The sequence below is a fragment of the Capra hircus genome, chromosome 2, assembly GCF_001704415.2.
Source record: "Capra hircus breed San Clemente chromosome 2, ASM170441v1, whole genome shotgun sequence".
In the NCBI taxonomy this organism is placed as follows: Eukaryota; Metazoa; Chordata; class Mammalia; order Artiodactyla; family Bovidae; genus Capra; species Capra hircus.
This window is the reverse complement of record NC_030809.1, coordinates 5,769,754-5,836,569: the sequence shown is the minus strand read 5'-3', so window position 1 is coordinate 5,836,569 and position 66,816 is coordinate 5,769,754. Positions and strand designations below refer to the sequence as shown.

Below are 66,816 nucleotides of genomic sequence, written 5' to 3'. Positions count from 1 at the left end.
GGTCCTAATCCTTACAGGTTTGTTGTAAATGTAGAAGGACAGGACACACACAAAACGCTTGCCACCTGACAGGAAGCCCCTTTGGGGCAGAATGCATCCTGTCCCCCTTGGAGTCCCAGAGGGCCTGGCACACAGGTACTCTAAAAGTGCTTTGCTTTAGTGAATCGAAACCTCTCTCCCATCAGCAGGGAGAAATGTCTTGGTATTGGAAACACACGGTAAAAGGCTACTCAGTGTCTGTGAGCCATGGGAACTACCACCCAGAGCCAGAGTCACTTCTTCCTGGGAGCTGGGAGGGCCTGGATAATCCATCTCCTAGCTGAGGGTCCTAGAAGGTTTGGGGGCGGCCTCTGGCTTGCAGTGGGCAGACTGTCTCCGCAGCCTGTTCACACCCATGATTGCTTTGATCCTTCTAAGAGTCTAGTGAGCCTAGCAGCCCTCTCCATATTATTGTGGAGGAAACAGAACCCAAGAGGGGAAGAGACTTTGCTAACTTTGTCACGTAACAGCCTCATGAATGTGGGGCTGGGTGCCAGGGGTCCTGACCCCCAGATAAAGGCCCTTTAGAGACTATAGCTATGATGCGACATTGGATTAAATGTCAGGAGAACCAAGTTCAAATCCCAACGCCGCCATTGACGTTCTGCCCGGCTGTGAGCGGCTGTGTCACTTCCTGACTCTCAGGTTCCTTGTGGCAGGGGGCCCTGTTGGGAGCTGAAAGGAGCCGGGAGATAGCAGTCGCTTCTGTAAACTGTGGAGTGTTATGTCCAGGTAAAAGGTTGTTACAGTTGACTCTGGAGCCTGATAGACGAGGCTTTGATCTCTGCACCACACCGGGAGTACACAGGGTTTTTATGGCTGCTCACCTGCCTGGCCGTTTCCCAATTTGCCTCTCTCCCGGAGTTTGAAAGAGCTGTTTTGATAGGTGCCTGGCAACAGGGGTGCAGCAGGGTGGGGTTGATGGGTTGGTAAGCTGGGTGTGGAGGCACTAAAGGCCACAGGAGAGCTGCCTCCTTCCAAAGAAGCTTAAAGTGGGGTGGATGCTGCGGTTGGGGAAACCCACGGAAAGATAAGGCATTCTTTAAGGACCCTTGTCCATGAAAAGAAAAAGTCATAGAACTAAGCATAGCTGAGCACTCTGGGGTAAGAGTGAAGCCCCATTAGGACAAACAGTGAAGTCCCGCTACAACTGGTTCATATTTACATCGGACCAGGCACAAGGAGGTATTTCGGAGGCATTGACCAAATGGATGGATGGGTGGAAGAAGAGGAGGAAGATGAAGACAAGCAGGCAGGCTTCCAAGTGGTGGTGACACAGGAGCTCTGAAAACTCTCTGGATTATAAGACACGGACTCAGGAGTTTTTGGAAGGACGCACCTGGCAATCAAAACACAGGAAGCTCTACTCTGTTATCAGGCCTTAACGGAACCCAGCAAAAGCCTCAGAAGGCCTGAACGTGATCTGTGATTATTCAGAATCTAAGGCATCTCTTATGGCAGAAAGTAAAGAACTAAAGAGCCTCTTGATGAAAGTGAAAGAAGAGAGTGAAAAAGTTGGCTTAAAGCTCAACATTCAGAAAACTAAGATCACGGCATCTGGTCCCATCACTTCATGGCAAATAGATGGGGAAACAGTGGAAACAGTGGCTGATTTTATTTTTCTGGGTTCCAAAATCACTGCGGATGGTGATTGCAGCCATGAAATTAAAAGACGCTTCCTCCTTGGAAGGAAACTTGACCGACCTAGACAGCATATTAAGAAGCAGAGACATTACTTTGCCAACAAAAGTCTGTTTAGTCAAGGTTATGGTTTTTCCAGTAGTCATGTATGGATGTGAGAGTTGGACTGTAAAGAAGGCTGAGTGCCTAAGAATTGATGCTTTTGAACTGTGGTGCTGGAGAAGACTCTTGAGAGTCCCTTGGACTGCAAGGAGATGCAACCAGTCCATCCTAAAGGAAATCAGTCCTGGGTGTTTATTGGAGGGACTGATGTTGAAGCTGAAACTCCAATACTTTGGCCACCTGATGCAGAGAGCTGACTCATTTGAAAAGACCCTGATGCTGGGAAAGATTGAGAGCAGGAGGAAAAGGGGATGACAGAGGGTGAAATGGTTAGATGGTATCACCAACACAATGGAGATGGGTTTGGGTGGACTCCAGGAGTTGGTGATGGACAGGGAGGCCTGGCGTGCTGCGGTTCATGGGGTCGCAAAGAATCGGACACAACTGAGCAACTGCACTGAACTGAAGGCATCTCTAACCACTGAGATGACGATAGTAATAACATTGGCTGCCAGGGGCTGTGCTGAGCATGTCATGCATGCTGCCTCGTTCGCCCCTGGAGAGATCCTCTCAGGATGCTGTAAGGAGGCTCCCATGCCCTTTCTTCTCTCTGCAGGTTGCTCTGCTCTGCATGCGTGCCCTGATGGCCCCAGTGTGCCTCTCGGCAGGAGACTGGGATTGGTCCAGCCAGCATCTCTGTCTGATATGGGTACAGCACTCATACCACCCCATGGGCCCCTGGTCAGGCCAAAATCCTCTGCCCTTGGGTCTCATGGGAGAGGAAGCAGCTCTGTCCAGGGTCTCGGGGGGTTGGGGCAATGTCAGGACGAGAACTCAGGTCTCCTGGCACTTTTCTGTCCCTGTGCCTGGATGGAACAGCTATCTGGGGTCCAGGAGAGGTTCTGAGAAGAGGGATGGAGAAGGGGCTGGCGGTAGTGGGCTCAAACTTTCCAGTCTTCTCTTGGACAGACTGTTCCTGAGAAGAGGATTTCAGCATGACGTGCCCCAGTACAAGCGTTCGCTGTTGGTGACGACCGGGACCCTAGAACTTTTAAATCTGGAAGAGGCCGATGTCAGCTTCTGCACCTCTCTCCTTTTATAAATGAAGAAACCGAGTCTCAGAGAAGGAAAGTGACTAACTCAAGGTCAGCCAGCCAGTTCGTGGGCAACAGCAGTGAGATATTCCCTGGGCTATAGAGCCGACTTGGCAATTGGCCTCAGACTTCCAAGCGTGGAGCTGGGACACGGGGCTCAAGGGGAGTCCAAGGAGACTGGGCAGGTGGTTTTCATCTTTCTTGGACCATCTCGAAGGCTGTGCGGAGCTCAGCGCTGTAACTGCCTGAGATGGCATTGGAAAGCAGCCAGCTTGTCAATTCTACCCATTAACTAATAGTCTATTATTTTCCTCTGGGATTAATTTTTAAATGCAAATGGCATGTTTTATCACACAATTGAACACTTAACATCCACCGATGGCTGATCTCTGATCAGGGGCCAGGCCTTCCTTCCTCCAGTGGCTCAGGGGGCTTAGGCAGGCCCAGGGGAACGCAGGAATGAGGGGACACAAGAGAGCAGGTTCACACCTCTTGTCCCTGAGTTCCAGTTCCTCACCATACCCATGATCTATATGGGAGGGGCGAGCAGGATGGATGGCGTGGGGGAATGTGGCTGAAAATCAGGAGCCAGTTTTCCTCGCCCAAGACATTTTCCTCCACTAATTAATATCACAAAGGGAAGCTGGGTCTGCATTGGCTTGTGGGGATTATGCAAATGAAGCCATGGAAAGGGAGATTTCTGAGCTCCCTGGTTGTTCTGGCCTCTGGTAAATTCTGTCAAGGAAACACCCCCCAAGGCCATGGCTGGGACTAGGGCCATGGGGGAGGCATTTGGAGGGACCCTGACTTATCAGACCCTAGACAGCATATTAAAAAGCAGAGACATTACTTTGCCAACAAAGGTCCGTCTAGTCAAGGCTATGGTTTTTCCACTGGTCATGTATGGACGTGAGAGTTGGACTGTGAAGAAAGCTGAGCATCAAAGAATTGATGCTTTTGAACTGTGGTGTTGGAGAAGACTCTTGAGAGTCCCTTGGACTGCAAGGAGATCCAACCAGTCCATCCTAAAGGAAATCAGTCCTGAATATTCATTGGAAGGACTGATATTGAAGCTGAAACTCCAATACTTTGGCCACCTGATGTGAAGAACTGACTCATTGGAAAAGACCCTGATGCTGGGAAAGATTGAAGGCAGGAGGAGAAGGGGGATGACAGAGGATGAGATGGTTGGATGGCATCACCGACTCAATGGACATGAATCTGAGAAAGCTTGGGGAGTTGGTGATGGACAGGGAGGCCTGACATACTGCAGTCCATGGCGTCACAAGGAGTCTGACACGACTGAGCAACTGAACTGAACTGAACTGAACTGACTTATCAGTGCCCAGCTAGGGGCCAGAACTTCTAGAGGGAGTCGGAGGGTAGGTTTTCCTACCTGAGAGGATCTTGGGCTGGTCTCCATATGGGAACAGAGCCATAGAATGAAAATGAAGGTGAAAGTCGTTCAATCGTGTCCGACTCTTTGTGACCCCATGGACTATACAGTCCATGGCATTCTCCAGGCCAGAATACTGGAGTAGGTAGCCTTTCCCTTCTCCAGGTTGAGATCTTCCCAACCCAGGGATAGAACCCAGGTCTTCCGCATTGCGGGCGGATTCTTTACCTGCTGAGCCACAAGGGAGGCCCGAGCCATAGAACCCAGAGCTTAGATTTTTCCTCTTTTTTTTTTCTGGTTGTACCACACGGCATGCAGAACATCCCCGATCAGGGATCGAACCCACATGCCTGCAATGGAAACACAAATCCTTAGCCACTGAGCCACCAGGGAAGTCCAAGCTTAGTTCTTCTTCTCCAAGGAGACAGAGGTGTGAGAGAGAGGCTGAGGCCTTTGGAGTCAGAACTGAGTTCAAATCCCTGTTCTGCTGCTTGCTGGCTGTGTGACCCTGGGTGAGTTGTTTCACCCCAAGCCTCAGTCTCCTCATCTGTGAAATGGGGCCACAGAGAGCACCCTCTTGGAGCTGACGTAAGGACTGAATGAGATAAAGTCCACTAACTGCCTGGAAGGCTCAATACTGCCAACGCTGCCTCCTCTTCCACCTGCTTCATGTGGGATGACTGTCACAATAGTTCATGTAACATAATATTATTAGTAATAAAATAATACTATAACATCAAACTATATGTATGCACACACACACACACACACACACTTGTGTATATATAACAGTGCAAAATAAGGTAACAGTGAACACTTGAAGAGAACCTGCAAGAGCTGAGGACTGTTCTGAGCTCTTTATACCCATCAGTTCGTTTAAGGTTCACCACAACCCTACGAGGTAAGGAGCAATACACCCATTTTACAGATGAGGAAACTGAGGTAAGTTAAGAAACTTACTGAAGGTCACACAGCTGTGAGTGGTCAAGCCAGGATGACAAGCTGGTTCCTGAGTGTGGGCTGTGCCACCTCCTCACCCTCCTCTGTGGAGGGAGAAGGATGGTAGGTACCTTGGGGTCAGGAGACCTGGAGGCCAGACCTGACTTTGCCTGAGAGTGTAGGGGCTGGGCATTCTGATCTGGGCTCCCCAGGAGAGTGTGTGTCAGAAGGTACGCTGCCTCTGAGCATAGCCTGGCTGGTCAGGGGCCTTGTTACCAGCTGTGTAGCTGCCACTGGAGGGCCCTGTCATTCATCAGGTTTGATTTGCTCGTTTTACAGTTGGGAAACTGAGGCCAGAGCGGGAATGGCACCCGCCAAAGATTGCCGAGAGAGTTATGAGCAGGTCTCCTCTCTCCCAGCCCACAGCTTTCTTACCCCCGCACCCCCACTCACCAAAGGGAGAGTTTCTAACCTGCCTCACGGACTGAAATGTTTGCTGAGCCTGAGACATGAGCTCTGAGCTTGACCTGGGGGGAGGGGGCCGACTCGAAAGCTGAACAGCCTTCGTGCTTGTCTGACCACAGAGTGAGGCCCAGTCAGAGGGAAGCTCTAGGTCAGATGTAGGGGAAAGGGTTGGGGGTGAGGGCAGAGAATAAACAGACCCTGGTCTCTGCCCTTCAGGAGCTCACAGTCTGGTGCAGAAGTCAGACCTGTAACAGTGACAGCCACCACCATTGCAAGCGGCCTGCATCAGGAGTTCACCCCGCAGCATTCATTATGCCAAAGGCTTGTACCCAGTCTCTTTATGAATCTTCACAATATTTTTAATTGGTGCCATGTCAAAATAATAGTTAGGATATATTGGGTTAAATAAAATATTTTGTTAGAATTAATGTATCTATTTATTTTGGCTTTCTTTAATGTAGCTGCCAGGGAATTTAAAATTACACATGTGACTTGTCTTATCTCTCTGTTGGAGCTGCTGCTCTAAATCAGTGCTGTCCAATAGAACCTTCTGCAGTGACGCAGGTGTTCCATCCTGCTTGATCCAGTTGGGTAGCCACTAAGTCTGATGCGGCAATGGAGAACTTGAAATATGGCTATTGTGACTGAGAAAGTGAATTTTTAATTTGAGTTAATTTACATTTGAATTTAAGTACCTGGACCACATATTTAAAAAGCAGAGATATTACTTTGCCAACAAAGGTCTGTATAGTCAAAGCTATGGTTTTTCCAGTAGTCATGCATGGATGTGAGAGTTGGACCAAAGAGAAGGCTGAGCGCTGAGGAACTGATACTTTTGAACTGTGGTGTTGGAGAAGACTCTTGAGAGTCCCTTGGACTGCAAGGAGATCCAGCCAGTCAATCCTAAAGGAAATCAATCCTGAATATTCATTGGAGGGACTGATGCTGAAGCTGAAACTCTGATAGTTTGGCCACCTGATGTGAAGAACCAACTCATTAAAAAAGACCCTGATGCTGGGAAAGATTGAAGGCAGGAGAAGCAGATGACAGAGGACGAGATGGTTGGATGGCATCATCGACTCAATGGACATGAGTTTGAGCAAGTTCCGAGAGATGATAAAGAACAGGGAAGCCTGGCGTGCTGCAGTCCACGGGGCTGCAAAGCGTCGGACACGACTGAGCGACTGAACAGTAATCACACATGGCTAGCAGCTAGCACAGCTCCAGACAGTTATGCTTTTCTGCCCCATGAAGACAATTAGGCCCCATGGGGCGTCACAGGCATTCCGATAGCTGTGTTGATACTAGGTATTGGGGGCACAAAAAGGACTTCAGTGGGTTTTAGTGCCTGGAAACAAAGACTCAGAGAGGTTTAGACATCACCCAGTGGCACACAGCTTGGAGGTAGTAGAGACTTAGTTTGGCCACAGGGGAAACTCTCCAAGCCCCAGACTTGTCCTCAAAATTTGCTGCCTCCTTGGCTGGGGTACTGGTCGCCTAGGAACCCCTCCAAGGCTAACATTGGCTGCACCACCCCATCCCAAAGCCCATCCAGTCCCCCATCACCCTGCCAGAAACCCCCAGACACGGCCACCTGCATCAGTGTGTCCTCTGGTGCTGTCGACACCTGCCCAGTCTCTCTCTGTCACCCCTCCCCTGCCCTCATCCCCTGCACTTCGTGCTCGAAGGCCTGCCATACCTCATCATGTCTCCTGCAAGCTTGCCAGACCCCTCCCATCCTGTCCCACCCTCTCTTTCTGGAAGAGTTGCCGCCCTTGCCCATGGTCTGCTAGATTTCTATGGCTTCTCAGATTTCCTGGTACTTCTGAATGCAGAGCTTGAACTCCCATCTTGTGTGGAAGCAACATGAGAGGTAGCCAGGCTGGTTGCTGTCCTACCAGCGGGCAGGCTTCCAGCCCTGATCTGCCGCCAGCGTCTGCTTGACTCTAGGTAAAGTCACTTCTCTCTGAGCCTTTTTCCTTACCTGCAAGATGGGAATAATGACACCACAGGGTTCTTATGAACATTAAATTCAGCAAAGAATGCAAAGAACCCTGCTAACTGTCAAACGAAGTACAAACATGGGAAATAATCATGGCACTCACAATGAACGCTTACTTACCAGATCTTCTGCTAAGCAGGTTCATGCTGTCTAAAAATATGTCTCCAAATTCTAAGTTCCTCTTACCTTCAGGAGGTGGAAACTGATTCCCTCCTCTTGAAGGTGGTCTGGGCTTAGTGACTTGCTTCTAACTAATACAATAGAGGAGAAGTGATGATGTGTGTCTTCAGAGACTTGGCCATAAAGAAAGCACTGTGGCTTTCTCCTCTTGCTTGGATCACTCACTCTGTGGAGAGTTAGCTGCCATGTGTTGAGGACACTCAAGTACGTGTCGGGACGCCCAGGTGATAAGGAGCGAAGGCCTCCTGCAAGTAGCCGGCAAGGGTCTGAGGCTGCTGCCAACAGCCACACGAAGGAGACAGCTGGGAAGCAGATTCTCCAGCCCCAGTCAAACCTTCGGATGAATGCAGCCCCTTTGCATTCTGACTACAGGCTGGCAAGACACCCTGAGCCAGAACCACCCAGCAATGCCAGTGACGCACAGACCCTGGGCAGTAATAAGTGTTTGTTATTTTAAGCCATGAAGTTTGGGGGATAATTTGTCACACAGTAATAGGTAACTAAAACACATGCATAATCTCATTTAACTCTCATAACATTAGGATGTAGGTATTGTTATCATCCCCACTTTATGGAGGGAAAAACCAAGGCTCAGACAGGAGATGACATTTGCCTAAGGCCACTCAGTAAAGCTGCAGTGAACTCAAGCAAGACCTCAGTCCCGGTCCATTCGAATTAAAAGCTGGTCAGTGTGGAACCACGTGCCAGACATCTCCTAGAGGTGCTCCAATGACTGAATACAGGTCTTTCTAGCTCCACTAGGAGCTGGTACACTCCCAAGAACAGGGATTATAAATTACATAGCTTGGCCGAATCCACACACATAGCAATCAGTAGGTGCTCATTAAAAAATATTAATTTATGTTTATGTATTTATTTATTTGGCTGGGCTGGGTCTCAGTTGCATCACACACGATCTTGAATCCTCTGTGAGGCTTCTGGGATCTTTGTTTGCAGCACTGGAACTCTTAGCTGCAGCACGTGTGATCTAGCTCCCCCACCAGGGATCAAACCTGTGGCCCCTGCATTGGGAGTGTGGAGTCTTAGCCGGGGGATCACCAGGGAAGTCCCAGTAGGTGCTCATTAACTGTGTGTTTGAATGGGAGAGACAAAGCATTTGGATTATTTGTGGCCCTGGGCGGATCCCTTGGCCAAATCCATCCAAACATTTGTGGGGTACAGGGCAAGATACAAATGCAGCTCTGCACACTCTATATCTAAATATTTTAAAGTTTTGAATCAAGCTAATCAATAATAAGCGAATTATGGCAACTATACGTTCATTATAACAAAACACAAAATACATGTAAAGCGATGGTTTTTACATGAGTGCAAGTCAGCCAAGCAGTAACGATGCCTACACATGCCTCAGCTGTCTCTTGATCAGCTGATGATGTTCGAGTGAGTGATAAAATAAAGACAGACATGTTCATAAGTTATTACGCATTCATCCTGTCAAATCTGTTTTCCCTGCCTTTATCTCGGCAAAAATCCATAATTGCGTTGTGATAATCAAGATTTTCTTATAATTTCTGTTCTGTTTCTAGTCACGTGAAATTAGACAACCTTTCTCAAGTCATTGTATTTCTCAGATAGTTCTAATTAATTTTAATTGGCGAACACTTGCTCTGTTGAGGATGTAGGAAGAAATTGTCAATACTACTCTAAAAGCAATATTTAGATTAGGAAATGAGCTGTGAGTTTCACATAGCAAGCTTAAATGCGGTAACGGGATTGCATAGATAAATTATGATTATTGTGGAAAATATTACAAACTCTCTTAAGTTCTTCATATAAATCGTATCACATATACGATTGAATTTTGCTGTCTCTTAGAGCAATATCTAAATCTAACACTCAGGTAAGTGATCGGTGTCACGCTCTAAGCTTGTTACATCCACACCAGCTTTAAATACGGATTGTTTGATATTGCGAAATGTTCCCCGGCTGCCCTGTGCGACTCTTTTGGATTATATGTGCTTTTTTTGAGTACCTCTGGAGCCACAGACTGGAACATGAAAAGAGGCAAGGGAATGGACGCTGGGTACCACTGGGAATTTACTGTGTTTGTGCTAAGAGGAGAAGGTGATGGCACCCCACTCCAGTACTCTTGCCTGGAAAATCCCATGGACGGAGGAGCCTGGTAGGCTGCAGTCCATGGGGGGTCATGAAGAGTCGGACTTGACTGAGCGACTTCACTTTCACTTTTCACTTTCATGCATTCAAGGAGGAAATGGCAACCCACTCCACTGTTCATGCCTGGAGAATCCCAGGGACGGGGGTGCCTGGTGGGCTGCCGTCTATGGGGTCACACAGAGTCAGACACGACTGAAGCAACTTAGCAGCAGCAGCAGTGCTAAGAGGAAGGATCTAACAAGTCAACTGATTTGTCTTTTCTCTTAACAAAGAGCAAGGGCTTTTCTTCCATTAAAAAAAAATTTATTTATTTACTTGGCTGCACTGGGTCTTAGCTGTGGCACATGGGATCTTCAGCCTTCATTGTAGCTCCTGGAATATTCACCGTGGCGTGTGAGCTCTCGGTTGCAGCGTGTTGGATCTAGTTCCCTGACCAGGGATTGGACTTGGGCCCCCTATTTTGGGAGCCTCAGCCACTGGACCACCAGGGAGGCTCCTGAGCAGAGGCTTTTCCTGCACTGTTCGAAGCCTCCCTGTCCTCCAAAGCAGGACTCATCGGCAATGTCGGCACCCCTACACTCCACAAGTGCCAGTGGATTTGGAGGCAGTCGAGTTTTGTGCTGAGGACACAGCAAAGGATGAACAGCATTTCCCTTCCTTCCCTGGGGGCCTGAACAGTGTCAGGGCCCAAACAGTCATGGGAATGTGCTGTGACGGTTGACCGAGGCTCCAGGTTTCCTCAATAAATTGTTTGCGTTGTGACACACAGGCCTCCAGATGACTCGTGTGTGGCCCGGTGGGCCGTGGCTGGTGCGTGAGCTGTGCAGAAGCGGAGGGCGTCGCCAGACTTCCATCCCTATCTAGAATTGCTGCATCCGACCTCATGTTCATTTTTGGAGTCATTCATCTTTTTGTAATTATTTTATAAAATGTACTAAGACAAATACAGTATGTTTCTCTCATTTCCTGCACAGTTTTAGTACTGTTGCTTTATGAAGCATCAACTGTCACTTCAAAATAGAACTTTATGTATTGGCATCTATAGCCCTGCAAGTTATGAGACTTTTCTTATTGTGGTAAAAAAAAAAATCATAACATAAAATTTACCATCTTAACCATTTTTAAATGAACAGTTCAGTAGTGTAAAGTATATTCACAGGGTTGTGAAACAAATCTCTTGTAGACTGCAAAATGGTAACTCTGTGTCCTTTAAACAACTCGCCATCCCCTTTTCCCCTCCTCCCCCCAATCAGACTCCCAGCCCCTGGGAACCACCCTTTACTTTCTCTTTCTTTCTTTTTTGAAAGATTTTTTTTCCGATGTGGACCATTTTTAAAGTCTTTGTTGAATGTGTTACAATATTGTTTCTGTATTTGTTTTGATCTTTTGGCCATGAGGCTTGTGGGGTCTTACTCCCTAACCCCAGATCAAACATGTGTCCTTTTCATTGAAAAGTGAAGCCTTAACCACTGGACTACCCGGGAAGTCCCTACTTTCTGTTTTTATGAATTAGGTACCTTACTAGTAATAATTTATTTTTACTGTCTTTTATAAAAGGTTCGGTCTGCGATGGATTGGAAGTGGACTGGAAGTTTTAAAAGCCAGATGGTCTTCTGCGATAGATAGTTTGAGAGCAGCAGCTCAGTCGTCTCTAAAGGCATATCTTGCTTTTTACGGATTCAGTTGATTATTTTATTATCTCACTTCCTCTTACATTTTTCTATATAGATTTCATAAATACAGTTTTTATTGCCTTACATAGGTAAAGAAAGTAGAGGGAGGGTAGGAACAAATACATGTAGTTGAACTTGGTCCTAAAGGCATTTCTGATTTGCTTTGCTGGACCTCCATTTCCTCGAGTATAGAAAGGGGAGATGAAGCAGCCATGCTCTGAAGCCTCTGCAGCCACACTGGCCTGGAATGCTCTGGTTGTTGGAATTCTTCGTGTTGGGACAGGCCATCCAGCTGGGCAGCTGGCCTCTGTCCCCCCGGCCCTGCTCCAAGTCCCATTTCACACCCTGGGGACATTTTGTCTCTGCTGACACCTGGCTTCCTGCCTCTGCAGTCACAGAAGGGTCTTCTCACGGGTGACACACTCGGGCAACTTCCATTTCTCACATCCTGGCCAAGTGATGTGCATTTCCACATCACACCCACATCCCTCTTTGGTTGACGGTCACTCTTGTTTTCCATGATTCACACCAGGGCTGAGGGGGGCAAGTTAATGTTAATGGGGACACAACCAGGGAGGCGCCCCGTATTCTAGAATTTCAGAGCTGAAAGGAACTGGATTCTATTTTATAAGTAGTACATACTCACTGCAAAACAACTCTAAAAGGATATAAGCTTTTGAATCACCCTTAATCCCAGCACCCAATAATAACCATCTCTAACATTTAGTGAATATTTTGCTTGTTTTTAAACATATATTTTAAAGCAACACCACTAACAGGAATGTGCTACCTATTGTTTATCATCTGCTTTCCCCAGTCAGTATTTTTCTGCATCATATATGCACTGTGTATCATCAGTTTGAGTGGTTACAGAATTATTCCATTGTGTATATCTTTGGCAATTGCCAGTGTCCTTTGACACCTGTCTTTGCCTCTCTCTCTCTTTCTCTCATTATTATAAACAATGAACAGCATTCAGTGTTTTCATTGTTTCCTTACAATAAAATCCTAGAAGTGGAGTTTTCTAGGCCAAAGGGTATGCACATCATACTTACAAGATTTTGTCTGTAGTATTTGACGGTACTGACTAACAGTGCCTCAAAAGCATCAAGACTGCGCATTTCAGTTCACGCCTACTGACACTGGGTATTATTGCTTTTTATTTTGCTGTTTTAATTTATGTTTCTTTGTAAGATGTTGGACATGTTTTCCTTACTGATCAGTTACACTGAAACATATTTTGGAGCTAGTCTAACTAGCCCTTTACTTTCACAGCTATGAAAACAGGGGAAGAGCTTCTTCCACAAGCAAATTAGGGACAGACCAGAATGGTAACCAAGTAGGTGATGTCCAGGTGAGGAAATTTCCCATGATTCTGGGGTCCCTGGAATTGACAGAGGGAGATTCAGGGTTAGGAATGGAGATTAGAAGATGACCCTGCTGTCCACAACAAGTAAGTCCTCCCATCCAAACTTCAGTCTTCTCACCTGTAATTGAGGAGCTTGAATGAGTCAATTGCTCAGATCTTCCTCAGCTCTAAGATTAAGGCTACCTGCTATCTCCAAGTTCCTTCCTATTTCTAACAGTTATAATGAAAATCTTACATGTGAATAGCCCCTTATGGTTTACAAAACGTTTCTGTGAAATAGGGGGGAGGTCTTGTCTTTAACACCATCTCATGCATGTGTGCGTGCTAAGTCGCTTCAGTCGTGTCCAACTCTTTGCCACCCTATGGACTGTAGCCCACTAGGGTCCTCTCTCCATGGGATCTCCAGGCAAGAATACTGGAGTGGGTGGCCAGGCCCACTCCAGGGGGTCTTCCTGACCCAGGGATCAAACCTGCGTCTCCTGCATTGCGGGCAGATTCTTTACCACTGAGCCACTGGAGAAGCCCTGACACCATCTCACAAATGAGAAATGGAGGCTCACTGAGCTTAAATAGCTTACTCTGTAAGAACCACTCCCCCTTAGACAGATCCCCTGGCCACCTTTGGAAATGCCTTCCAACAAGACAGCCACCTTTAAACTTGTCCTACGTAGGAATTCTGAACTCACGAATAATATCTGTCCACCTGCCACGGGCTTTTCATTTAGCTGCAAAATTCACTAAGCACCTACCAAGTGCCAGGCTCTGTGCCAGGGGCGGGGCATACAGAGATGAGGGAGCAGCTTGCACTCTGGTAAGAGAGATGCACCAAGGCAAACCTGAACGGAGCTCTGAAAGGGGGCAGCATGACAGTGCTGGGGGAACAGGGGAGACTAGAGGCATCAGGGCAGGCTTCCTGGAGGAAGTGAGACCCGACTGATCCTGAAGAGACAATAGATTAAGGAGGAAAAAGAGGGTTTGGGGGGCAATAGCATGGGCAGAGATCTGGAGACGAAAGAGGGAATACAACCTTCAGGGAACGTTCAACAGGCAACACAGTATGGATTCAGTCCAGCAGACTGAGAAGACTTAAAAAATACTTCTTATTTCATTTCAAAGTAATGGTAATAAACTCGTCACATGTTAAAATAAATAATACATTTTTTTATGAAAGATAACTGTATTTTCCAAAATAGAAACATTTAGTGGGCAGAGTGTCACTGTTTTACATTTTTGCAGAATTCTTTTTCTTCGTCTTGTGATGTCTTTGTTTTTTCAAAAAAATTTATTTATTTTATTCCTTGGCTGTGCTGGATCTTCGTTGCTTTGTGCAGGCTTTCTCTAGTTGCAGCGAGCTGGGGTTACTCCTCACTGTGGTGCTCAGGCTTCTCACTGTGGTGGCTTCTCCTGTTGCGGAGAACAGGCTCTAGGCACTTGGTCTTTTGCATCACACAGGCTCAGTAGTTGTGGCTCACAGGCCCTAGAGCATGGGCTCAGTAGATGCGGCGCATGGGGCTCGTTGCTCCGTGGCACAGGGAATCTTCCCGGGCCAGGGATCGAACCCATGTCCTCTGCACTGGCAGGCAGATTCATATCCACTGCGCCACCAGAGAAGTCCACAGATCTGTTTCAGTTCAGTTCAGTTCAGTCGCTCAGTCCTGTCTGACTCTTTACGACCTCGTGGACTGCAGCACACCAGGCCTCCCTGTCCATCACCAACTCCTGGAGTTCACTCAAACTCACATCCATTAAGTTGGTGATGCCATCCAGCCATCTCATCCTCTGTCGTCCCCTTCTCCTCCTGCCCTCAATCTTTCCCAGCATCAGAGTCTTTTCCAGTGACTCAGTGCTTCGCATTAGGTGGCCAAACTGTTGGGAGTTTCAGCTTCAACATCAGTCCTTCCAGTGAATATTCAGGACTGATTTCCTTTAGGATGGACTGGTTTGATCTCCTTGCAGTTCAAGGGACTCTCAAGAGTCTTCTCCAACACCACAGTTCAAAAGCATCAGTTCTTTGGCGCTCAGCTCTCTTTATAGTCTAGCTCTCACATCCATACATGACTACTGGAAAAACCATAGCTTTGACTAGACTGAACTTTGTTGGTAAAGTAAGCTCTCTGCTTTTACTCATTATGACTGGCTTATTTTCATGAAAAAAAGTGTTGACCTCGCCAACTCCCTGAAAGGGGCTCCCAGAGCCCAAGGTGAGGAGGGTAAATTGGCTGAGTGGGCCTTGGAGGCCGGGTTTTGAGCTGCCAAGGGGCCTGAAGGGGAGGGGCAGGCTCCAGGGGTGTTGGTGGGGCTGAGAGGTGGGGCCAGGGGCGTGGTTTTGGCTGCAGGGCTAGGAGGCAGGCTCTAGCTCCAGCTCCAGCTCCAGCTCCAGCTCAGGTGCCCGAGTGCCGAGCCCAGGCTCTGGTGGAGGAGAGTTTGGGGAGGAGATGGTAAATCGCGTCTGGAACTACTTGAGTGTGAAATGTCTGTGGACCCCACGTGCAGCACCCAGAGACTGGCTCCTGGGCTGCGGACGGGATGACTTGGTCAGGAAGGGAGCTCATCACTGAGCACAGGGCTGCCAGGACCCGGGAAGGTCCCCGAGGTGGGTGCACTGCCTGCCTCCAGCCCCCCACTGCTCTGAGACCGACGGGGAGCCGGGAAGGGGTGTGTGGCCTGCAGGCTGTGCACTAGCTCGGCAGGAGCCAATTGATGGGGGTGGGAGTCTGTCTCCTCCCAGCCTTGCTGAGCAAACACTGTGATCCAAGCCAGCTCCAAGGAGGAGCAGCCAAGGAGAGGCTTAGCGAGGGCTCAGCCCAGAGGGGAACTGGGGACATGTGAGGAGTGGGTGGCTGGATGCCCAGGAGCTGGGTGGGAGTTCTAGGGGGGTGCACAAGATGCCCAGATGGGGGGAGATTCAGGGGAGCGGCACGTTCAAGGCTTCAGTAGTACAGTATTGGGGTCCCCGAAGACGCTCTGCTGTGTTTTGACAGTCTGGACAGCCTGCCAGGTAGAGGCAGGTTCTAGGCCAGAGGACTGCAATGTGGGCTCTTCCACATCAAGCCACAGACCCGACCTCAGTCCTGTGCTCTGATACCGTTCTGGGAGTTCTCATGTCTGATCTGGGTTGCAAGAACACCAGTCCCAGGCGGCTCGGGTCCTTTCACAGGCAACCGGGGGGTGAGCACTGTGCATGTGCTAGCGGCACCCCGGCAGTGCTGGATCCAGGCCCTCCAACTACGCTGGCAGTCACCAGTCTCTTCCCTCTGCTTTCCTCCTCAAGCACTTGATCCCCAAGTCCTCTGCCCACGTGTTGGCAAGATGGCTTCCTGGATAGCAAGCCCAGTAGAAAGATGGCTCCTTTCCCCCTAAACCCACGCAATTCCGGGGTAGATTCTCATTGGCCTGACATGAGTCACACACCCATTTTTGAACCAATCACTGCTGCCATAAGGAGAATGGCTTATGTTGATTGGCCAGGCCTGGGATGGGTACCCACAGCTTAGAGTGGGAGGTGGGATGGATGAACCCCTCTCAAATTGCCTAGATAGAGTGAGGAACCCAGAGGTCCCCAAAGGAAAAGCACAGGGCTGCTGCCCGAGGAAGGGGCTGGACCTTACAGAGGTGAGAGCCCTTTCCCCTAGGGTGGACACCCCTGGAGTTAAGAGCCTTCCTCCCACGTTAGCCCTTGGGGATCAGTTGGACTTCGCTTCTACCCCGTGGCTGGGTGACCTCCCGTGAGTTATTTTTCTTCTCTGTGCCTCAGTTTCCTCCTCTGTAAAATGGGATGAATCGTTAAAAGAAGAGGAGAGGGCACAGAGAAGGGGTCACGTGAGGACAGAGGTAGATTGGACTGATGCAGTCTTGAACCAAGAAATGCCAGGTGCCACCACGAGCTGGAAGAGACAAGAAAGGATTCTTTCCTAGAGTCTTCGGAAGACTCAGCATCCTGCCACACTTTGATTTCAGACTTCTGGCCTCCAGAACTCTGAGATGATAAATTTTTGTTGTCTGAAGTCACCCAGTTTGTGGCAGTTTGTTGCAGCAGCCCTGGGAGACTAATACACCATCTGAAATGATTTTATTTATTTATGTGTTTATTCTCCATCCTTCCCCCCAAGGGGTCAGTGTCTATTTTTGTCACTGCTGTGCCCCTAGCGTTTGGAACAATATCTGTTGCATAGCAGACGCTCATGAAATATTTGGTCAAATCAAAGAATGGGTAATTGCTGAACACTTCAACCAGCACTTTCAAAGCAACTTGTCTCAGACTGGCCCTAATATGCTGTTCTAGCCAGGCCCTTCCACCCCCACTTCCCAGACTTTTGGCTTTTGACAAATGGTTCCAGGGACAGGCCATGTCCTCATTCCCTTCTTATCCCCAGAGACACACATGTACACATACTATTCCTACGTGGGCAGCACAACACAGTGGTGATGAGCTTGGAGGTGTGGGGAACCCAGACACGGTTTAAAATCTGGCCCTGGCTTGCCCTGTGGCACTGCTTAGGCCCCTTCCCTCTCAGTTTTCTCCTCTGGAAAATGGGTATAGGAGTCTCATCCTTTCAGTGCCTGGAACACAGTAAGTGCTCAATGAGTAGCAGCTGTAGTCAGCTCTCCTGGGACATCCTGTCTTTTTCCCACAAGGCTGGCCTGAGTCCCTTCCTCCTGCAGGAAGCCCTCCCAGACCACCTCTGTGCTGGCCCGAGCTCTCCCCAGCTCAGACTCTCTGAACGGCTCCCTTGCCGCTTGGCGCCATCTGCCTGGGATCATTAATTCTCCTTTTGTGCATACGTGGCCCGTCTCCCTGGCTGCCTCAGCCGTTGGCCATGTTTTAATGAGGATTTCTCTTTGTGAATAAAGAAGCAGGCCTTTGATCTCCCTTCTGGAATCGGTTGTCTTTGATAATCTGCACCAAGTAACCGCTGAGAGCCAGGCCAGAATTCGAGCCCGCACACTGCTGCCTCTCGCTGTCGGACCCTCGGCAGGTGGCCTCCCTTCTCCCAGCCTCAGTTTCCCCAAAAGTACAAAGGGCCCTTGCAAAGCAAACATTCTGTTGTATGTAAATGGGGCAATCCACAGATTCAGCCACATGACCCCCTAGCCCCGGTTTCTTTAGTAACGTCCCTTTCTTAAACTTCAACTACAAATCCGTAGTTTATGTTCCACTCACTGATGAAGAAAAATAAGGCCTAGAGAAGAAAAGTCACGTGCCCAGCACCCTTAGCCAGTTACGGGACAGAGGAGGGATTTGAACCCAGGTTGTCTGACTCCCAGTGACCTCAAGGCCAAAAGTTAACTAGGAATGAACGCTGTGGTCATCTGATGACCCCTTGGGGTGAATCCGAATAGGGATCCACAGGCCCACCCTGCTCTGCAGGGGGCAGTCTGAGAGCTCTGGGCAGGGGTTGACCAGAGGGCTGAAACGGGGGTTGCTGGGGGGCTCAAGGCTGGGGAGGTTTGTAGGGGGAGGGGTGGGAGAGACCAGATTTGGAGGAGGGACCATTTTCAAAGGTGAGTAAAGTTCTTACGAAGCTCCTCAAGTCACTCCGAGACTCCAGTTCTTGGGGACGGGAATGTGTGTGGGGCCATGTCCATCCTGCGCCCTGGCCATGCGCGCAGAGAGGGACGGAGGCTCCCAGGGGGACAGGGATCACCTGGACCTGGCCCGGATGATGAGCTGGCCCTGACCATCACCCCATGCCCCTGAGCGGGGATACTGTCAACGGGGAAGACCCCAGGAGAGCCCCTGGTGCATGGAGAGGGACGCATGGAGGGGAAAGTGCGTCCAGGGCTGGGGTGGGGCCAGGAGACCAACACAGAGAGATAGTAAGAGCATGAGAAAGAGATGCTCAGAGAGAGAAAGAGACTGAGAAACGGGGAGCAAGTGCAGAAAAGATGAGAGGGAGGGCGTAGGAGGCTGGAGGAGAGAGAGGAGGAAACCGCGGGCTCACTTACCGCTTCCGAGAGGAGTCCAGCTGCTTCCGGATCCTGGGACTAGGAGGGGCGGAGGGCTCACTCAGGCCACCTGGCACTCTGCGTGGCTCCTTGGTGGGCAGGGCAGGGAGGGAGGCTGGTGGGAATTCAGGGCCAGATCCCCTCGAGGGAGGGGACACGGTGGCTGGGGCCTGGGCTATGATCAGTGGCTGGGTGATCTTCAGGGAGGTCCCAGCCTCCTTCCTGAGCCTCAGTTTAGGCACCTGTAAGGGGGTCAGAGTTGGCCTGTGTGTGTCTGTGTGTATGTGTGTAGGAGACGGCATCTGGGTTCTGATATTCTGAATTCCACTACACCCAGGCTCTGGGCCTCACATGGGGCGTGGGGGACAGGGGCAGCTGATTTGTAGTTCCCCTCCCTGGAAGGGGTTCAACCTAGGCCCCAGCTGCTGCCTCCCTCCCGCTGATCCCTGCCCCTTCCTCACTCCGCCAGACAAACCCCAACCATGGAAAAAAAATGAGTGTTTGGGGCCAGCCATTCATAGATGGAAACTCACCGTTTCCTCCTCTTCCTGTTCTGGGGTCCATTCTGCTCTGGGCTATCTAATACCATAATTGGCCACCTACTATGTGCCAGGCCTGAGCTCGAGTTTTAATTGATTATCTTATCAAACCCTCAGAATTACCCTCTTCACAGATGCCCATTTAAAGAGGAGGAAAGGAAGACTCCAAGGGTAACGTGGCCAGCCCATGTTAAGTTGTAAGGAGCTGGAGGTTAGAAGCCAGAAGGTGGCAGAGCCAGGCCTGCTGAGTCTAAAGACCTACTCTTCCCCAGCAGCACCCCAACTCTGGCCTACAGGACGAGCAGTTGAGAGGTGAATTCAGGTCCCCATTCAGCTATTATCCTTAAGCCAGTCACCTCTTCACTCTGAACCTCAGTTTCTTTATAAGTAAAATGGGACAAATATTATGTCTACACTTTGAAATGGGCTCCCCGATGGCTCAGCAGTAAAGAATCTACCTGCACTGTAGGAGAAGCAAGAGACATGTGTTCACTCCCTGGGTTGGGAAAGTCCCCTGGAGGAGGAAATGGCAACCTACTCCAGTATTCTTGCCTAGAAATTTTCATGGACAGAGGAAGCTGGTGGGCTACAGTCCAATGTTGCAAAGAGTTGGACATGATTGAAGCAACTTAGCATGTAGACATGAACTTGGCATTCTAAACGACTGTAACGGGACTTCCCTGGTGGTCCAGAATCCGCCTTGCAATGCAGGGGATGCAGGTTTGATTCCTGGTTGCGGAACTAGGATCCCACATGCCATGGGTTGACTGGGCCAGCCTGCTGCACCCGGAGAGTCTGTAGACCTCAAAGAAACATCATCCTCCATGATGCAACAAAGACCCCGCATGCTGCAACCAAGACCTGATGAAGCCAAAGAAATAAATATTTGAAAATAAATCTTAAAATGACTATGACTTAATCAACTGAATGCTTGCAACAACCCTATGAGGTAGTTAATCTTATGGCCATTTTCCAGATGAAGATCTTGAGGCTCATAGATGCTGATTTGTCCAAGGTCGCGCATAGAAAGTTATGAGGGTTGGGACCAGAAAGCAGAATGGAGCTAGGACTTTAACTGGTCTGTGATGGTGAAGTTAAAATGAAAGTCGCTCGGTCATGCCCAAGTCTTTGCGACTCTACGGACTATAACCTGCCAGCTTTCTCTCTGTCCATGGAGTTCTCCGGGCAAGAGGAGTGGAGTGGGTAGCCGTTCCCTTCTCCAGGGGATCTTCCCAACCCAGGGATCAAACCTGGGTCTCTCGCACTGAAGGCAGATTCTTTACCACCTGAGCCATCAGGGGCGCTCTACCTGGTCTGTGGCCTTGGGTAAATCACCTTCTGCTTCCAGGCCGCAGTTTCCCCATGTGTCCAAGGGCTGTAGTAAGAAATGGAGATGGTCGTCGAGTCCTGGTGCAGAGAGGCTCAGCAAACTTCAGAGCCACCTGGGTGAATGAGTTTAGATTCAGCCCAGAGCTGAGATCCCAGCTCTGCCATGAAGCAGCTGGGTGACTTAGCCTAGCTGAGCCCACTCAGAAAATGGGGTGCTGCAAGGAAAAGATAAGGGATGGACGTAAAGGGGTCCACTGAGGGCCTGGAGCTGGAGAGAGGGCCCTGGAGAGGACCCAGTCCCTCCCCCTCCCATCTCTTGTCCCAGCCAGGCGCAGGGGTATGGGAAGGGAAGGCGCGGGGCAGGAGGGGATTAGCCCAGGGTCCCCCTCCTGGGGCGGCGCTTTTAACTGTGTTCTCCCCCTGGGATCAGCCTTGCCCCCTCCCAGGCCCCAGGCCAGGCCTGTGTTTGCCGTGGGGATCTGGGCTGGCAGGGCCGGGCTTTTATTCCCCAGCAGCTTTTGCTTGCTTTCTGCGGCGGGCCAGCGCCGGCTCTGCCCGGCTCCCCGGGAGCAGATGGATCCCAGTGGGAAAGCGCACAGCAGGTCCTAAGAGGATTGGTGCCTTTCTTCCCACCCTTTGTGCTGCTCCCCACGGTGGCCCGCGCCCGGACCACAAAGGCCGCTTGTTTGGCTGCTTCTAGGGGTGCAGCAGGGGTCGCCGCTGAGCCCTTGGAGACGTCGGCACCCCCGTGTGAGCAGGAGGGCTGGGAGAACCCAGGCTCCAAGCAGGGCAGGAAGTTCTGAGCCACAGGCTGCACCCCAGGGGCTCACTGGGGAGATGCCTCAGGCAGTCTGGAGGGGGCCAGGCCCAGATTTTGATGGCCAACCAGGCCTTGCTTCCAGGACTCCCATCGCCTGGCAAAACTCCCTGTGATCTTGAAAATGTGGTATCCCTTTCTTGCTTGCTTATTCCAAGTGACTGTGTGGACCAGGAGGACCCGGGAAAAGGAAGGTGGAGGCCAAGAGAAACCGGCAGGACGTAGCAAACTGAAGACTGGAGACCCAGGAATAGCCTCATTTGAGGCCAGGCTCCAAGTGAGAGGTGAAAGAGAAAAGGGCAGGAATGATCTTGCCAGTGAGTTTACTTAAAAAGATAGTTGTTGGGGCTTCTCTGGTGGACCAGTGGCTAAGACTCCATGTTCCCAATGCAGAAGGCCCAGGTTCCATCCAGGTCAGGGAACCAGATCCCACGTGTTGCAACTAAGCATTTGGATGCCACAGTGAAAGATCCCGTGTGCCACAACTCAGACCAGGTGCAACCAAATAAAGAAATTGGTTAATCAATTAAAAAAATTGTTGATTGAGTGCCTCCTCTCTGGTGGGTGCTGAGCAGACAGAGAAATAAGCTGAGATTCTGCTCTGAGGGTTCTCAGTGTACTCGGGGGACAGATTTGTATGTAACAGGCTCTAGACCTGGGTTTCTCAGTTTGGGCACTACTGAGGTGTTGTTGTTGTTCAGTGGCCCAGTTTTATTTGACTCTTGGCAGCCCCAGGGACTGCAGCACGCCAGGCTTCCCTGTCCTTCACTATATCCCGCAGTTTGCTCAAACTCATGTCCACTGAGTCAGTGATGCCACTCAACCATCTCACCCTCTGCCTCCCCCTTCTCCTTTTGTCTTCAGTCTTTCCCAGCATCAGGGTCTTTTCCAGTGAGTGGGCTCTTTGCGTCAGATGGCCAGAGGATTGGAGCTTCAGCATCAGCTCTTCCAATAATATTCAGGGCTGATCTTTAGGATGGACTGGTGTGACTCCCTCACTGTCCAAGGGGCTTTCAAAACTGGCATGTTGGGACTTCTGATTCCTTGGTGTGGGGGCTGTCATGAGAAAGTGGTAGGATGTTTAACCATTTCCTTGGCATCTCCCTGCACTAGCACCCCCTCCCCACTGCTATGACAAATAAAAATGTCTCCAGACATTGCCAAAAGTCCTCCAGGGGCAAAATCACCTTGGATGAGAGCCACTGGTCTAGACTATAATCCTGCTCGTGTGTTTGTTCCTTTTTGCAACACGTGTTTTGAGATCTGAGTGTGTGCTGGATGCTGCTCTAGGGCCTGGGGTTTCAGCCCTAGAGTTCTAGGTGTTGCGTTCAGGCCCATTGTGATGGCCTGCTGGAGGAGGGAGTGAAATAGTTCATGCAGGGCTGAAACGGGATGCCAGGGTGACCCAGGGCTCTTGGAGGAGGTGGCATTTAGCCAGGCCTGGAAGGATGAATAGAAGGGACTGGAACAGAGAAGGTGGGGAAGAGGACATTGGAAGAGGACCATGCAGGCTGCCTAGGACAGAGTAGCCATCCTGCTTGTGTTCCGCAGAGGTTCACAGAGGACCTGCTGTATTGGGGCATCTTCTAGGGATACTGATGGACCACAAGAGACCCCGTCCGGCATGCAAAGGGTTCAGGGCATCCGAAGAAGTGTCTCCACCCTGTCTGGAGGCTGCAGAGGCATCTGGAAGGGCTGCTCAGAGAAGGAGAGACAGCCGCCAAATCTTGAGTCTTAGCAGACGGGAGCTAGGCAGACAGGGTGGTGGGAGGGGGAGATGGAGGGTGAGGAAAAGCTCCTGCCCGGGCCATGGAGCCTGAGAGTGCCCAAGGCCTTGAGGGCACTGCTAGGGCAAGAGTGCCCCATTCTGACGGTGGTGGGGGGAGGGAGACGAGGCTGGAGCGAGAGGCAGGGGAGAAAGGCTCGGTTATAAAGAGCTGGCCTTACCTGCGGGTGCTGGGGAGCCACAGAGGGCATATGAGCAGGGGTAACTTGTCTTAGAAAAGTCGCTGTGGCTACACTGAGGAGACTGGGCGTCAGGGAGCAGAATGAGAAGCAGGGGGACAGTGGGAGAGGTGCAGGGGTGAGATCAAGGCGGCAGGGGGCTGGAGCTGGGGGACACGGTTGCCACGGACACTTAGGAGGTGAAACATGAGGATACGGGCTTGAACGCAGGGCTGAGGGAGCTGGAGGCAGCACCAGGACAGATTCTGGGTATCTAAGCACAGCCCTGGAACCAATCAGCAGATAGAAGACCAAGCAGAGAAAGATAGGCCTGTGTATCTCAGGATGCAAATTACTTTTGAAACTTTGCTCTCATGCATCATCTTTAAATATTAATAACCGACATTTTTTTAAGAGCTTAATGCCGCGCCAGGCACTGTTCTAAGCACTTTGTGCGTGTTAACTCGTTAAGCCCTCGAAACAGACTTATGAGGGAGATAATTTTTACCATCTTCATTTTGCTGAGAAAGAACGGAGGTACAGAGAGAGTAAGTAACTTGCCTGAGGATATACAGCAAGCGAGTGGGCGAGCCAGGATTTGAATTCAGGCAGTTCAGTTCTCCCAGAGTCTGTGCTATCTACTGCCAAAATGTAGAGTTTGTTTAAAGTCTGCTGAACTTCAGCTATTGATAAATCCCCGTAACCTTCCCTAGTGGCTCAGATAGTAATGAGTCTGCCTGCAATGCAGGGGAGCCAGGATCCATCCTTGGGTCAGGAAGATCCCTTGGAGAAGGAAATGGCAGCCCACTCCAGTTTTCTTGCCTGGGGAAATCCCATGGGCAAAGGAGCCTGGTGGGCTACAGTCCATGGGGTTCCAAAGAGTTGGACACAACTGAGTAACTAACATTTTTCACCTTCTGTAACCTTAATATAAAGGTTAAAAAAAGAGAGTGATTACATTTACTAGGTTGTGGTAGAGGATGTGAACTGGAAAAGAACCTGGGCTCTCCATGCTGCCACCGGGTGGCAGTGTGCCCACAGGGGGAGCCGTGTCAGAGGCCACACCCGGTTTGTTTGGGTGCTGAATTTATGAAACCCCAGGCCAGGGTGATGAGTGCTTGCTAAAACAGGCCTTACTAATTATGAAACCGTGTCCTCTGTTAGACAGGAAGGAGTGAGGCAAGGCTCCCGAAGTCCAGGCTGCAGGCTCTGGCCCCGAGGACTGTGACTGTGGGTGCTTGGGAGGCGGCTTGCCAGTCCCCATCCCCACAGCTTCTCCAGTTCCCTAGACGACCAGCATTCGGCATTTGTGAAACAGCTGGTGGGAGACAGGGGTGGGGTGAGATGCTCTGCAAACAGGGGCTGTACCCATGACCCCGACCTTCTAATCCCAGGGCTTAACTGACTTCATTAACTCCAGGGGGCTCCTGAAAGAGCCCCCGTATCATTCTCTGTCAAACCCATCTTCCTGAAAGTCCCAGGCCTGAGAGCGGTGCGGGAAAGCCTTGGAGGTGGGGGCCCTGGCGGGTGCACCCTCGGCGGGCGGGTGACAGGGCAGGGCCGGCCCCGCCCCCTGTCCGCCTGAAGGGCCGCGAGGGAGAAAACTGGGTGAAAGCGGAGCATGCCGGGTAGCCTGGCCAGGAGCTCAGCCGTCCAGCCCCCGCCCCCCACTGCGGTTGCCATGACAACCGAGTTGGGGGGAGGAAGGAGGCGAGGAGAGACCACTAGCCCCTCAAACAATGGGAACCTATTCCAGGTCACCCTTGGCCTTGTCCTGAGGGCCTTGGGGAAGCCAGGAGCTCTGAATTCCTCATAGCCTGCAGGATCGGCGTCTGGGGGAGCAGTCCCGCGGCTTAGGTCAGGTCTGCGGAACCCAGAATGATGCGGGGGGTGGTCACAGATGGGTTTTCTTTCTTTGGAAAATCCAACCCTTTTTCCTGGGCTCTCTGACACCCACTGTAGGCTAATGTCAGATGAAGTTCGGTTCATATTCTGAGTGCCTCTTCCTCCCTACCCCCACCCCCCACTGAAGAACTTGACCTTGTAGTGGGAGGTGAGCAGCGGGCGCGGGGAGGAGGCGGCAGTCGCTTTGGGGACAGGCCAAATATATTATGAGTAATTTAATATCTGGAGCACGAACCACTGAGCAGAGAACCCGTCAGCTGACCGGAGCAAGAAGCAGGTCTGGTCCTCATAATGCGTGGGAGAGGGTGGGAGACTGACAGGGATGGCCCGGGGCCTCAGGAAAGTTAACCCATTGAGGGCCCCGGAGCGAAGTAGGAGGGCACAGGGCGGGCTTCCGCTCCGGGTGTGCCCGCCGTGGAATAGCTGTGGGCTGAGCGCTTGAGCTCGGATGGGAGAGTGCACCCTGGGGAAGAGGCGCTGGCTTTGAGACCCACGGACCTGAGCTTGACTCCTGCTAAGTCAAGTCATACTGGACCAGTGACTCCATTTGTCTGACCCTTAGTTTCTTCATCTGTAAAATGAGGATGATCATTGATGGAACCTGCATCACAGGTGACAAGAAAGACAAGAATTCAGCGTGGTACACGGGACACCGCAGGTGCTCAATAAAGAGACCTCCCCCCTCAACTCCGATGCCCCCGTGAAGCTCACAGCAGCTCTCTGGAGCTCCCAAGCCTCCTTTCAGGGGGTGTCCCCACGACCCACCTGACTAGGTCATGGGACATGGACTAAGAGAGCGTGGCCCTTGAGCTGTTCTCTTGAGGTGTCGATGATGAAGAATCATTTAATGAGCACCTGGTGTGTCCAGGCTCTCTGCTAGCTTCTGACTCCCTGACTTCCTCTTCTCCGGAGTGGGGCCTGGAGGGCGCTTGTCACGTTCCACACCACCATGGGTGTGTCTTCCTCCAGACACCGGCTTTCGGACCCCCTTGGGGTTTCTGGGGAGGAGTCCTGTCCAGACTGATGGCCTAGCAGGGGCGCCCGCAGGCCCTAGACTCAGATTTGGGTCAGATTCCCAGTTCAGCCACTTTCAGGGGAGCTCTCCATCACTCTGGGCCCTTATTTCCTCATCTGCAAAACATGATTAATCAAAACGTTTCCTCGTAAAGAGGCTGTTACAATGAATGGAAGCTCATGCGGTACAGAAGCTAGCTGAGAGCCCGGTACACACTAGCTGCTCATTAAATGAGTTTTCATCGCTGATGCTTCAAGAGAACAGGGCCACGCTGGCTTAGTCCATGTCCCAGCTCTGTCTTAGCCAACTTATGTAACCTCCCTGTACCTCAGTTTCCATATCCATGAAACCGGTTTAATAACAGCACCTGCCTCATGGGACTCAAACACGTTAAGATATAGAAAGTGCTTGGAATGGAGCCTGGAGCAAAGGAGGAGTAGAGCCAATACCAGCCGCTATTCTTCTCTTCTTCTGAGGTTAAGGAGCAGTCAGTGAGTCTCCACTTCCCTCCCCTCACCCTGCCATTCCTGGGTCTGGCATGCGGGTCCCATCTTTGGTGTTTGGGGCTGCAGCCTGGTGAGCTCGCTTCCCGCTCTGGGTTTTTCCTTCAGCCTGGCTGGGGTACTCCAAGAGCGTCCAGGGGCTTCACCCCCCAACACGTCTCTGCCCTTTGGTTAATCATTAAACCACCCCTCTCCCACAGCCCAGTCCCGACCACTCTTTCACTTCCTGGAAGAGATTTCGAGGTCCCTGGGTCGAGATGACCCAGAGATTCCCCTGGTCCAACCCTTCTCATGTTACAGATGGGGAAACTGAGGCTCAGGAGGGAAAGCCAGGGATGTCCCTGGTGGTCCTTTGGTTAAGAATCCGCCTTCCAATGCAGCGGGTGCAGGTTTGATCCCTGGTTGGGAATTAAGATCCCACAAGCCTTGGGGCAACTAGGTCTTGAGTTGCAACAAAGACTCAGTGTAGCCAAAAAATAAAAGTGAGAGGGAGACTTTAAAAAAAAAGGAGGAGCGGGAACCACACACAAATGGCTGCTCAGGCCAGAACTTGAGCCAAGGTCTCTAGCTCCCTGTCCAGGGCTCTTGCTCTGCACCGACTTGATTTTGGAAGCGCCTGGCCGTAACTGGTGCTCAGTCCAGAGAGGGGCTGGGACTGAAATCTAGGCCCCAGGAGCATCTAGAATCTCAGTAGTTCTATGCCTTAACCACCAGGGCTAGCAAAGACCTGAGCAGCAGGCTTGTGTCTTATGACAGAGCTCAGGAAGGTAGGACCTGGCCAGGCCTGGGATCACCCCACCACCTGTTATAGTCCCAAAGAGTAGAGTCACTTAGCGGAAGTCACAGTGAGTCAATGACTCTGGAACCAGCACACCCTCATCCTACTCTGCCCGTATTAACTCTTTAATGTCCTTTCACTAAGAATCTCAAAGTCTTACCGCTTGAATCCAATTCACAGGACATTCTTTGAGCATCTCTGCAGACCAAGTATGCAGCTCCATTCCCCATCGTCTATGCCGGATACCATACAAGCGTTATCCTTTTCTTCTTAATAGCCCTCAGCGCACAGATTACGGGTTTTGGTTTTTTGTTAACAAGTGAGAAAAAAAGGCTCAAAGGGCCTGAGTGACTCCAGGTCACACAATTACTGGCCTGGTCAGGGGGCCGACTGTCTCCCCGCCACCCCTTGCAGACCCTGTACTGGTTTCCAGCCCCGAGAAACGGGAGGAATGAAGACACGTATTTCAGATCTCCTCCGGAAACCAGCTGGGGCAGTCCCGGCAAGGCTGACATTTATGTCCTGCCTTTAATCACATTAGCTGACGTGTTCCAAACAAGTTCTGCACATTGCTTTTTAACGAGGGCCCAGCTGTCTCTCCCAAGGAAACGTGTGCCTATGGGGAGGGCTGCCCAGAGAGATGTGAACTCAGGAACCAGAGCCTGAAGCCCGCCCGACGGGGCAGCCCACATGTCCGCTGCAAACCCAGGCTGGGGGCAGGTACAGAAGTTTGTCCTGAGATGGGCTCAGGACTCGTCTGTGTGCAAAGCTTGTCTGCCTCTTGCAGCTTCTCCGAACCCCACAACAGCCAATAATCTCATTTTTCAGATGAGGATGCTCATAGTTGTTGTGGGTCTACTGTGTATCAGGTGTGGCAAGCGGTTCTTGATAAAAACCACTCTTTTTAAAAAAGATTTTTTTTTTCTTGTGTGGCAGAAGTCTTATTACTGTGAAAAGGGGCAGAGAAAGCTTCTGACAAAAATATCAGAAGGGGGATGGAGAGTGCCTCCCTCTTTTTTCAAAAGATTTTTTTATGTTGACTCTTTTTAAAGGCTTTATTGAATTTGTTACAAGATCGCCTCTGTTTTATGTTTTGGCTTTTTGGCCAGGAGGTGTGTGGGATCTTCCCGACCGGGGAATGAACCAGCACCCCTTGCTGCTTTGGAAGATGGAGTTTTAACCACTGGACTGCCAAGGAATTTCCCCCAAGTCACTCTTGGTGGTGTGCTTACCACACACCAGGTGGGCATTTTACAGGCACTAGCTCATCTAGCATTCGCACCAATACTAGCTGATACAGCTCCATCTTGCCGCCGAGGAAACAAAAGCTCAGGGTCGAGCTGACTTCCTCGCCCCAAGGTCACCCAGCCAGAATGTGGCAAAGCTGGGCCAGGACCAAGTGGGGCTCTTGTGAGAAGCCAATGAGGGAAGGCTCGTAAAACATCGGGCACGGTGCCTGATGCCCGGTAGGCTCTCTCTAAACTGTGCCTCTCCTGCCCTCTTTCACCGTCAGCTTGTCTGCATTCTCCCTCCTCCCCCAGATGCTGTAAGAGCTTGTAGGGACAAATACATGGCAAGATGGCACAGGTGAGGAGAATCTGCAAAAGACACTGGGAAAGTGGGGTGGGGAGGCAAGAAGATCTGGAATGGAAGCGAGGACAGAGGCTCCCAAGAAAACATGTTCCATCGGATGTGCCCACTCGCTGCCGGTGCATCGCGTGGGAGCCACTAGGGGCTCAGCTCTCTTTGCGTCATTGAGGAATAAGCCCCAGTCTCATTACCTCTGAGTGAGGGTGATAAGCCCACATCGGGGCTGGGGAGGGGGGTAGCCCATTAAATGGGCCAGTGTCTGTGTGACATTCATGATCTCAGCTAAGTTTCTCCCACCTTCCTGTCTGTTTCCCTTGGACATGCCAGGTCTTCCCAAGGAAACGGTCCCATGGGCTTAGGAAACATGATCGCATTCCCTTTCATTCTCGGCAGGACCTGATTCTGACATTGTTCCTACCTTGCCTTTCTCCCTTCCCTTCAACAGCTATTTACTGGCCTAGTATTATTGGCATTTGTCTCCAAACCCTGTACTCTCTGGAGTAAGAAAGATTTACTGATTAATTTGTTAACAAACACACATTTGGTTTCATTCATTCATCTGATAAGCACGAGTCTTCCAGGCTCTCTGACCTGTGACATGTCTGTTTCTAGCCTCCTTTGTTCCCTTAGGGCCCTGGCTACTGTCTGTACAGGTGAGGATACTGGATAAGTGAGGTGTGATGGGGGATTTGCGCACTTGCGTTCTTCCTAATCAGTGACCTGGTAATAAATTTTCTTTCTTTCCCTATGGGGAGCACAAGCCCTCCTAGGTTCCTGATCAGTACACTTGGGGAGGGCCTGAGAATCTCTGTCGCAAGGCAAGGCTAATGCGGCTGATCTAGTGCAAATCTTTCCTTCTGTGGGGAAGTCTGAGGCTCAGAGAGGTGTAGTGCTTTGTCTGAGGTCAAACAGTGAGTCGGATTCTGAGGCCGGCATGGAGCTAGGAGCTCTTGACTTCTCATCCAGGGTGCTTTCTGCTCTGCCAGGTCCCCTCGCTGTGGGTGTCCCTGCTTGGGTGGGCCCTGCTGGATTTCTTGAACAAACACCCTTTTCTCTTGCATCTGGCCAACAGGATTGTCTATGAGAATCCCTCCTGGCTACGTGCAAAAATAAACGCAGCTCTCAGCCTGCTCTGAGAGGAGGGCGTGTATTTGTGTGTGTGTGTTGGGTCGTGAGGGCGGGGGGTAAAGGAAGGGCACCTGGTGCCCGTTGTCAGCAGGAAACCAGAAAGGCGGGCATGTAGAGGAGAGATGGGAGCTGGGCCCGCAGTGCTCAGAGCCAAGGGGTGCTCGGCGTCGGGGAGATGGACCCTCCGCCCTTTGCCCTTGCCTGTGTCTGCCCGTGAACTCGCTCAGCATCACCGTCAGAACATCATCACATCACCATGACGGCAACAATAACAGCAAGAGATTCGTCACCAAGCGCTTGCCAGCTCCCAGCTCCTGTGCTAACTGCCGCCGGTGGTCAAGAGAATTCCAGTTGGCAGTGGATCAACAGGCTGAACCAGGGCCCCTAACCCTGCCACTTAAAGGGTGGTCCCTAGTCCAGCAGCATCAACTTCCCCAGGGATCTTGTTAGTAAAACAGACTCTCAGGTGCCACCCCAGGCCTGCTGCGCTTGAAGACGTGTTTTATCAAGACTTTGGATGGGTTTTGAGCGTGTGAGAGTTTGAGCGGTCTTGCAGTATCACAGTATCCCAGTTCCAATGACAACTCACCAGCAGTAACTATAGCCGATACCTGTGGAGAACTTTCTGTGTTGGGGGCTCTGCCCATAGAATCCCATTTAGCCCTCATTAGCTTTCGAGGGTGTCTACGATCATCACCCTCAGGGTACAGATTGAGGAAACAGTAACAGGTACAGACTGAGTAGCGGTAACGGTAGCAGTAAAGGAAGTGATCAGCCTGTGCGTGGCGAGGTGGGAACTGAATACAGCTGCTCAGTCCTTCAGATTGGTGAGCCCCCAGCCTTTCCTCCCTCACTGTGTTTCTCATCTTGTGTAGGTCCCAGCAGACAAGAAGCTTGTCCTCCCTTCTTCCCTCAACCCCATCGGGCTCATGGATCCTTGTGGGAGGAGGCTGGGCTACTACTGGTCACGGCTTTCATGTCCACCAGCTCAGCCTTCTCACTGGAGGCAGAGGGCACCCTGCATGGGAATCACCTGGGGTGTTTAGGAAAGTGTGGATTCCTGGGCCTCCAGGTCCTACAGAATCAGAAGTCCTAGGAGAGGGAGCTAGATACCAGCCGATTTCCGGGGGATTTCATCACCCATGGCAGTTAGAGACCCGGTGCCTTTGGTCACTCAGGGTAGGAACCGCAATGTCCATTTTATAGCCCAAGACAACGAGGCCTAGAGAGTTTTCCTGTCAACATCCCCAGGTTGGAACCTAGCAGGAACCTAACCTAATGGAATGTGGACTGGCTTGGGAATCAGGCAGTTCTGCATCCAAGTTCCTGCTCTTCTCTTTCCAAGCCTAGAACCACAGTTGGGTCTAAAGCAGAATGGCAAGTCCAGCCCAGAGATGGTGTGGCTTGCTAGCTAAGAATGGTTTTATATTTCTAAATGGCTGAAAAAACAATCAGAAGAAAAATATTTTGTGACATGAATATTATGTAAAATTCTAATCCCAGCATCCTTAATGACTGATTGGAACAGAGTCACACTCACTTGTTTTTATCTTGTCTGTGGGCTGTTTTCATGCTACAGAGCAGAGTTGAGTAGTAGAGATTGTATAGCCCCCAAGCCTAAAGTAATTCCTATTGGGTTCTTTACAGAAAAGGTTTGGCAGCCCCTAGTACATAGATGTGGTTCTCAGACTTCAGCTGTATCATAATCACCTGGAAGGCTTGTTTGAAAACACAGAATGCAGGGCCCTATCCCCAGACTTCCTGATTCACTCAATCTGGGATGGGGACTGAGAATCTGTATTTCTAACAAGCTCCCAGCTGATGCTGATGCTGATGCTGGAACCACGCTTTAAGGACCCTGGTTTAGAGGAACTTGGGTCTTCAAAGCTGACCCTCAGCCCCCCTCCAGAAGCTCACAGCCTGCCCAGGGAGCAGGATGCACTTGGGGAGAAGGGAGGGAGGAGGCAGGAGCTTCAGGTCCCATCTCAGCCGCCTGCCAGCTCCTCTTATAAGCCGTCCTTCTCCTGGTATCTGCTCCCCCCTGGTGGCAGCAAGCCTAGAGCCGGCCTGGCTTGTTCAGCCTCGATAGCCCATCCTTCCATTTGGAAACACATCTCAGAGATTTCAAAGTTTACATTTCCTTTCCCCAGGGAGTCTACCTCTAGGAATTTAATTCAAGAGAAGAATCACGGCTGCATACCAGGATGCAAATTGCATCATTTGTCTGTAAGGGGATGACACAGGAGAACAGGGAAGTCACTTGACATGCTCGCATAGTTGGTACAAATGTTCAGGCAGGATTTGATCTGAAGTCTGTCTGACTCAAGAACCAGTGGCCCCAGCTGCCACCCCACACAGCCCCACCAGGGTCTCTTGCCTGCTCTGGGGAGCAGTGACTCTGCAGCCAAACTGCCCTGTGTTGAATCCTTGTTGTGTTACTTACTAGCGTGTTATGTCAGGCAAGCCATGCCACTGCTCCGCGCCTCCGAGACCCCCTCTGTAAAAGGGGGACATGATTGTGAAATTCACCAAGCGTCAGGCACTCTGTGAGCTGTTATTATTACTTATCAAGCCCTTGCCTTCCTTCTTTGCTTTTACCCTCCTTTCCCTTCCTTAAGTGGCTCAAAGCTTTTTGGTCCTTGGGAGGGACTGGGCTGGACGTGGAGAAGCAAGGGTAGGGTACCAAGGTGCCTGCCAGGTGGCAGACCTGATAGGGCTGCCCACGCCACGCTGGGAACTGCCCTGCCCACCCTGCAGTCTAGGCAGGAGGGCACAGAGTGTAACACATGGTTCCCTGGGTTCCATGGAACACGTGGTTTCCTGGATCCACGTCCTAAATTTTCAGTGTGGCATGGGCAAGTAACACCCCCCCGTGAGCCTCAACATTCTTATCTATAGAACGGGAACAATTAAATTAGGAGAGTGGTTCTTTAAGTGTGGTCCTCAGGCAGTAGCAGCAGCAGCATGTGGGAACTCTCAGGAAATGCCAGTTCTAAGAAGCCCGCCTGGTGATTGTGATGCCTGCTGACGTTTGAGAACCACAGAATTAGAAGATTTGCTCATTAGGCTTGTAACTAGTGCAGGGGAGAATATTTGCTGGGCATTTAGGTTAATAATCGTGAACTATTATTATTTCTGAAAAATATTTACTTGCCTGTGCCAGCTCTTAGTTGAGACATGTAGGACCTAGTGTCCTGACCAGGGATTGAACCCGGGACCCCTGAATTGGGAACGTGGAGTCTTAGCCATTGGACGCCCAGGGATGTCTCCTGAACCACTATTATAGGCCTGCTCCTTCTTGGCCTCAGCTGATTGGGCAAGGAGTGTCCTTGTTCCAAGATGGGTCAATCAGATTATCCCCTCTCCTGGGAACTGGGGAATGGGGATGTTAGTCTCTGTATTACTTCCTCCAGGGGTATGGGCTGACTTGGCAGTCAAGGCTGTCATTGGGGGCATGCATTTCTCTCCATTTGCCTAACAGTTAAGAGGACCAGTCTGCAGAGTGAGGCTCAGATCCAAGAGCTCTCAGAGGAAACCCCAGTCAGGCTCGCACGTCACCGAGACTGGGCTGTCCCACCTGCTCCTGGCTCCTGTAGGGGAACTCTGGTCTCTCCTGATAAGCCTGTTGTTTCGTACTTTATGTTTCTAGGAGGTTTCTCGGAAGCCTGGAAACTAAAAGGACTCTGGCATGTCGAGGGTTATGAGTCAGGGTCAAAGTGGCTACATGAAGGTCAAGGCGCACAGACCCAAGGAGATCACTCCCCTTCCTTCCCCTGTCCAACCGTCAGCCCATCCAGGAGATCTGAGTTTCAACCCCATCCCCTCTGAGAAGGGGCACAGGGGAAAAGGCAGGTCCGGACAGTGAGGGAATAGGCGAAGTCCCGAGACCCATCTAGGGTCACCTCTAGAATTCCCCATTATTCTTGGTTTTGGTTCCTGTTTGATGAAACCTCAGCTGTTCCCCTGGAGAGCTGAAGAAGTGAACCCTCCCCAGGGGGTGGGAGAGAGCAATAACAAAGGTGAGGGGTTTAGATATATTCATGCCCGTGTAAAGCAAGGTATGTTTGACTGCAGTGGGCATGACTGAACACAGAGTGAGAGTCCCGGGTTTCTGGCGGATCTGGAATCTGAGTGGGGAGGCCCAGAGGGGCACTGTTCAGAGTGCTGTTGTTGGGGGGATGCTGGTGGAGGATATGCGGCAGGGTCAGGGTTTATGGGTCAGAAGTCAGAGGAGTGCGGGTCTTGCAGGAGAGGCAGCCGGCCTGAGGCAGCACCAGAGACAAGCTCTGTTACCTTGGCCGTGGCTGACTTTGCCTGGATCCTTGTGGCCGGTTGGGAGGCCCTAAACATGTGTGACCAGCAGCCAGATCGGCCCTTGGGGTGAAGGGTGGCCACGTGCAGACAGACCCAATGGTAGAAGCTCGAGAACATGGACCCTGGGGTCCGATGTGCTCAGGTGAGAGGCTGGGAGACTGCAGAAGGGAATTCCAACAGGAGAGGGTATCGAGACCTTCTAGAACTAACAACACCCAAGAAAGATGTCCTTTTTCCCTTCTTCCCTCAACCCCATCGGGCTCATGGATCCTTGTGGGAGGAGGCTGGGCTGCTACTGGTCACGGCTTTCATTTTCCACCAGCTCAGCCTTCTCACTGGAGGCAGAGGGTCCCCCGCACAGGAATCACCTGGGGTGCTTGAGGAAAGTGTGGATTCCTGGGCCTCCAGGTCATATGGAATCAGAGCCCTAGGACGGGGAAGCTAGACACCAGCACATTTCCAGGGGATTTTGTCACCCATGGCATTTAGAGAACTGGTGCCTTTGGTCACTCAGGGTAGGAACCGCAATGTCCATTTTACAGTCCAAGACAACGAGGCCCAGAGAGTTTTCCTGTCAACATCTCCAGGTTGGAACCTAGCAGGAACGTAACCTAATGGAATGCGGACTGGCTTGGGAATCAGGCAGTTCTGCATCCAAGTTCCTGCTCTTCTCTTTCCAAGCCTAGAACCACAGTTGGGTCTAAAGCAGAATGGCAAGTCCAGCCCAGAGATGGTGTGGCTTGCTAGCTAAGAATGGTTTTATATTTCTAAATGGCTGAAAACAACAATCAGGAGAAAAATATTTTGTGACATGAATATTATGTAAAATTCTAATCCCAGCGTCCTTAATGACTGATTGGAACAGAGTCACACTCACTTGTTTTTATCTTGTCTGTGGGCTGTTTTCATGCTACAGAGCAGAGTTGAGAAGTACAGTAGAGATTGTATAGCCCTCAAACCTAAAGTAATTCCTATTGGGTTCTTTACAGAAAAGGAATGCAGAAGAATGAAGCCAAGAAATACCTGGAATAACAGGCAGATTTGGCCTGGGAGTACAGAATGAAGCAGAGCAACGGCTAATAGAGTTTTACCAAGGGAATGTACTGGTCATACCAAACACCCTTTTCCAACAACACAAGAGAAGACTCTACACCTGGATATCACCAGATGGTCAACACCAAAATCAGACTGATTATATCCTTTGCTGCCAAAGATGAAGAAGCTCTATACAGTCAGCAAAAACAAGACTGGGAGCTGACTGTGGCTCAGATCATGAACTCCTTTTTGCCAAATTCATACTCAAATTGAAGAAAGTAGGGCAAACCACTAGACCATTCAGCTATGACCTAAATCAAATCCCTTACAATTATACAGTGGAAGTGACAGATAAATTCAAGGGATTAGATCTGATAGACATAGTGCCTGATGAGCTATGGACAGAGGTTCATGACATTGTATGGGAGACAGGGATCAAGACCATCCTCAAGAAAAAGAAATGCAAAAAAGCAAAATGGCTGTCTGAGGAGGCCTTACAAATAGCTGTGAAAAGAAGAGAAGCAAAAAGCAAAGGAGAAAAGGGAAGATATACCCATTTGAATGCAGAGTTCCAAAGAGTAGCAAGGAGAGATAAGAAAGCCTTCCGCAGTGATCAGTGCAAAGAAATAGAGGAAAACCATAGAATGGGAAAGACTAGATATCTCTTCAAGAAAATTAGAGATACCAAGGGAACATTTCATGTAAAGATGGGCTCAATAAAGGACAGAAGCGGTATGGATCTAACAGAAGCAGAAGCTATTAAGAAGCGGCAAGAATACGCAGAAAAACTGTACAAAAAACTTCACGACCCAGCTAATCATAATGGTATGATTACTAACATAGAGCCAGACATTCTGGAATGTGAAGTCAAGTGGGCCTTAGGAAGCATCTCTACAAATGAAACTAGTGGAGGTGATGGAATTCCAGTTGAGCTATTTCAAATCCTAAAAGATGATGCTGTGAAAGTGCTGCACTCAATATGCCAGCAAATTTGGAAAAGTCACCAGTGGTCACAGGACTGGAAATGGTCAGTTTTCATTCCAATCCCAAAGGCAATGCCAAAGAATGCTCAAACTACCACACAATTGCATTCATCTCACACACTAGTAAAGTAAGGCTCAAAATTCTCCATGCCAGGCTTCAACAGTATGTGAACTGTGAACCTCCAGGTGTTCAAGCTGGTTTTAGAAAAGGCAGAGGAACCAGAGATCAAATTGCCAACATCTGTTGGATTATCAAAAAAGCAAGAGAGTTCCAGAAAATCATCTATTTCTGCTTTATTGACTATGCCAAAGCCTTTGACTGTGTGGATCACCACAAACTGTGTAAAATTCTTCAAGAGATGGGAATACCAGACCATTTGACCTGCCTCTTGAGAAATCTGTATGCAGGTCAGGAAGCAACAGTTAGAACTGGACATGGAACAACAGACTGGTTCCAAATAGGAAAAGGAGTCCGTCAAGGCTGTATATTGTCACCCTGCTTATTTAACTTATATGCAGAGTACATCATGAGAAATGCTGGGCTGGATAAAGCACAAGCTGGAATCAAGATTGCCGGGAGAAATATCAATAACCTCAGATATGCAGATGACACTACCTTTATGGCAGAAAGTGAAGAAGAACTAAAAAGCCTCTTGATGAAAGTGAAAGAGGAGAGTGAAAAAGTTGGCTTGAAGCTCAACATTCAGAAAACTAAGATCATGACATCCAGTTTCATCACTTCATGGCAAATAGATGGGGAAACAGTGGAAACAGTGACAGACTTTATTTTTTTGGGCTCCAAAATCACTGCAGATGGTGACTGCAGCCATGAAATTAAAAGACAGTTACCTTTGGAAGAAAAGCTCTGACCAACCTAGATAGCATATTCAAAAGCAGAGACATTACTTTGCCAACAAAGGTCCGTCTAGTCAAAGCTATGGTTTTTCCAGTAGTCATGTATGGATGTGAGAAAGTCATGTATGAAAGAAAGCTGAGCACTGAAGAATTGATGCTTTTGAACTGTGGTGTTGGAGAAGACTCTTGAGAGTCCTTTGGACTGCAAGGAGATGCAACTAGTCCATCCTAAAGGAAATCAGTCCTGAATATTCATTGGAAGGACTGATGCTGAAGCTGAAACTCCAATACTTTGGCCACCTGATGCAAAGAGCTAACTCATTGGAAAAGACCCTGATGCTAGGAAAGATTGAGGGTGGGAGGAGAAGGGGACGACAGAGGATGAGATTGTTGGATGGCATCACCAACTCAATGGACACGAGTTTGAGTAAGCTCCGGGAGCTGGGGATGGACAGGGAGGCCTAGAGTGCTGCAGTCCATGGAGTTGTTAAGAGTCAGACAGGGCTGAGTGACTGAACTGAACTGAACTGAACTGAGCTGAAGTGCCTTAAATCCCTCCTACCTCTGGACAGGATTGGTTGAGAGTCTTGGTGGGTGGGGCTAGTATGAGGGGTTGCAGAGAGCAGGCGCAGGGCTGGGAGGGGTTCAGCGATGAGCAGGGTAAGGGGCTCACAGCTTAGCCCCGGAGATGGGGTGAGCATGAGTAAAGGCTAGATGAAGGCAGTGTGTGCTCAGACCTGAAAAACTGAGGACTGGGGTTAGAGAGGTCCGACGAGTAGGGGCTGTGAGAGCTGAAATGGTCCACTTTTAGGGAGAAGGTGTGACTTGAATGAGGTTTAAAAGGATGGTTAGATAGGTGGAGTGAAAGGGGAACGTAAGATCATTGAGGCAGGAGAGCTTGCATCTTGCCTAGAGGTTAGGAAGGGCCCAGCTGGTCTGGAGTGAAGATATTCTTTGTCCAGGAGAGGCGAGATTGAGACTAGAGGGTCAATTCATAGAAAGGCCTGAATGCCAGGCTCATGGGCAGGCATTATGTCCAGCTGGCCGTGGGGAGCCATCGAATGTTACTGAGCAGAGGAGCCATTGAATGTTACGTGTTCTAACTGGATGGCTGAGCCTGAGTCAGGCTGGGAAGATATTGGGAGGGAGAGCATGTGAGGAGAATCAGAAGGGGAAGGATTGTGATCCCAAGGTCAGGTAAGACTACGGAACGGCTCTTTGGCTCTTTGGGTGGAGGCATGTAGCGTTACATGCAGAAAGCCCCTCTAGGGGCCTAGATGTCTTGTCTTGAAAGAGCTCTCAGGTCATCAGTGGACAGACCTGCCTCCCAGCTCATCTGTGGGGTTGAGAGCAATCCCTTCACCCCTGCAAGTCCTCAGTTTTCTCCTTTGTGAATTGGGCATGATTTAGCCTGTTTTCAAGGATGAGTGGGGATTAATGAGAGAAGGAAGAAAGGGTCTAGTCCAGTGTTTGGAGCACATAGGTGCTCCGCAGATGGTGTTCCCTCCCCATCTCCCATTGTGTGGCTGGCACAGAGCTGGACACAAAGCCTGGCCCTCCAGTCACCACCAATTAGATAGAGCTTCTGCTCTCAGAAAGGGAAGTTCGGACTTCCCTAATAGCTCAGTTGGTAAAGAATCTGCCTGCAATGCCAGAGACCCTGGTTCGATCCCTGGGTCAGGAAGATCCGCTGGAGAAGGGAAAGGCTACCTACTCCAGTATTCTGGCCTAGAGAACTCCATGAACTGTATGGTCCATGGGGTCGCAAAGAGTCAGACACGACTGAGCAACTTCCACTCACTCTGCTTTCAGAGGCCATTTATTATTCAATCATTCAGAGTCATTTCAGAGGTCATTTATTGTTCCATCATTCAACCAGCATTCAAGCAACATTTCCAAGCACCTACTATGTACTACTTGTGGGGACACAGAGTTGAATTAGACCACTGTCCCTTGGGCTGGGAAACTTTATTAACTCATCCATTCAGCAATGCCCGTGGAGCACTCCTGTGCGCTTTGGCCGGGATATGGGGGGTGGTGTTGGGGAGAAAGAGAGCTTGGCTGGTGGGGGCGGGGGTGAATCTGCCCCACAGGTCACATCTCTGCGTCAGGGAAGAGCAGGAACCCGGAGAAGATGCTGTTGGCGCCTTCGATGCCCACCAGGGCATTCTTGTCGGTGGCCTGCAGGAAAACGGTCTCCTCCTTCTCTAGCTTGAGCACAATGCTGCCCGTAGTGACCTGGAAGGTGTTCTGGACATAGTCGCAGAAGGTGACCACTTTCTGGGGCTCTGCCTGGCCCCGCATGAGGTCCACGCACAGCTGCCCTCGGGAGCTGGCATGGTAGGTGAAGAAGTAGAGCCCGGGCACCTTGCACGTGAACTTGCCGCTCCGAGCCTGGTAGTTATCGTTGGCGTTGGTGATAATGTGGTCGAAGCGGATGGGCTGGCCAGGTCTCAGGTGGTGGTTGATGGTGCGTGAGGCTGAGAAGGCAATTTTCTGCGTGGCCCTGTAGTCTCCCGATTCACCCTTGGGGCCGCGGGCTCCGGGAGGCCCTGGGACACCTTTGGGCCCAATGGGGCCCTTGGGGCCGACTTTTCCTGGCATCCCAGGAAACCCTGGGTCCCCCTTCTCACCATTCTCGTTGAGGTGGCTAACTAGCCCTGGAAGCCCTGGAAAAGCAGAGATGAGATAAATGAGGGGGCCAGAGATGAATGGGGACTGGAAGGAGCTGGGCTGGGAGGCAGGGAGCCTGACTGGGTAGCCTCAGACAGGCCCCTGCTTCCCTCTGGGCCTCTGCGTCCCGTCTGTGAACACGAGGATGGACAGGCCTGCAAGCCTCCTTCCAGAAAGCCCCGCTTTCCACATTTGGGATGTGCTTGGTGATAATGGGGGCCGAGGGCCGTCGGGGTGGGGAGTGGTGTCTTGCTGAACCTAGAAGTGGGCATTCGAACCTTTCTCACTCCACCACTCCAAACCCCTCCTTGGTTTGGCACAAGATATAAAGCCTTCTCTTCCAGGAGAGCGGCAGAGTCTGGTTGCTGTGAATGCGGGCTCAGGGCCAGGCAGGCGAGTTTCCCACATCCCCTCTGCCATTCTCAGTCGTGTCCCCTTGACTGACTCACTTTGCCCAAGGCTCAGCTTCCTCATCTGGAAAATGGGGATGATGTATTTTGCGGGCTCGTGAGGATTTGCTGAAATTGTGTGATGAGAGCAGCTGGCTGTGGTTAAATGGATGTGTGAATTACATACATCTCACGGGGGGTTTGAGGGGCAGACAGCTTCATTAAACCCACTGACAATTCTGCAAAGGAGCACCATCCTCATCTTACAGGTGAGGAAAGAGCAGTGCTGAGGGCTGAAGCTGCCTACCCTGGAGGCACCCAGGACTCTGTGGCCACCGTGGATTTAGTGGTAAGACAGCCAAGGTTTGACCTCAGCCTCAACATCGACTGGGCCTCCCCAGTGGCTCAGACAGTAAAAAGAAAACCTGCCTGCAATGCGGGAGACCAGGGTTCAGTCCCTGGGTGGGGAAGATCCCCTGGAGAAGGAGATGGTACCCCACTCCGGTATTCTTGCCTGGAAAATTCCATGGACAGAGGAGACTGGCGGGCCACAGTCCATAGGATCGCAGAGTCAGGGCACGACTGAGAGACTGACGCTTCACTTTCAACATTTACTGGGCTCCCCTGGGCAAGTCAGTAGCCTTTCTGGACATCGGTTTTCCCACCTGTAAAGTGGGAATCAGAATCCCTTCCTTGCAAGGTTACTGTGAAGGGCTCAGCAAGCTGATGGCTTTGCAAGTGTTTTGTGCTCTCTAAGGAGGGCCGCCGACTTGGGAGGTGGCTGACGGGGCCTTGGGGAGTGACTCTCGTGCATTCCCAGCGTCCACAGTACCTTTCTCTCCCTTCGTCCCTGGAGTCCCAGGCTTGCCATCGGAGCCTGGTTTCCCGGGAATGCCCGGGATGCCAGGGATGGACGGCCCGATGCAGTTGCTCTGGGCCCAAGAGACACGGAGCAGATTCAGGAGCAGCAGCACCAACACGCTGCCCCGAGGGGTCTTCATCGCGGCCCTGTCTCAGCTGCTCCCTGTTGGGGGACAAGACGATGCGATTGGTCTTGGCCATTCATCCCTTCACTTGTTCTTGTTCCCTGAGTGTCTCATCCACCAGACCCTGTTCTGGGTGCTGGGGATTCCGTGATGAACAAGACAGATGTGGTCCCGGCCTTCATGGAGCTGACGGTCTGGGGGACTAGACACAGGTCAACATGCAAGTCAATGGAACTGGTCATACGCTGTGGGGAGCGCTCTGGCTGAAATGAAATGAAAGGGGGCCCCGAGGGCTGGTTTTGTGAGGGGCGTTCTCCTGCCAGAAACGTTTTCTAGACAAGGGAGGCATCTCTGAGAAGTGATGTTTAGGCTGAGACCCAAAGGATCAGACAGGGCTGGGGCAGGAATGTTCCAGGAGGAAAAGACAGAAGGCAAAGGCCCAGAGGCCGCACAGTGTCTGGAGTGTTGAGAACCGACAGGGAGGTCAGGGTCTTGATTGCTGTGGTTTGATATTTTGGTCCAAGGGTTCTCAGTCATTAGAGTTTCTGAATTCGGGCAGCCTGTGCTTCTTCCAGTTATATCCTCAGAGCACCCCTGCACGGAAGAACCAATGTTTCTACACTGAAGAGGAAACTGAGGTTCAGAGAGGTCAAGTCACTTGCTCAGGGTCACACAGGAAGGACTGCAGCCAGGACTGAACCCAGGCTTGTGTGGCGCTGAAGCCAGTGACCTTGCCAGCATAGCAGGCCACCTCTTCTGGCAGAATATTCTCAGGTCCCTCCAAAGGCTCTGGGCCCTGGTGAGAATCCTGGGGAATGAGACAGAAACCCCAGGGCATCTTGAGCTTGTCAGCATGGCCAATGCCCATGGCATCACTTCTCAGGACAGAAGGGACCTTAAAACTCATCTCATCCAACCTTTAGCTTCTTCCTTTTTAAAAACTGAGTTGATATTCTCATAACACAAATTTAACCTTTTAAAGTGAGCATTTCAGCACATCCACAGCATTGTATAACCCTCTCCTCTGTCTATTTCCAAAGTATTTCCATCAGTTCAATAACCCTCAAATAACATTCTGTACTCGCTAGTCAGTTACCTCCAAATCCCTCTCCCCACTTCGGTCCCTGGCAACCCACTCCTCTGCTTTCTGACTCTATGGATTTACCTGTTCTGGATATTTCACAGAAGTAGAATTGTATATGCTATGTAGCATTTTGTGTCTGACATTTCATTTAGCATAATGTTTCTGAGGTTCATCTACATTGTAGCACGGATCAGTATCTCATGCCTTCTTAATGGCTGAATAATATTCCATTGTATGGGCATATTACATCTTGTTAATCCACTTATTATTGATGGGCATTTGGGAAGTTTCCACCTTTTGTTTATTGTGAATAGCACTGCCGTGAGCATTCACATACAAGAATTTGTCTGAATACTTATTTTTAATTCTTGGGTATATCCTTAGTGGAATTACTAGGTCTTATGGTAATCTTGTGTTTAACTTCTTGAGGAACCCTCAGCTTATTGTTAAGTCTCCTCAACAGCATCTCTGCCCAGGCCTTTTCCCATCCAGCGCTTGTACCATCTCAGTGATGGGAAGCTCATTACTTTCTGAGGCAGCCCATTCCACCTTTGCCCATATCCAATTTCTCCCCATCTTTCAAGGCTCCTGTCAAAGACTCTCTCTTCCAGGAAGCCTTCCCTCATTACCCCTCAGCCCACAAAAGCTGGGCACTCTTCTGCTCTTAGACAGGTGAGCAGAGTGGTCCCAGCCCATCTCCCAGGATAACCATGAGGACCCAGGCAAGGCCATGGCTGGGAAAGAGTCACGGGGTTTGGGGACTCTAGTTCAGACCCATAGCTGCTGTTGTCTGATCCTCACAGCACTCTGGAGAAGTGGGTTGTGATTATTTTCCCATCTTGCAGATGAGGACACTGAGATGCAAACATTAGGAAACAAGCCTTTCTAAATCGCCCAGTGAGTTGGTTAATGGCAGGGCTGTGGTCAGGCTGTGGTCTTCTTTGCCTAACAGTGCCTGTGCCAACACAGAATTTGGCACCTGGAGGCCTTCCTGAGACCAGAAAAACCTGCTGATTTGGGCTTGTGTGCTCAGAAAATCAGCCCCAGCCCCCTTGGTCTGGTCCTGATCAGTTCATGGCTCAGACTCCTGAGTGAGGCTGGAAGCTGTGCTGGGTACCAGGCAAAGAGGGACTGCAAAGATGGATGTGACCAGGGCCACGAGTGACCAGCTTGGGCTCTGTCATGCTCCCGAGAGAGGCTGACATTCTATTTATCTTGCCAGAGGTTTTACAAACGACATTTGACAACCTTAATAATCAATGCATTGGGCACTTAGCAGGTGCCAGGCTCTGTGCCAAATGCTTTACAGGTCATTCTTTCATTTAATTTGCTCCTTACAGCAGCCCCCTGAGAAAGCACCCCTGCTTTTTGATTTCACAGATGAAGAAACTGGGCAGTGGAGAGACTGGGAACCTTGATCAAGGTCACACAGCCATACGCGGCTGGGATTCAAACCCACTTCCACTGGGTTTAAACCCCATGGGGTGTTTCATTAAGAGACCTCTCTGCATGCACACTCAGTTACTTAGTCCTGTCTGACTCTTTGCGACCCCGTGGACCGTAGCCTGCCAGGCTCCTCTGTCCATGGGATTCTCCAGGCAGGAATACTGGAGTGGGCTGCCATGCCCTCCTCCAGGGGATCCTCCCGACCAAGGGATCGAACCCGCATTTCCTGTGGCTCTTGCATTGTAGGCAGATTCTTTACTGCTCAGCCACTGAGAAAGCCCAGAGGCCTCTCTACCTGGGGGTTAAAACACAGGCTTTGGAGCCAAATGGCCTGAAACAAGGAGCTACAGCACGGCCTGTGCCCAGCGCAGTGCTGGCGGCGGGGCCAGTGTTCCGTGATGGCTGTTATTATCATTATTATTATTGCTGCTGTTGTTGGGGGTGTCACCAAAGGTGAGAGGTCTGGAGGGTCACAAGGAGAGGAATACTGCTCCCAAGAGGGTCCAAACCAGGCTTCTGCTCCTTCTTAGCTATGGGCCTTAGGCAAGTGGCTTCTCTCTGGACCCAGTTTCTCCTTCTGTAAAATGGGGATAATCCTGACCTCTGCCTAATCTCTGCTGAGCTTTCTCATCAGACTGCAAGGAAATAAGAGAAGGCAGGTGTCAGAGAAATTGCTGGGTGGGCGGAGGGGGTCCGGGGTCCTGATTTCACCTCTGCCTCTGACATGCCCTGAACCAGGCAGCATGCTAAGCAGTGACTGACGGGGTTGGTGGGAGGACAGATGAGTTAGGGCTCACAATAGCCTGGCGTATTGGAGATGCTTAATGAATATTAGCTATTTTAAAATTATCAGCATCATCTGGGAATCCCCAAGTTTCAAGACACCGCAGAAGATGCTTGGAAAACTAAAGAAAGAATTTGGCCCCTTTGGGAGGCTGGGCTCAGGGAGGGGGCTGCAGATGCAGCCGTCAGATGCAGGCGGCGCAGGGGGAGATCTGGTTGGCTGCTGGGGTGGTGGGGTAGGGGCAGCGGTTGACGATGAGACTCAGGTCTCTTGGGGAAGCTGGAGGTGGGGTGGGGAAGTGGGGCGATCTGGGTTCTGGCCTATTTCAGGGGCCGCTGAATCTTAGACTTGGGCCAAGACTTAACCCTCAGCAGGTCTGACCACCCTCTGCCTTCAGCATCCATCACCACCATCAGCCGCACCCCTCACTTCTTTCCTGGCATCATCCATCTTCCTCCAGCTCCAACAGCCCCTTTCCCCTTGACTTGGAGTCAGGCCAGTTGGACCTTGAACTCCCCTTCTGCTACCTTGCCACATGACTTCAGGAAAGTACCTTAACCTCACTGAGCCTTTGGCAAAGTTTATTTCCACCTGACAGGGCTGCCAGAGAATTACATGAGATGGAGCCTAGAAGGATCTCGGTCTCCAGCACGGTGCCTGACCGACCGCACACCCTCCTGCACAAGCAGAGTTGAGTTGTGTCAACGCTAACTAATAACTCATCGCGACTCCGCCTGCCATCATCCCACCTCCTCCTTGAAAGAGGCTAGCGGAGTTCTCTCACCAGACTGCGAGGAAATAGAAGAAGGCAGGTGTCAGAGAAAGGCTGGGTGGGCAGAGGGGATTCTGGGTTCTGGTTTCACCTCTGCCTCTGACATACCCTGAGCCAGGCAGTGTGCTAAGCAGAGGCTGAGCTGATCTCCTTTAGGGCTCCCAGCACCCCTGAAAAGTTCTGTTATTCCCCGAGAGGATCCAGGGTGAAAGGGGTTATGTCACTTGGGCCAGATCGCCAGCTCCTGAGAGGCAGAAGCGGGGCTCAGCTCCAGTCTCGGTGACCCCAGAGCCTTTACTCTGATGCCTCCCCGTTACCCGGGGCCCCAGGTAGCAGCAGACTCTCAAGCTGACCTCCCAGAGGAATTGAGTCCTGAGGTCTGGGATGGGGTGCAGGAACCCTCAGAGTCCAACCCTCCAAGTGGCTCAGAGACAGAGGATGTGGGGCCCTATACTCAGAAAGCACCACCCTCTGGCATACTGGTCCTGCCAGCTGGTCCCCCTATTGCTAGGCCCCGTCCTCACCTGGGAGCCTGTGTCCTCTGAGGCTGCTGGGCTGGGCAGAGTGGGACCGGGTGCCGGGAGCCTCCTGCTCTCCGTCCAAAGCGGAAGTCCCATTCCTCAGAGATGAGAGGGGCCTCTCCCTGACGGCACTCTCCGCGGGCCCGGCAGGCCAGCCTCCTTCCCTGTTGACCCCACTCTCACGCTTTCTGCTGTCGTCAGGCAGTTTCAGGTCCCATTTCTGCAATCGGGAGGGGTTTACTGTAAATAGGATGGGTGGGTGGCCAGTTTGGTTTCGCCAGCTCAGCAGCTGTTGGGGGGACTAGGGTGTTCCAGGGGAATGTCCACAGTGGTTGGGGGGAGCATCTGCCACGGCCCCTGACCTCATGAACTTCTGCAGGAACTGTGGCGTTCCTCCACGAAATGGAGATGTGGCCAGCCTGCTGCCCGAGGGCTGCGTTTGCAGTCAGAAACCCTGATTCAGATCCTGGCTCTGCCACTTAGCAGCTAAACATCCGTTGCTGTTTAGTCGCTTCAGTCCTGTCTGACTCTTTGCAACCCCATGGACTGTAGCCCGCCAGGCTCCTCTGTTCATGCGATTCTCCAGGCAAGATTACTGGAGTGGGTTGCCATTTCCTTCTCCAGGAGATCTTCCCGACCCAGGGGTCGAACCCGCATCTCCTGCATTGCAGGAGGATTTTAGTGGCCGTATTTACAGAATTAGGATTCCAAAGAAAATGAGTTTTTTGTTGTTGTTGTTGTTTAGCTGCTGAGTCGTGTCTGACTCTTTGTGACCCCATGGACTGTAGCCCACCAGGATCCTCTGTCCATGGAATTTCCCAGGCAAGACCCAAGGATCCAACCTGCATCTCCTGCATTGGCAGGCAGGTTCTTTACCCCCGAGCCACCAGCGAACCCTAGGGAGCCCCAGTTTCCTCTGCTGTGTGATGGGACCACAATCGCACTTGCTTTCCAGGTTGCACAGGGCGCTGCGGAGCTCAGACGGGACAGTGGAGGAGAAAGAGGCGGGTCAGCTGTAAAGCGCAGTGCAGGGTTAATTGTTAGTATCAAGCTGTGTCCCAGGCGCCCCCTTTCTGGGCTCATCTCTTCTGCTTTGCTTCTCTTCTACAGCCCTGCTCTTTTTTTGTTCTCAGAAAGTAATCTAATAATGAAAAGTGAATTGTAAGTGTGGTCATTATTTATTTATATCCCTTCCTCTTCTTCCAGTGGACCTGATCCTGTTGCTTGTTGATCCTGGCATCATAGGATTCCAGGAGAGCAGGGCTTGGAGGTCACCCCAGCCATTGCTGTTCATGTTATATATGAGGAAACTGAGGCCCAGGGGGGAGAAAGTTATCATTCAACAAATATTTATCATGAGCCTCTACGTATACTGAAGATGGAACCACAAGCAAATCAGCCCTGGGTCTGGCCCCCAAGGAATGTCTCTTCTGCCGGGGGAGACTGGTATTAAACATCAGTTCAGTTCAATCACTCGGTCATGTCCGACTCTTTGTGAGCCCTTGGACTGCAGCATGACAGGCCTCCCTGTCCATTACCAACTCCTGGAGTTTATTCAAACTCATGTCCATTGAGTCAGTGATGCCATCCAACCATCTCATCCTCTGTCATCCCCTTCTGCTCCCGCCTTCAATCTTTCCCAGCATTAATCTTTCCCAGCATCAGTCTTTTCAAATGAGTCAGCTCTTTGCATCAGGTGGCCAAAGTATTGGAGTTTCAGCTTTAGCATCAGTCCTTCCAATGAATATTCAGGACTGATTTCCTTTAAGATGAACTGGTTGGATCTCCTTGCAGTCCAAGGGACTCTCCAACTTTTTGAAACCCCATGGCCTAAAGAGTCCATGGAATTCTCCAGGCCAGCATACTGGAGTGGGTAGCCTTTCCCTTCTGCAGGGGATCTTCCCAACCCAGGAATCAAACCCAGGTCTCCTGCATTGCAGGTGGATTATTTACCAGCTGAGCCACAAGAGAAGCCCAAGAATACTAGAGTGGGAAGCTTATTCTTTCTCCAGTGGATCTTCCTGACCCAGGAATCGAACTGGGATCTCTTGCTTTGCAGGCAGATTCTTTACCAACTGAGCTATCAGGGAAGCCCCAGTATTAAACGTTAAGGGGCACAATGGTTTCACTGCTTCTGTGAAGAATGTCACAAGAAGTGGCTACTGGAACCCGTGCCTCATCCTCGTGGCGGATCAGGACTCAGAGCCAGGCATCCCTGGTGCTGAGATGCAAGCCCTCTCACTGAGGCTGCATTCAAGGTAACATGAGGCCCCTCTCAGGGATGCTTGCCCAGCAAGTCTCAGGAGCTGCCATAGGTCGGGAGGGCTCTCTTGACATTGGTGCTTGGAGGTAGAAAATCATTTCGCTTGTGGATGCTGCTTGATGGAAATGAAGTGTTTGCTGTAGTGGGTGAGAGACTCATTTGATAAAACCCAAGGGCCTCTGGGCCCAACCAAATATAGACCCTCCAGTAATTTGGTGGCTGGTGACAATGGGAAAAGTGAACTTGAACTTGAGGTAGACACAGAAGGAGCCTAGAATAGGAAGCAGCATGGTTTGGGGCCAGGAGGGTTGGAATCGGCCCCCTGCAAGTTTGAATCCCAGGCCTACCTCTTTCTAGCTATGTGGCCTCAGGCAGCTTCCCCCCATATGAACCAGGGACCTGGGCACCTACCTCCTGGAGTGGTTGTGGGGGGGCCAGTGAGGTAGCCCTGCATGTCCAAGGCTTAGCTGAGCACCCAGCCCTTGGTAGGCACCAATGCAAAGTTGAGAGTAGTATCATTTCTCTGAAGAGAAGACAGAAATCTTGGAGCCTGTGTGCACAAGAGCCATGCCTGGATTGGAAGTCAGGAGCTAGGGATACCCTTGGCCCCTGAGTGAGAGCCAGCTGGTCTCACGTATGCGTACATGCTAAGTTGCTTCAATTGTGTCAGACTCTTTGTGACCCCATGGACTGCAGCTTGCCAGGCTCCTCTGTCCATGGGGATTCTCCAGGCAAGAATACTGGAGTGGGTTGCCATGGCCTCCTCCAGGGGATCTTCCCAACCCAGAGCTTGAACCCAGGTCTCCCGCATTGCAGACAGATTCTTCACTGTCTAAGCCACCAGGGAAGCCCAAGAATACTGGAGTGGGTTGCCTTGCCCTGCTCCAGGGATCGTTCTGATCCAGGGATGGAACCTGTGTCTCATGCCTCCTGCATTGGCAGGCAGATTCTTTATCACCAGCACCACCTGGGAAGCCCAGCTGGTCTTTGACTTCTGGCCTTCCCTGATGGTGCAGTGGTTAAGAACCTGCCTTCTGATGCAGGGGACGTGGGTTCAGCCTCTGCTCTGGGAACTAAGGTCCCATGTGCTGCAGGGTAACTAAACCCATGTGTCAGAACTACTGAAGCCCACTGCCCTGGAGCCCAAGAGAAGCTGTTGCAATGCCCCCTCGCTGCAACTAGAGAGCTGCCCCCTCGCTGCAACTAGAGAGCAGCCCCCCTCGCTGCAACTAGAGAGCTGCCCCCTCACTGTAACTAGAGAAAACTGCACATAGCAAAGAGGACCTGGCACAGCCAATAGATAAATCAATCTTTAGGCAAAAGTCACTCACTTTCCTCCCTGGTAGAGAGGGATTGATGGAAAAGAAGCCTAAGAGCCCCCCACATCCCGTGGTCTTAAAAGAGGCCCCTTGCCCCCTGGGATGCCTCATTCCAGCTCCTCTCCCACCCTTGCCTATGCCCTTGAAAGCTCTCACCAGCTCCCCTAAGCCCAGCAGACAAGCTGGTGTTTTTCAAAGGCCGGTCCCTCCTGACAAAGAGAGAGCAACAAGAAAACAATTATGGAAAATAGAAACGGCACCAAAATGGTCGCTTCCAAAGTATAGGTCTCTGATCTGACACCGTGGCCTACATGAACGGTGTATTGATTTTTTAAACAAAAGAGAAACGAGAAGAAAGATGTATCACTTGAGGCACTGCTGGGCAGACCGCTGAGTGGCTGCTGGAGGCTCACTGTGAGTGGACTGGCCCCATGACCTCTGCCTTGTCCCTGCCAGAGGCTCTCAGACCCTGTGGAGCAGCCTGGGTTCCTGGGCCCTGGCCTCTGTTATTTGTGTGTGTGTCTTCTTCTCTCTTTCCTTTTCATCTGGCCCGTTTCCCATGCCCTCCTATGCATGAGCCAGGTGTGTATCAAATGGACCTGCCCTCTAGGACGCTCATGGTCCAGTAGGGAGGCAGACTTATAGGGAAATAAGTGCATAAAAGCCAACTGGAGGACGATATCCGTTGAATTCGCCTGGCAAACTGTCTGCCCACCCACATCTCTGTCCTCCCCAAACCTGTCTTTTGGTATGACCATATTTATTTGTGAAATCCAAAAAAAAAAAAAAGAAAAAGATTAAACTCAGAAAAAAAAATCATGTTTGTGGTTCCCAAGGGCAGAGAACTGGTGGAAGGAAATACAGGATAAAGGTTGTCGAAAGGTACAAGCTTCCAGTTATAAGATATACACAAACCATGTAATGTATAACAAAAACTCATACACCACAATAGCAAATACCAAATTGTGGTATGGACCAAGGAACTGAATAGACATTTATCCAAAAAATATATACAAATGACCAATAAGTTCATGACATGTTATTCAACATTTTTAAAGCTGTAATGAACAAGGGGACCAAAATTAGCAGAGCTGTAGGATATTACAAAAGTTGTTAAGGGAGTAAGTCCTAAGAATATTCATCATCACAAGAAAAAAAATTTTTTGGTAATCATTTCATAATATATGTAAGTCATATCGTTACACTGCACAGTTCAGATTTTGATATCCTAAAACAGGAAAAAATTTAAAAGGTAAAAATGCAAAACGTTCAAAGAGGACAAGCCACTACTGTTTTACTTTTAGAATTATTTTATTACATCTTAAATGTACAACGGCTTCTTAACTCTACACATGAAATACGTTTCTTAAGAAGCATGATATTAGTCTTAGTCTCCCTTGATTCTGGCTAACAGTTTTTCAAAACTTCGAGAAAAATCTTGAAAAAGGTTTCCCGTGTCAACCGAATCTTGGAAATGGGACATTATCAAAGAAGGGATGATTCTGCACTCTTCCAGAGACCGCTGGAAAGGCAGAACATTTCAAAAGCTAAAAAACCAGCTCAGAAGCATTTTCTTTACGTCTTTGCTCCACAGGAAGATAGCGCTTGTACATGGCTGAGCCCACTCACAAAGTGGCTTCGGTACTAGCTGGGGGGTCTTCTGCCGTGGCGCTGCGCATCTGTGTCTGACTGGGGCGAGCGCTCCCTTAGCACTGTCACCTTGACCATCCGCAGCCCCTCCCTTCCCTCCGGGAGGTAATTCCCTCCTCTGTACACAGTCAAGCCCATGGCCACTGAGAAGGCCCCCAGCGCCTTGTCTCTCCACAGCCCCCACGTCCGCTACTGCCTCCTGGACCGTGGTTTCCTCCAGTATACGACCCGCCCGTGTTCCTGCTCTCTCTCAGCTTTCCACTCTTCAGTAAATCGTACCTAGAAGGTTTCTGCTTCTGATTGCCTGAATCGCTGACATTGCGACTTGTGTGACTTCCTCCTCCATAGCCGTCAGAACGGGCTCTGAAGCCCTCATCCTGGTAGCCGTCTGCAGACCCTCCACCACCGCATCCTCCCCGTCCTCCCCCGTAACCAGGCCTGAGCCCCCAGCTGCCACCTCCAGCTCTTCCTCCGTACCCGTGAGAGCCATCCCCAAACTGACACCCTCTTCCATACCCACTGGCTCCTCCTCTGAAGTTCCTTCCTCGTCCTGCTCCCACATTCCCACCAACACCATGAAAATACCCCAAACCAACATCGCCTCCTCCTCGACTTCTGAAATGTTGGCCTTCTTGCCTCTCTTGTCTAGATAAGGCCTTTCTTACACTTGCACGATGACCATTGATGGTATGATTTTTCTGCAACACGATCTTATCCACGGGATCATGGTCCTCAAAAGTAATAAATCCGAAGCCTCTTTTCTTGCCAGACTGTCCATCAGTAACTATCTCAATGGCGCTGATTTTTCCGTACTTCTCAAAGTAATCTCTAAGATGGCGTTCCTCCGTGTCTTCTGTGATTCCGCCGACAAACAGCTTCTTCACAGTGACGAGAGCCCCCCGCTTTCCATGGTCTTCTCTTGGGACAGCACGTTTGGGCGTAACCATCTTCCCATCAATGAAATGAGGTCTGGCCACCATGGCGGCATCCAGCTCAGCCATGGAAGAGAATGTGATGAAACCAAATCTTCTTGATTTTTGGCTGGCAGGGTCCCTTATTAACACACAGTCTGTAAGATATCCCCACTGCCGGTAATAGTTCCACAGACTTTCTTCTGTGGTCTCAGAGCTCAAGTCACCGATAAAGAGTTTACGGAATTGTTCTTTTTCTCTCTTACTCCTCTCCGAAGGAACAGATTGTGAAGCTTTCTTCATCACCGGCTTACTAGCTTCAGCCATTTTTCTGATGCAGAGGAGGGTGAGAGAGATCTCAGGGGGCTAGCAGGGGCTGAACTGGGTCCCCACGCTATGATGAGAACTTGCACCTGACCCGCCCTGACCCTGGGGTGCGAGCCTCCACTGCCCCCCACGGGAACTCAACACTGCTGCTACTGCCTCTGGAGTCTCTGTGGCCCTTGAATCAACCTTGAGTAGCTTTCAGGTTTTCAGAATAGGTTGATTGGTGAAACAGGTCGCTGCAGGTTCGCCTGGTTCCAAGAGCTCTTGTGTGACTCAGTCCTGAGATGTAAGACAGCCTGGAGCTTGCTGGAAATAGTTGTCTTCTCAAACTTCTATAACAGGTCTGAGTCCAGAGATCTGCTTTTTGTTTTGTAAATAAATCCGCAAGTAATTTTGCTGCACATGCAGATTCGGAAACCTGGGCTCTAACAAGTCATGCGTCTGTGGTCCAAGTCGGTGGAGGATGCTGTGGGGACACGAAGGGAAGAATCAGAGAAGGCTTCATGGAGGAGGTGATCCTTGTGTTGATTCCTGACAGCTGAGTGTGTATTATCTAAGTGGATTGTGTGAGTGGGGCAGGAGCTCTCCAGAATGAAGGAACACCATGGGTAAAGCTCTGGAGGTATGAGACAGCAGCTTTCAGGAACAAAGAGCCAAAGTGGATGGAGGTGGGTGGAAAGCTGGGCTCTAGCCTCCACTGTTAAGGCTCACCTTGAACCTCTGTGAGCCCCGCAGGGCCTTGCAGAACCAAGCTGAGACCCCAGCCGGGCTGTGGCGGCTCTCCCTGGCCTGGGTGAGTCTCATGTCTCATTGGGCTCTGAGGCCAGAGCCACAGTCTGGGCAGGAAAGTTACACTTTTTATCTCTTTGAACCTGAGCTGTCAACCCCTTGTTGTGGTTGGCACAGTGAAAGTGCAGCAGTTCACGCCCAGCTTCCTGGTTCTCCAACAAGATGACCCAGCTGGGCCCACCCTTAGGAATCTCACAGTGAAGCCCAGATGGCTTATGGGAAGCCATGGTTTTGGATAATCTCCTGGGGGCCCCCAGAGTCTCAGTTATTTGGGGGGAAATCAGACTCCAAGAGTCAGATCCTCCCTCACCCATCCATGCCCACCCAGAGCATAGTTATGAATGTTAAATGATTTAATAGGCGGGTTAGCATCACACCCGGTGCACAGGAAGTGTTCAATAAGTGTTAGCTGTTACGATTTTCTTGACTCATTCACTCGCCCTGCTTTCAGTCATTCATTTGCCCACTATTCATTCATGCATTCACCCCAGTGCATTCATTAATTCAGCACAAATTCATTGCACATCGTGTCTGTGTCTGCGCTACGCCCACCCGAGCCCCAAACCCCTCTTGTGATGGGTGCTCCAGAAATTCAACAGGGATCAGCATAGGATGGGAATTCAAACACAGTCCCGTTCACCTGTGAGCATGGATACCTTTAAGACAGCAGTGCCTCTCACATGAACAAGTGACAGCAGACGCCCCCTTGGGGACCCCTTGCGGCCTTTCGGCCACATTTGAGCAGCTCTCTCCCAAATGGCCAAATGGTGCCAAGCGTCTCAACCTTGGCACCAAGCTTTACTGATGCCTGAATCTGGAGGCCACAGATGGCTGTGACAGGTGCGAAGTGGGAGATGAAGGGAATCGCTTTTTAGGGAATCGGCAGTGAGGATTCAGAGCCGTGCATAGCTGTTGATTTAGTTATTTATTTATGTGCCTCCTGCCTCTTCCCAGACTTGGAGAGCACTAACCAGAGGAGGAGGGAGAGAACTCAGGGCAGGAGGGTAGGGTGGGCTTCCTGGAGGAGGCGGCGTCCATCGGTGGCAAGAGGGGCCTGAGCGTCGATGCTGCACAGCGGGGAAGCTGCGGGAGACGGGGCGGCCCCCGGGGGTCCAGCGCAGACCTGCCCACCCTAGTCAGGGAAGAGCAGGAAGCCGGAGAAGACGCTGTCAGAGCCTTCTGTGCCCACCATGCCATTGTAGTCGTTGACCGCCAGCCACACCTGCTGGCCTTCCTGCAGCCGCAGCAGCACGCCGCCCGAGCTGACCTGCTTGCTGCTGGTCATGTGGTCGCAGAAGGTGGCCACCTTGAAGCCGCTGCGGTAGAGCAGCACGCACAGGTTGGACGTGTGCGACGTGTGGAAGACGAAGTAGTAGAAGCCCGGGACTTGGCAGGTGAATTTGCCCGTGTCCTTGTCGAAGTGCCCCTGCGGGTTGGTGATGACCTCGTTGAACTTGACCAGGCCGTTGGCCTCCGGGAACTGGCCAGTCTGCCGTGTGACCGAGAACACCGACTGGTGCTTCTGCTTGTACCTGCCCTCTACACCCGGCTCCCCGGGGGGGCCCACGGTGCCGGGAGCCCCCGGAATCCCTGGGGTCCCCATGGGACCGTTTTTCCCAGGATAGCCAGGTGTGCCGGGGTCTCCCTTCTGGCCCTTGGGTCCTCGGGTCCCAGGGGTAGCTGGGATTCCTGGGGAGAGAGCAGGTGGGAAGGCAGTGAAGGGGCAGGCAATGGGAAGAGGGACCCGACGGTCCTCCAGGGGCCACCCACCAGGGTTTTGTCCCTGGACTCTCCTTCCCCGAGATGGCGGCCTATCCACCTGGGAGCACTGTGCAGAGAGTAGGAGGGGAGGGAGACCTTGGTTCAAATCCTGCCTCCCCTTGGTCTTGCCCTCTAACCTTGGCTAAGGCTTGGTCCTAACTCTCAGCCTCGGTCCCCACATTTGTGATGGAGAGGGTAGGACCAGGCGGCTCAGGAGGTGTCAGAGCCGGGCTGGATCTCAGAGACTGTGCCAGAGGCCATGACTGTTAGCCCACAGACACCACTTAGCCTCAGATACCTCCTTACCGAGAAGTCTACGAAGATGGGTCAGAGGCAGATTTTCTGGAAAGCTCCTAAAACTTAAACTTTAGGCCCCATTAACTTGCACTGACCCCGTCATGGTCCTTTGGGTAATTTTATATAAGTTTTTCAACTTTTTATGTTGAAATAATTACAAATTCACAAGAAGTTGCAAAAAAAAAAAAAAAAAAAAAAGGATGAGGAAGTCTTATGCATTCTTTACCCAGTTTTCCCCAGTCTTGCAGAACTGAAGAATGAAATCAAAATTGAGACACTGACCACAGCTCCTCTTTTACACGCACTGTTTGTGTGTGCGGTTCTGACACAGTTTTGCAGTATATGGAGGTTTGTGTAAACACCCTCCCCCCTGCATCAAATGTATCCGTAATTTTGTACTATTTTTCTTAAAGAGGGTCCTCAGTATTTGATAAGATTCAGAGCTCCACAAAACTGCTTTCTATGTCTGAGCTGGAACCACTCAGGCCAGCTTAGCACATGGGGTCCACCAGATGGAGCCTTCCAGGCTGCCTCTCTCCAACCCCTCAACCCCCTCTCAGCCCAATTCAGCCCCTCTGACAGCTGGCTCAGCTCAATTTCCTTCAAGTTATGGATGGGGAAACTGAGGCCAGAGACCTGCCCAAGGCCATGCCACTGGTAGGAGGTGGAGTCAGGACTCAAAAAGTCAAGTCTGGCTGAGTCCCAGTCCAAGTGTCTGATGCTTGTTGCCGCCCTGGTTTCGGAGCTTCTGTGAGCTTCTTCTCCCCTTGTCCAAACCATACTCATCTTTCAGGGCCTGACTCCAGTCTCCTCTTCCAGGAAGCCCTCTCTGACCACCCCTGCTGGCCGTCGTGGCTGTTTCCCCTTCTGACTGCCTTTACGGTGGGTGTTGGTGGAGACACACTGTAACAGAATTCTCTGCAACTGGTGAGCCATGTAGATCCCAGGTCAGAAGAGAATCAGAACCCAGCAGACCTGCGCTTCAGGCTGTGCGATCCCGGGCAGGTGACCTCCCCTCCCAGAGCCTCTGTTCGCCCAGGTGAGATAAAGGCATAATGGAAGGGATCCCCCCGGGGTGGCTAGCAGAGCGGGGTGGGAGCATGCGTGTGCTGGGCACCTCATGGGTAGTGCTCTGAAATGTCAGGTCTCGGGGGTGGCCGTCAGTGACGCTGAGCAAGGCTGTGCCTATTTCTTCAGGCAGTTGGGGCGGACACGCCCGTGGGAGGGCAGCCTGGGAGGCAGTGGACGGTAGTGGCGGGAGGCTGTGGCCTCGGGAGTCCAACAGGATCCCAGTGTGTGACTTCGGGCCAGTGGCTCAATCTCCCAGAACCTCAGCTTCAGCATTTGCAAAAAGGGGGTAAACCACATCTTCAAAGGATTTTGGTCTCAGCTTTCTCATTTGTAAAATAGAGTTAGTTTTTTCTACCCCGAAAGATGAATCTGTGGAGAGCACTTGGAACCTGTGTCTGGCACAAATTAGGAGCTTTGTGCCCATCAACCACCCTGGGCAGTGAGATACCCAGAGGCAGTGGTGAAGTTCAGGGTCCTGGAAAAATGGCAGATCTGGGGGCTTCCTTTGACTCAGGCTGAGTTGGAGGATCGTTCTGGAATGTTGGTGTAATTCCACTCTCTTTCTAGGAGGGCAAGTGACAGTGGGAAATTCCTGAGGACATCCTTCTCCACTGGTCTCCCTCTCCCAACGCCTCTGCCACCTCCGTCACCTCTGCCCAGCCCCGCCCCAGCCTCCTTCACACCCACTCTAGACACACTCCACCCCCCAGATGTGTGCCCACCACCAGACTAGGTGCCCCCAGACTCCAGCTCTCACCCAGCACCCAGCGCCCATTCAGGTCCTCAGCCCTCTTCACTCATGCTGGGGCTTGCCTGCGAATCTCTGGCAGATGGTTCTGTGACTGCGACCCTGACCCCTCACTCCCCACCCCTCCAACTACCCAGAGCCCTAGGGAGGGAGGGGAGCACACACCCCTGATAAAGACAGGGATGACAAGAGCAGCAATGACCGGAGTCTGCACTTATGGATACCTACCACATGCTGTTTTCTATTTAATCTCATTAATCATCACAGCACCCCTGTGCAACAACTGCTTCCATCTCCCCATTTTACAGATGAGGAAACTGAGGCACTGGGAGGCTACATAAGTTGGGCAAGTACACACAGCAGGTAGGGGGTGGGGAAGCAGTGGGGCTGGGACTTGAACCCTGACCATCTGGGCTATAGTCACTGGGGACCACGTTAGAGGGCAAGTTGCGGAAGTGTTGGAATAAAACAATAGCAAAGTGTTTTAGAAGCTTGCCAAAGATTTCGCCTGGATTATCTCCTGGGACCCTCCCCACCACCTTCTCAGACAGGCACTCTAGGTCTCTCCTTGATATCAGATGGGAAATCTGAGGGGCAAAGAGGTGAATTAGGGAGACTTGAGGCCTGGGCTCTGAGGGAAGAGGGGGCAGACCTGCCACAAGGGTTAAAACTCGGCCTTGGGAGCGGGTGTGGCCAAAGGGACCACCCTCCTCATCACCAAGCCGCTGTCCACCTTCCCTGAGTTGGTCCCGGGTGGACAGTCCAAGCCCTGCCCTCAGGCCCCAGGTGGCCTCTCCCTGCCAGGCCAGCAGACTCACCTGGTTCACCCTTGGGCCCTGGCAGTCCGTCATACCCATCCTTCCCGGGGGCCCCGGGCAGGCCTGGCATCCCGGGGATCCCATAGCAGTGTGTGCCCGTCTGGCCCCCGAGTGTCCGTGCCAGCAGCAGCAGCAGGTTTAATACCAGGAGGGGCCAGGCGCCGGGCCCCATGTCCACCTGGGGAAGGAGCTGGATGGGGAGAAAGCTGAGCTGGCCTCTGGCCCACCCTCCTCACCCTCTCTCTCCCCAGGGGGCCATACTTCTCAGCCCTTGGCAGCCGACTCCCCTTCCCTGGCCCCTCACCTCTGGGGGCCACCCAATGGATGGGGAGTGGGGCCCCTGCTTCAAGCTCAGGCCCCTGGCTCAGCAGAAACAGGAATCTTCCTTCCCGTTCCAAGTCAGGCTGTCCCTGAGGGCACGTGTCAGGAGGCGGCAGCGGGGAAATGCTGCCATCTGCCCTCACCTGGACAGGTGGGAGGTGTCCGGTCTGGTCACGGAGAGGTCCTCGGACTGGCTTCCCCTCTCCAAGGCTGGAGGATGCCGTGTCAGAGTGGACCCAGCCAGGAGGACCCGGAGCAGACTGGGCAGCTCCCTCCCCGCCTCCCCCCAAAACCACATCCCCTTTCCCATAATTTTTCCTGACTTAGCACTTTATTCTGGGTGCTGAGCTAGGCTGACCACAGTGATACCCCTGTGTGCCCCCTGGGTCTTGAGTGTCTGAAATGAGGAAATGATCACTTCCTTGGATCTGGTGAAGGGTGTGTGTGTGTGTGTGTGTGTGTGTGTGTGTATTAGTGTGTGTATGAACCTCAGCTGCCTGGGCAGGCTTCTAGAGTCAAGTTCAGCCCAGCGAATGCCCATCCCTGTTCGCTGCCATTTACTGTGCCTGAGACAGCTATTTCACAAGATTCACAGGAGGAAGCTATAACCCTCCTCTTTACAGATGAGGAAACTGAGGCTGAGGAAAGTGAAACCCTTGTCCAAAGCTGCACAAGTGAGTGGTTTCTTGGGTCCAAACCCTTGCCCTGACCGCTTCATACCTGTCCCCAGAAACAAGTCTTGTATGCACTTGTCAAATGGCAGGTTTTATCTTAGAAATGTCCACACTGTGCGTGCTAAGTCACTTCAGTTGTGTCCGACTCTGCGACCCCATGACTCTAGCCCACCAGGCTCCTCTAGCCACGAGGATTCTCCAGGCAAGAATACTGGAGTGGGTTGCGGTGCCTTCCCAACCCAGGGATTGAACCCACATCCCTTATGTTTCTTGCATTGGCGGGTAGGTTCTTTACCACAAGTGCCTCCTGGGAAGCCCAACTTTCCATATGCCCCCTCCCATTTGCCCTACTTGGGGGTGCACTCAGAGGGGGTGAGCTTTGATAGAAGGCAGCCTGCTGTGGCAGACAGACTCCTCTGGGGTCTCCTTTCAGCCTTGCTGCTCCCTTGCCTGGAGGCCTTCAGCAAAGCACTGGTGGCTCTAGGCCTCAGTCTTCCCATCTGTATTTGGGGTGGGGTCGGGGAGGGGAGGCCCAGGCTTTGTGTGTTGGCATTTCTTCCTCTGCTGGGGCCCCGGGTGAACCTACCTTCCCTGCCAGCTCCACCTTCTTCACCTCCATCCCCAGCACCCCACCTCTGCTCTCAGAGCCTATCATGGCTGGCTAGGGGTTGCCAGTCGGGGCCAGGCTGGCAGAGCTGAGAGAGGTCCATTATCCCCTTCTCATGAGAAATTTCGGGGAAGAAGGAGGTAATGGGCAGTAGAGTGTTCCAGCCCTGACCCTGTGCCTGCCATTCATTTAAGTGAGTGGTTTGACTTCCCCAAGTGTCAATTTCTGCTCTGTAAGTGGGGTTTCCAGGAGCTTCCATGCAGGGCAGGGCTAATGCACACGCCGTGCCTAGCCCTGTGCGAGTAATGAGCTGAGTTCGGAAGGCCACCCCTGCCTCATTCAGGGCCTGTCTCCCCAGCTGGCCCTCCATCCTGTGGCTCTGGGCTGCAGAGTGTGCAGCAAGAGCGAGAATGTGAGGGCACTTGGCCCTGGAATTCTCAGGAGAGTGGAGGGCTGGGGAGAGCAGAAAGGAAGGCCGCAGCATCTTGAGGGCGTGGGGGACCCGCCAGAGGGCATCCAGGCCCCCTGCCTGTCTTCGGCCCTCACCTCCTCTGCGCCTGGTCCGGCTTGTCCAGCAGGTGGCAGCCTCTGCCCATGCGCGGCCCTCCCTCGCCCTGCCTGCCTGGCCAGCTGGACTCTGCTGGGTCCCCTCCTCTTGGAGGGGCCATGATCTGCCTCAGCAAAGAGGAGTGGCTGTGGATGGAATTTAGGGTACAAGGCAGTGGTATACCCCCCTGCACCCACCATTTTTACAACCAAGTCTCCAGCTTCTTATGGGACTTCCACCCCGATGGTGTCTGTGAGCCCCGTTGCAATGAGAGAAGCCCTCCTGTCTGGGGTGAAGCAGAGTTCAAATCCAGGCCCTGCCACTTTCTGCCACTGGGCCTTGGGTAGATGCCTCTGTCCTCTGAGCCTCAGGTTCCTCATTTGTTTTGTTAGGATTAAATGCATTGATGGTTATGAGATGTCCAGCACACAGTAGGGGCTCACGGATCTGTTTTGCTTCCCAGTTAATGCGTGTGTGTGTCCCAGGCTTGGGGGGAAACCAGGGCAGAGTGGAGGCCAGAGGGGAGCTCAAGAGTCTCTGCAGCCCCACTCTCTTCTTCATGATCCCCCAAGACTGTTGATGGGGCCAGACAGCCCCCCAGAGAGTCCCAAGTGTGTGGGGAAGGCGGTGGGGGCGGTGGGCTGTAGGTACGTGAGGACTCCAAGGTCAACGCTCGAGAGAACGAGGGCATTTCCAAGGTGGGAGGGTGAGGCGTGAGTGTGCACCTGTGTGTCAGGGCTGTGTCTGGGACACGTGTGAGTGAGAGCACTACTGATGGTCGATGGGGGCGCCCAGAGAGTCAGCGGCGGGGTGTGCGGGTGTGGCCCTGTGTATCCCTTAGTGCGTCTGTGGGTTTGAAGGCATAAGTAGTGGGTCCAGGAGTGTGCCCTGCAAGTCTCAGGGAGTGGGTGTGTGGGTGAGGAGTGAATGAGTCTTGGTCCAGGAATGTGGGTCCACGTGCATCTCAGGAAGTGTGTGTGAGTGTGTGATGTGTTTACACGTGAGTATGAGCAGCACAGAGGTAAAGTTGGCTTCCTTTGGAGAAAAGCACAGGGCATGTCCAGGACTGAACTTCTGGTCTCCTTATCCTTCTCACGCACAGAGGACACAGTGGGGCTTTTGCTTCTCAGCAGCACCCGGACAGGCCAAGTGGGGCTCTGGGAATGGGCCAGGAACATTCCAGACCCTCCAAGGCCCCAGTGCAAATGGGATGCATGCCCAGCCTCCACGCCTGCTGGGGTAGAAGTCCAGAGCTGGACTCAGGACACCTGGCAGAGAGGACTTTCGGATGCCCTTGGATCAAGTGCTCCCTGTCTCTGAGCCCCTGCCTTTCTGGTTCAGCCTTGGAAGCCATGTGTCAGGCGTGTGCCTGTGGAGGCTGGCGAGGGGAGCAGGTAAACGCGCATGTTTGGGCATCAGCAGGACCTGGGGTCAACCCACCCTCTCCCCTTACATTCTGCTGCTGCTGCTGCTAAGCTGCTTCAGTTGTGTCTGACTGTGCGACCTCACAGATGGCAGCCCACCAGGCTTCTCCATCCCTGGGATTCTCCAGGCAAGAACACTGGAGTGGGTTGCCATTTCCTTCTCCAATTCATGCATGCAAGCTAAGTCACTTCAGTTGTGTCTGACGCTGTGTGACCCCATGGACAGCAGCCCACCAGGCTCCTCTGTCCACAGGATTCTCCAGGCAAGAATACTGGAGCAGGTTGCCATGTCCTTCCCCGCCTTACATGCTAACCTTGGGCTTTAAATTTTCATTAACACTTACTCAGTTTCATTATCTGTAAAATGGGGTCAATCATAATACCCACTCAGAGTTCAACTGTAAAGACTAAACAAAATACAATTAAGGCTAAAATGTATGTGTGTGGGCTCAGTCGCTCAGTCATGTCTGACTCTTTGCGACCCCATGGACTGTAGCCCGCCAGGCTCCTCTGTCCATGAGATGCTCCAGGCAAGAATACTGGAGTGGGCTGCCATGCCCTCCTCCAGGGGATCTTCCCAACCCAGGGATCGAACCCAGGTCTCCCACATTGCAGGCACATTCTTTAAAGTCTGAGCCACCTGGGAAGCCCCTTATTAATGCACCAGGAACTCCTCTGCAGTTTTCATGTATCAAGTCATTTAATCTTCCCAACAACACTTCCCTGGTGGCTTAGACGGTAAAGCGTCTGCCTCCAATGCTGGAGACCTGGGTTCGATCTCAGGGTTGGAAAGATCCCCTGGAGAAGGAGATGGCACCCCACTCCAGTACTCTTGCCTGGAAAATCCCACGGATGGAGGAGCCTGGTAGGCTGCAGTCCATGGGGTTGCAGAGTCGGACACGACTGAGCGACTTCACTTCACTTCACTTCAACAATGCGTTGAGGTGGATGCCGTCAGTATTCCCACTTTGCAGATCAGGAAATAGATTCACCAAAGTAACGTAAAATGAACATAACTGGATTTAAGCAAATGGTGGCCCAGGATTCGAGCCAGGCTGATGAGGCTCCCAGGACCTCCTAAATACACGCTGTAAAAGGCTAAATATGGGCCTGCCTTGTAAGCACTTAAATAACTGTTGTCATTCTTCAGCCTCCCTCCCAATGCCCGAGGTAACCAGTGAACTTCAGGCTCAGCAGATGTGGATTCAGATATTTATTCCAGGAAGAGTTCCAAGACATGATCTCCGTTCAGGCAGCTAAAGCAACAGAACCCCCACTTGATGGGGCAGAGCAGAGATGGCCAGAGAGGTGGAGTGAGTGGGCCAGGATGCAGAGGCCACGGTGGGGACTGAGGGGCGGGGGGCTCTTCCCTGCTCAAGCAGATGGGAAGATGAGGAAGCCGCTGAAGATGCTATCGGCCTCTTGGCCGTGGTAAATGCGGCCCTTACTGACATCTTTTTCAATCCAGACCTGGTCTCCCCGCTGGAGATGCAGTACCGTGCTCCCAGACACCACCTGCAAGAGTCCCTTGCTGTTGAAGTCACAGAAGCCCAAGGGCTGGATCTGGTCCCTCCGAGAGGACCTGATGGACAGGCAGATGTCCCACTGGGACACCACCTGGAAGGTGAAATAGTAGTAGCCTGGGACAGAGCAGCGGAACCTGCCCGTGTTGCTCTGGTACACGTTCTCCTGGTTGGTGATGACCTCTCCGAAGACGACCACGTTGTCTCTCGTCAGAGGGTTTGGTCTCACGGCCGAGAAGGCTGGCCGCGGCTGGTCCTTGATGTTTCCGGGGGTGCCTTTGGTGCCCTTCAGCCCCGGGAGGCCAGGGGGCCCCATGGGACCAGAGGGTCCTGGGTAGCCCATTCTGCCTGGACTTCCAGGGGGTCCAGGGTCGCCCTGGTCTCCTTTAAGGCCGCGGATGCCTGTCTGGATGGCAGGGGCCCCTGTGGGGAGAAAGGTCAGATTGGGAGTGAGAGTCTGGTAGCCTCCAGACCTCAGGGAGGTGGCTGGGGACCCAAATAGCTGTGGCATAAGAGGGTAGGGGAGTGTCTGGGCCTGATTGATTCTGACTGGTTCTGTGTGACCTTGGACAAGTGTCTCGACCTCCCTGAGCCCCAGCTTGTTTGCCTACAAAATGAAGAGAAATTGAACAGACACTTGGGGAAGGATCAGGTTCTGGGAAAAGGCAGTCCCCTGGCTTCACTGCACTCCTGCCCACAGCTGGGCACTCCCAGTCCCCCGCCAGGCCATTGACCCCGACTTCTTCCGATTCAGGGACTGCCTGTAGGATGCCCGGGTGCAGGTCTGCAAATGCCTGGGCAGATCTTTCTGGTGGTCTATGGACTGGGAGCCTCGGGGCGATTACATGAGACCATCTTTTCCAGCTCTGGTCTTGCCCTCCTCCCTTTTCCTTCACCCTTGGCCTTTTTTCTAGAATATGAGAGTTTCTGAAGCTTGAGGGGGTAGGGAAGGGGGAAGCAGGGAGAGACGTGCAGGGAAGCTGGAGGCAAAAAGGATAGTTGTTATGGATTGACCCCTCTCCACATGCTAGGTGGGGTCTTTCTCCCTTTTACAGATGAGGCAACTGAGGCTCAGAGAGGGTGAGTAACTCACTCGAGGTCACACAGCAAGACAAGGGCTCTCAAATTTAGAGACTAGGGCATTCGTCTTTCTGGTGATTGAACAAAGACCGAGGCTGGGCACAGCTTTAGGACCTTTCGTAGGCCTTGCTTGAAGTGGCCTACTCTCCAGAGGGGGACAGCAAGGCCAAAGAAAGAGGATGTGGCAGTTAAGGGGGATTCAGAGAGGCCCTGGAGGCCTGTGTACATGACCTTGGGAGAAGGCTAGGCCCTGGGACCAAGCACAGACTGGAGGGGCTTCATGTGGGGGCCCAGGGGGACTCCTCTGTTTCTCACCGCCACCCTGAGCCACCACCTCCAGAAGGCCAGCCCCGGCCCAGGGATGCGGGACTGGGGTCCCGCGGGAGGGCTTACCCGGCTCCCCTCGCTCCCCCTTGAGGCCCGGCCGTCCGGGTCGGCCAGGTATTCCTGCACTCCCGTTAATCCCGTCCGGGGCTCGGCACACGTCCTGGGTCACAGAGGAGGCCAGGGAGATGGCCAGCACGCTGATCACCAGCCAGCCCCGGGGGGCTTCCATGGTCCCACTATGGAGACAAGGGCAGGGCCTGGGCAGGCTGGACGTCACACACTCGTGCACACCCAACTCACACCTTGAACCGCGCCCCGCCCCCCCACCGTGACATCTGTATATGTCCCTGACCGTTGCACTCATACCCCACCCAGGGCCTTTGAAGTCCACCCTCCACCCAGCTCCAAGGACCCCCCAGCATACGCACAGAACCACACACTCACACAGATTGACACACACAACCGAACATACCCATAGGGTTACACAGACACACGAGCACAGCTTTCAGCCTTCACACACCTACACAACACAATAAGCAAACGTAAAAGCCCACCACACACCCCTGGACAGGCCGACGGACACACTCCCTCCCTCACTTACCTGGACACAGTCGTATACTCCCTACAGGGGATCGGTTCCTTTGAATAAATATCTGTTTAGCGCCCGCTCCCTGTTTAATGAACACTCTCTTGCCCAGATGGCAGAGGTGTACATCCACACCGGAATTCGCCAACACCTGAGGCACCCCTCTGCTCCCTCCCCCACACACGTGGTCCTCTTAGCACCCACTGGAGGACAGACAGCTGACTGTCCCCTGCTGGCCCCCTCTGAGGGACCCCTCTGTTGGGCTCTGACACCCCAGCCTTTTCCCAGCCTCTTGTGTTTTGGTGGGGGGCCAGGATCCAGGAATTCTGGTTAGAGCTGATGGCTCTGTGGCTACCTCCCCCACTCCCTCCAAGCCTCTGGAGTTAAGGTCCCCCCATTTACTTGTTCTGGGTCCTAGATCACTGCCCTCCAGCCCTGTCCTGGCACAGAACCAGCTAGCAGCACTCTCCCTCCCTCCCTGCCTGGTCCAGTCTCCTGGGCCACCTCCCCTGGCTCATTAAATGTCACAGACGCCTTCCCCACCCAGTGGTGGCCTCACCTGCGTCCAATCTTCAACGCACTGGATACTCTGGTCCTTCACGCAGGGACCCTGTGGGACACCCAGCAGGGCGGTGCTGGCCTGGGGCCAAGTTTCACATCCCTTCCCACTTCTTCTCCTTCCCTGGAACCACCCTGGGGGCCAGAGGCCAGCAAGGGACATTTTGAGCAGACCTCAGCAAAACTGGAACATGGGACATCCTACCCCAGCCACAGCTGGCGCAAGCGCAGGGACAGCGAGGCGGGAGGCTGCCGGGATGGGGGCGGAGGAGGGGTTCCTGGGCGGGGCGGTGGACTCCTGGAGGCACAGAGCAGCGGGTAGAAGGAACCTTCTCTCAAATCAGTGACTTGTAAGACTTTTTCACGATCATGGAAGCAGCCCGTGTTCATTGCCAAAAGCTTGGAAATACAGAAAAGCACAGAGAAACAAGGAGGGTGACGCAGTGGTGAGAGGCTGGGTCATCAGCTTTCTAGACTGCCACTTCCTCGCTGCATGTCCCTGGAACTGTACTTAGCTTCCTGGGGCCTCAGTCATTTTTTTGGTTGCTGTTCATAAGTTGGAAGCAACAGATTCTACTTTGCTGAACAGTATAAAGGTTTAGTGATGTAATACACATACAAAACGCGGGACACTTAATAATCAGCTTCCATCAATATTTAAAAATCAAAAAATAAAAATCAGTAATAAACGCCCATCCAGAGAACTGCTGTCACCATCTGGAGGAATCGCCCAGCCTTGCTCGCGGTCACCGACGGGGGGCTCACTGCCTGTCAGCCCAGCTCCCTCTGTCGCTGCCGGCCCAAGAACGCCTTTCTTCAGATCGTGCTTCTGTCTCCCCCAGA

General features: G+C 51.8%; 3 protein-coding genes and 1 pseudogene across 6 annotated transcripts; all 4 read right to left on the bottom strand.

Moving 5' to 3' along the window:
- On the bottom strand, positions 39,519 to 46,576 carry C1QB (complement C1q B chain). The gene is made up of 3 exons (XM_005676883.3): positions 46,376 to 46,576; positions 41,612 to 41,803; positions 39,519 to 40,386 (listed from the first exon to the last, which is right to left on the bottom strand). Exons 2-3 carry the CDS (start codon positions 41,778 to 41,780, stop codon positions 39,812 to 39,814), a joined length of 744 nt encoding a protein of 247 aa, XP_005676940.2. The 5' UTR covers positions 41,781 to 41,803; positions 46,376 to 46,576; the 3' UTR covers positions 39,519 to 39,811.
- LOC102187088 lies at positions 51,242 to 53,938 on the bottom strand (annotated as a pseudogene). Its single transcript, XR_001918819.1, has one exon. The product of XR_001918819.1 is annotated as a heterogeneous nuclear ribonucleoproteins A2/B1 pseudogene (transcript).
- C1QC (complement C1q C chain) lies at positions 54,539 to 58,920 on the bottom strand. 2 transcript variants are annotated; one of them, XM_018055450.1, is made up of 3 exons: positions 58,791 to 58,920; positions 58,327 to 58,516; positions 54,539 to 55,320 (listed from the first exon to the last, which is right to left on the bottom strand). In XM_018055450.1, the coding sequence occupies exons 2-3, from the start codon at positions 58,496 to 58,498 to the stop codon at positions 54,764 to 54,766; spliced, it is 729 nt and encodes a 242-aa protein (XP_017910939.1). In that variant the 5' UTR covers positions 58,499 to 58,516; positions 58,791 to 58,920; the 3' UTR covers positions 54,539 to 54,763. The 2 variants fall into 2 exon arrangements, with proteins under 2 accessions (XP_017910939.1, XP_013829954.2); XM_013974500.2 differs by lacking the exon at positions 58,791 to 58,920 and adding an exon at positions 58,631 to 58,759.
- C1QA (complement C1q A chain) lies at positions 63,098 to 66,079 on the bottom strand. 2 transcript variants are annotated; one of them, XM_005676887.3, is made up of 3 exons: positions 65,975 to 66,079; positions 64,896 to 65,065; positions 63,098 to 63,845 (listed from the first exon to the last, which is right to left on the bottom strand). In XM_005676887.3, exons 2-3 carry the CDS (start codon positions 65,056 to 65,058, stop codon positions 63,274 to 63,276), a joined length of 735 nt encoding a protein of 244 aa, XP_005676944.1. In that variant the 5' UTR covers positions 65,059 to 65,065; positions 65,975 to 66,079; the 3' UTR covers positions 63,098 to 63,273. The 2 variants fall into 2 exon arrangements, with proteins under 2 accessions (XP_005676944.1, XP_013829969.1); XM_013974515.2 differs by lacking the exon at positions 65,975 to 66,079 and adding an exon at positions 65,431 to 65,903.

What these genes read in the sequence shown, in the direction of transcription:
- C1QB (XM_005676883.3), bottom strand. Translation starts at nt 41,780, where the DNA reads ATGAAGACCCCTCGGGGCAGCGTGTTGGTGCTGCTGCTCCTGAATCTG. An exon ending in AGGGACGAAGGGAGAGAAAG is followed by an intron (nt 40,387 to 41,611) that starts GTACTGTGGACG and finishes CTGCTTTTCCAG; the next exon opens with GGCTTCCAGGGCTAGTTAGC.
- C1QC (XM_018055450.1), bottom strand. Translation starts at nt 58,498, where the DNA reads ATGGGGCCCGGCGCCTGGCCCCTCCTGGTATTAAACCTGCTGCTGCTG. An exon ending in AGGGCCCAAGGGTGAACCAG is followed by an intron (nt 55,321 to 58,326) that starts GTGAGTCTGCTG and finishes CTCTCTCCCCAG; the next exon opens with GAATCCCAGCTACCCCTGGG.
- C1QA (XM_005676887.3), bottom strand. Translation starts at nt 65,058, where the DNA reads ATGGAAGCCCCCCGGGGCTGGCTGGTGATCAGCGTGCTGGCCATCTCC. An exon ending in GGGGGAGCGAGGGGAGCCGG is followed by an intron (nt 63,846 to 64,895) that starts GTAAGCCCTCCC and finishes TTCTCCCCACAG; the next exon opens with GGGCCCCTGCCATCCAGACA.